The 72,089-nt window shown below is 40.6% G+C and overlaps 1 protein-coding gene across 1 annotated transcript; it reads right to left on the reverse strand.

The window, feature by feature from the left end:
- Positions 1-5,860: 5,860 nt before the first annotated feature.
- Positions 5,861-45,924, reverse strand: Apob (apolipoprotein B). Its single transcript, XM_027937775.2, has 31 exons — positions 45,852-45,924; positions 45,463-45,501; positions 44,355-44,470; positions 43,045-43,190; positions 41,013-41,166; positions 40,181-40,336; positions 38,776-38,900; positions 38,038-38,123; positions 36,705-36,924; positions 35,748-35,975; positions 35,393-35,510; positions 35,135-35,281; positions 34,204-34,415; positions 33,695-33,932; positions 32,963-33,139; positions 31,406-31,597; positions 30,344-30,511; positions 29,655-29,866; positions 26,651-26,833; positions 25,963-26,084; positions 24,446-24,656; positions 23,700-23,875; positions 23,385-23,572; positions 22,468-22,613; positions 20,444-20,817; positions 12,903-19,893; positions 12,328-12,827; positions 11,724-11,838; positions 11,434-11,620; positions 7,190-7,498; positions 5,861-7,159 (listed from the first exon to the last, which is right to left on the reverse strand). The coding sequence occupies exons 1-31, from the start codon at positions 45,922-45,924 to the stop codon at positions 5,861-5,863; spliced, it is 13,608 nt and encodes a 4,535-aa protein (XP_027793576.2).
- Between the last annotated feature and the right edge of the window lie 26,165 nt (positions 45,925-72,089).

A 72,089-nucleotide genomic window follows, 5' to 3' on the forward strand; every position in this document is an offset into this window, starting at 1 on the left:
AGACCATGCAGCACAGGGCTGGGTGGCTTTATCAGTGCTCAGAGCAGGCTGCAAGGACCAAGGGACATTTTTTTGTGGGGCCTTGAAATACTTTCCTAGGGAGACTAAAAAGAACCAGTTATTGAACAAGGAGTCAGTATAGTAGGACCCCGACTCATTCAATTTATCTGGAATGAATTATTATTTTCCGAGTTTCCATTCTGTAGTTGAAGAAATTGAGGAACAGAGAGGTGAAATGATTCTCCCTGATCCCCACAGCTAGTAAAGCACAAACTTTGGAACTCCCTCCCAAGTGTGGTCTGCTCCCCCTTCTTCCCTCTGTGCTGATCCCAGGATCCCTGTGAGTCCTCCTTATTTGGGCTCCTCTCAGACAGAGGGTCACCTCCAGCCTCCCATAACAGGGCTTTGTTGACTTCTCTTTCCTGAATGCTCAGGACAATACCTGGCTTAGAGAGGGGACTTAAAAAATGTACCAAAGATCTGAAATAATTTTTATTTGAAAGGGAGAGTTGGACCCTTTAAAAATTCCTGGTACTTTTAAGAGGAAAAGGGGCACAAAATAACTTAAGTGCTTAATATGGGTCAGGCACTTAAAGACTCCCCTCACCTTTTTTAAAATTTATAAATAATCAAAATTTGCTTTTTACAGTTTTGGAGGCTGGAAAGTTCAAGATCAAGGTGCTTATATTTGGTGTTTGCTGAGGCCTTTTTGCCTCATCTGCACATGGTGGGAGAGTAGAAGGGCAAAAATGCCCTGCCTTTTCCCTCTATCCCCTTTATAAGGTCCCTAGTTTCATTCATGATGGCTTCACCTTTATGATTTAATCATTTTATAAAGTCCCTCCCCTTTTTTCCTTTTTCTTTTCTCTCTCTTTCCCTCCTTGCCTCTGCCCACCTGTGCGTGCACACCCTCTCTCTCTCTTTCTCCCCCTCCTCTTTCTTTATTCTAATTAGGTGTATATGACAGCAGAATGCACTTTGATTCACTGTACACAATCACAGCACAACTCTTCATTTCTCTGATTGTACACAATGTAGTGTCACACCATATGTGAAGTTTCTTTCCCTTTTTTGTTTTAATTAATTAATATGATTTAATTAATAGCATAATAAACATCCTGCACTTACCCCCAAGCATGAGAGTGAGAGCATGATGACAGCAGCTTCCATCAACCCGTGACCTGTGAGTCCTCTCCAACCTTCCCCCTGCCTCACCCCAGCCCCAGGCTTAACCCATCCAGCATCTTGAGTTTATCATTTGCTTGCTCTAAAACTATAATCCTAGAACACACAGTGCATGATTTTAGTTGATGTTAACTGTATTCCAAAGGTAGCACACTGCACTTGGTTTTTGCTGTTGGCTTTTTACTTTACATTCCTCTATGAAGTTGTGTACAAGTGTCATTGTTTGGCATTCATTTTGACTTTTGTCAATATAACACAACCAATTTGTCCATGCTCAATATACATTATCTCACTTGACCTTCATAACAACTCTATAAAATACAAAGGAAACACTCTCTGCTCCTGCTCAGAGTGGCTCAATTTATCCTTTCATGATTTCCATTTTAAGGATAAAACTGAAGGTTAGAAACTTCAGGTTACTTGCTTGAGTTTACATAATTCATGAACAGAGAAGCTTGAATTTAGCCCTAGAGCCTTCTTCTGAGAAGAGGGGTATGTGTTGGCTGCCAGGGTCTTCTCTACTGCTGTTCAGCACAGCTACAGGGCAGCACCCTGCCCTCCCTCTGCTGACCTTTTCCATGGTCCCAAAATCATGTATTTATAGAAATATTTGAGTGACCTCAGCTTCCATCCAGCTAGTCTGGCCCCAGTTCAAGCCATCACTGGAGCTGTTCTGAAGCTGTCCTGAGCTCCATTACTCTTTAAGGACCTTGGTACCAGCCTGTATGGGCCCCACTTGATAGAAGAGAAGGCAGGAAGCAAAGAGACCCCTGGGTTTCTGGGGGAAGCTGGTGGAGCTGGGCTGTTTACAGCATTGCCCTTTGCTCAGGCCACTGTCTAGTTTAGCACCTAGACTCCAGAAGCTTCTGTGTGGTGTGGTTGGTGTTGCTGCACAGCTGACAGCTGAGCCAAAGCTTACAAGAGTAGGAATGCAGGTCTGAGCTCAGGCACCAGGCTACCTCCAAGGCTTGCTTCATCCCTTTCACCTCAAGACTGGCCCTCAAGAGTGTCAATTCTGGGGGAAAAATGGACACAGGGCTAGAGCTTAGTGACTAGTACCCGTATCACTGGCCTGAAACACTTCTTAGAATTGGGGAGGCAAGAACCAGTTTGGAGGAAAAAATACAAAAAGGGACATCTTCTCCTTGTGGAAACATATGTATCTACTCCACCAGCTTTTATGAGGCCCTGGAATGTTATTTGTTGGTGACCACCCAGCCATCCCACCGACAAATGGAACACTCTGAGGAAGATGTGTCTGACCTCCTAATGTGAAACATACAGAAGATGAGCTAAGAGGTGAGGTCCATTTCTGCACATTTATCTCTGGTTATTAGATACTTTTAGAGTAAACATCTGTTTGTCCACTTCAGTTCTCATATTGCAGGCCCCATTCAAGGGCTGTTTTGACCTTATCTCTGATTCAATGGGAACAAACCTTAAATTAGTGCCAAAAGGGGGACCTAGAATGGGAAGTCAGAGGGAACTTTGGTCATCTCAACAAAAAAGGGGGCCTGGGATCCTCAGCCAACTAGTCTTAAAGTGAAAAACTGAAGAAAATGGGGGGTAAATAAGTCTGAAGGCATCTTGTGAAGGCTGGGGATGTATCTCAGTGGTAGAGCACCTGCCTGGCATACAAAAGGCCCTAGGTTTGGTCTCCAAAACTGCAAAAACAAAACAACAACAAAAACAAGTATCTTGTAGTGCCTGATCTAAAAGGACTCTTTCATTATAAGGTTTATCCTGGGGCAGTGCCACATCTTGACATCAAATCAAAGCATACAGTTTGACCATGCTTCCAAAGTTCCAGGAATATGGGCTGGACTACATTATTTGATTTCTCCTTTGGTTTTCAACTTTGATAGTTGTTTTGTAGGAGGAATATCTGTGTTTATTGCAGTACTTTCCATGTCACCTCACAGTATATTCTCAGGACATGTACATATTGTCCTAAGGGACAATAGGCCAGTTAATTGTACAAGAGGAAAACTTTGTTTTCTTAGGTTTCTAAAGCTACATGACATTATACAATAATTGGTGAAAACTGTCCTTTGTTCCTATTTCTTTCTCTAACCCACATCTCCAATTTTCCTGCTAGATATTTTTTACCTGAACATATCACAGCAAATTGAAACTCACCATGTAATCTCATAGCCAGTTCCAGTGGTGACATTCTGTGAGTCCTTATACTAATCACCTTCCCTTGACACATTCTTCCTGCTTCTGTTGTGGCCCTATAACTCCTCAGGTTGCACAGGCTCAAAATGTCATAGCTCTGAGCTCCGCTTTACTCATTGCTATGGATTGAATGTGCCCCAAAGTTCAGGTCTCGAAACCTTAATCCCCAAAGCAATGGTATTAAGAAGTGAGGCCTTTAAAAGGTGATTTGATCATGATAGCATTGACCTTATGGATGGATTAAGGCTGTTATCAAGGGAGTGAACTAGTGACAAAAGGGGGAATTCTGCATGTTTTCTATTTTTTCTCTTGAGCTAGCTTGCTTTTTCGTCATGTTATGACACAGCCCAAAAGCCTCTGCCAGATATTGGCCATGCTCTTGGATTCCAAGCCTTCAGAGCTGTGAAAACGATTTTATTTTCCCTGTAATATAAATATTCTATTATATCAGCAGAAAACTAAGACACTTACTCATCTTCCTATTCTTCCTCTCTCTCACAACCGCTCCAATTCCTGGTTCCAGTGACTTACCCAGGCATCTCTAATTTCTAATGGCTTTTTAAACTCATCCTTTGTGTCTTTAAAACTCAGCTACCTTGATCCTGTTCATTCTGCTTTCATAATGCTACTTTTATCCTACCCCTCCTTGCCGTTTCTGACATGTATTACTGTAGTGAGGTGCTCACAGCTGGGTTCATCTTTTACTTGGACCAGATATAGTGGAAGCTGGTCATGAGCACCTCATGTGAAGGACAGCAGTCAGAGAGCTGGTTATAATCATTTTGAAGTTGGTATGTTTCCCTCATTTCAGTTCCAGATATAGATATCATCTCATGAGCCAAGGGGACCTTAAAATTAAGGCATAATTCCTTCCCTTTAAATTAAGCCATGACTCCAGGCCTCCTTTCAGTTTGAAGACTTGGTAGATTCTTGCTGCTCCCAGCTCATCAGGGAAACGTGCAAGACTAATCTGGAACCACTCATTTGTTGTACTGGGATGTGGACCTAATTTTCCCCTTCTCTCATCCTGAAATGACCCCCCATTTACCAACTCATTTTTTTCTTCCATCCATCCATCCATCCATCCATCCATCCATCATCCATCCATCCACCTATCCATCTAACACTTTCCTTGAGTACCAGATCCATAGACCTCCATGTGTCCATCCTCTGTGGATTTTTTTTCTGGCTATTCAGTTCCAGATAGAAGAATTCTCCATAGGCACCAATAGGCTATGTTTCCTTTTCCAGATAATGCTTGTGAATTTTAACAGAGGGCTTCATTAAGACAATACAAAGACTTCATGGAAAACTCAGAGTGGTTGAGATATTTTTTGGATAAAAATGAATCATTTCCAAAGAGACATTATGTAGGACTTGGGGGTCAGTAATCTCTAATTTTATTCCCTGAATGATGTACTCTAATTTGTTTTTCAATGTCATAGAAAGGAATGTGCCATTTGATAGCTACTATGCCAAAAATATTAGTGAAAGTTGGTTGCACCGAATCTTTGCAGCTTTCCCTTATGAGATCTCAGGCTGGGAACTCTGACTGAACATTGCCAATGCTTAAAATTGGAGCTTGGAGTGCATATGTCAGGAGAAACCCTTGGGTTTTGATTACGCTTTGATTACTATTAGATGTTGAATTTGAAAAAAATAATAAAGTTCAAGAACATAAGTGCATGCTTGGTTGCAGAGTTGTTAGGAATCCAAGTACCCATACCTTCTCTAAGCCAATACTTCCTTTGCTTTGAATGGATCCTGGAGGAAGTACAAGGAGAATTCTGGGGTTCCTATTGCCATAAAACCCTTGGGACTGGGACTCCCTCACCATCCCTTTCAGGCTGAGTGAAATAATGGACCTTTTGGTGTATCTCAAAGCCTCACAGCCTTGCTTGGCAAAGGCAGATGGGTTGGTAAGGAAGATTGTGTGGTACATGAACACAAATGATATGCTCTTCATGATCAAATTATGTAAAAATATCTATGAATACTTTTTCCTTTTCACTTGGCAAGTACAGTTTCTGAGATCAACTTCTTTTTGTTACGTGACAAAATATTTCCCTCCATTGCTTCTCCCTTTCCCTTTCCTTTTATTCTATTACTTAAATCACAGAATATATTCTTCTATAGATTTTGAAATGCCAGCACATTTGAATTGATACCTTCATTTCACTATCTTTCAATACAAGTGAGTCATATTGATATACAATAAAGAATTCATTTATTTGTTTTTCTCTTCCCCCCGAGTTTAGTAAAATAACTCAGATCCTGATTTTCTTTAACTTGCTAAAAATGTAATTCCCTAGAGATCAGAGACCTCCAGAGCTCTCACACCAGTGTCAGTGCAGGTCCAGTTCTTACATAGTTCTGCTTGTAGTCAGCTGCCTGCTGCAGGGTTGGCTCAATGTGTGGTTTTATCAGTGGCTTGGATTTCCCCCTACTATATGAAAGTTTAATTGGAACAAATAAAAAAAATGAATGCTTTAAAAAATTAAAAGATGATGGTCAGTTCTCCTGGAGCAAACTTCATGTGGGGGCTTACATCATTGACTGTGGTTGACTGCAGCTCTGTCAGGAACTTGGTGATATATCTTAGAAACATGTGGTAGCTTTGAATGGACAGGTCAATCAATCTTGTAGCCTCAGCAATGAATTTTTCATAGTAATCAGAAAGTTGGTCTGAAAAATCCTGTAGTTTAGATCTGAAATGGTGATGGTAATCAGAAATGATTTTCTTCATTGCAGTGGCCCAACTTTTAATTATTTCCTGAGCGGTGGTAGAAAGCTCTTCAATCTTTTCTTTCCCTTTTCCATCTGCATCAGTAAGGATGCTAACATATTCTTGGAAAGCTCTGTCCACAAATTGCTTAACTTGATTTGAGAGTTGAGAAGTAAATCCAGTAACACTGGACGTATATTTGGAATGGAAGTCCTTAAGGGCAATTACAAAGCTCCTGATCAAATCCATTACTTTTTCTTCAAGTTTATAATATTTCACCATCCAGCCAACTGTACTTGGATCAAAATATTCTTCACGAAGAGCCTTTATGTACTGATGAACCTGCTGTAAGTTTTGAGAGCTGTCCTGAAGTTGGTCTTGAATAAATTCATTTAACCTACTGAGGATAAAGTCTAGACTTTCTTTCAGATTTTGAAAAACATATAGAACATAATCTTTGAAATTGTCTTTCTCACGTAGGATCTCATTAACAAGATCAGTAAAATTCACCTCTTTTAAGATTTCAATGTCTTTTTCTATCTCTTCAAAAACAAATGATTGTAAAACGTTGCAAAGGACACTTAGTGTCTCTGTAGTATTGATAGATATGTAGTCAATTAATGTTACTTGAATTTCTCCTGATAAAGATTTCAACTGTTCCCTCAAGTCCGGAATTGCATCTTTTAGTTTAGAGCTTGTTGAATGAAAAGGAAGTTTAATCTGTAGGTCTTTGATTAATTCAGTTCTCTCCACTAGGTCTTGGACATACGAAAGCAGTTTATCTAACCCATTTTGGATATTTGAACATACTTGGGATAGTATCTTCCCTACCTCCTTCATGACCATACTGTTGAGTTCATCAATAGTGGACATCTCAGCTTTCCCTGGGAGATGGAATCTGGAGAACTTCAGGATATCAATGAATGAGTCAATCAGATGCTTAATTGCCCTATGGTACCCCTTGATGATTTGTATTAAGCTGTCAAATGCCTTCTCCTTGATTGTCTGGAAACTGGCCTGGCTCTCCTGAGCCAATAGTTCCTGGTACAGATTCTGGGTCTTGTCCTTCCACTCCTGGTAAGTTCTTGTGGTGCTGCTGACTGCTCTCTGGAAACCCATGTCCATCTCATCAATTTGCCTCATGGCCCCTTGATAGGCTTGCTCAGCACTGTTCTGTAGACTTCTCCTCAGCTTTGCAGAAGCATCTGTCAGGCTGAGTCCTGTGTACTCCTGGTGGTACTTGTTGACATAGTCATAAAAGGTCTCTGTGGCCTTGGGCACACTGTCTTTTAGAGAGCTTAGCAATATGGATGCTGCCTCTTCATCCCAATTAAATTTGATCTGAATTTCCTCATCAGATTTCTGCCCCCACTCAGTTATGAATATGATGAGTTTTTTCTCTGCAGAGGACTAAAACAAGAAAGGGGGGACATGTTTTCAATTACTCTGATTACATAATATATTACACTAAAACTTCATTAGCAGTTAAAAGTAAAGATCAGAGGATCCTTCATATTCTGAAGGGGATTTATCTTTCACATGTCAGTTTGTATGTTTGTTTTATGGTTAAAAAAACCCACTGTTAATTTCTCATTACCATATGCCTCAGAAAGGATAAAAACCATGCTTGGCATTTATACAGGAACACTTAACATTAAGGCCTTCCTAGGACTGAAAAATGGGGATAGGAGAGGAAGGATAGGGAAGAAGAATAGGGAGTAAGAGGAGGCAGAGGAAGAAGGGAAGAGGCAGAGAAAGGCACATTCAGGGAAAGAAGTAGCAAAAAAGGAAAATGTCCAGAGCTCAACCAGCAGAGAGCCAGAGTCCCCATCTCCGTGTTCATGCTCCTAACCTATGACAAACCTTGGTGATAGAATCAGGTTAGGTCTCCCCCTCTGGTAATGACATATTTGATTTGGCCCTAGTAGAGCTTATAAAAGACTGAGTCCTTGAGTCTCATCAAACTGTTCTGTTAAGGGAAAGAATTTTAAGCTTCAAGAAACCTCCCGAAACCATGATTTAGGTGATGAGAGGGCTTTGGCTGTGGCTCAGGGTTAGAGTGCTTGCTTAGCATGTGCAAGGCCTGGGGTTCAATCCCCAGCACTGAAAAAATATATAAAAATAAAAAAATAAATCCAATGATGAAATATTTGGAAGTAGGGCAGATGGTGGGGTTGGACTAGGAACGTGGCTCAGTGGTGAAGTGCTTGCATAGAATGTTTAAGACCCTGGGTTAGATCCTCAAGACCACCAAAAAACAAAGTGTATTTGGATGATTAGGCATGACCCTTATCTTTCTAGATTTTCCCAGAAGTAATAAAATAATAATAGTGCTAATATGATGCCATGTGCATGACTAATAATTAATTTCAATGAAGGATTCATTGTAAGACTTTCTGAAGAATAATTCCTTAGTGAGTATCTTTCATCTAATTTGAGAACTTTCTGAAAGAATTGTCTTAACTTCATTGAAAATTTCTAGAGACATGATCTACCCCAACTGAATCAGGAGGACATGCACAATTTAAACAGATCAATTTCAAGCAATGAAATAGAAGACACCATTAAAAGCCAACCAACCAAGAAAAGCCCAGGACCAGATGGATTCTCAGCCAAGTTCTATAAGATATTCAAAGAAGAATTAATACCAATACTCCTCAAAGTATTTCATGAAATAGAAAAGGAGGGAACACTTCCAAACTCATTCTATGGGGCTAGTATCACACTGAGATCAAAAGCAGACAAAGACATATCAAGGAAAGAAAATTTAAGACCAATATCCCTGATGAACTACATGCAAAAATTGTCAATAAAATTCTGGAAAATTAAAACATACAAAAAATATTAAAAAGATAGTGTGCCATAATCAAGTGGGGTTCATCCTAAGGATACAAGGTTGGTTCAACATATGGAAATCAATGAATGTAATTCATCACATTAATAGACTTAAATACAAGCATCATATGATCATCTCAATAGATGCAGGAAAAGCATTTGACAAAATACAGCACCTCTTTATGTTCAAAACACTAGAAAAACTAGGGATATTAGAAACATATCTCAATATTGTAAAAGCTACCTTTGCTAAGCCAAAGGCCAACATCATTATAAATGGAGAAAAACTAAAAACACTCCCTCTAAAAACCGGAACAAGACAGGGATGCCCTCTTTCACCACTTCTATTCAACATAGTCCTTGAAACTCTAGCTAGAGCAGTCAGACAAAATAAATTAAAAGAATATGAATTGGAAAAGAAGAACTCAAACTATTAATATTTGCTAATGACATGATTCTATATTTAGAAGATCCAAAAAATTTCATCAGAAAACTTTTAGAACTAATAAATGAATTCAGCAAAGTAGCAGGATATAAAATCAATACTCATAAATCAAATGCATTTCTATACATAAGTGATGAATCCATTGCAAGAGAAATTAGGAAAACTAACCCATTCACACACACACACACAAAAAAAAAAAAAAAACACAAAAAAACCCAAAAAACTATCCCCTCAAAAAAAAAATAAAGTACTTGGGAATCAATTTAACAAAAGAGGTGAAAGACCTATACAATGAAAACTATAGAACACTAAAGAAAGAGATTGAAGAAGACCTTAGAAGATGGAAAGATCTCTCTCCCATGTTCTTGGATAGTCAGAATTAATATTGTCAAAATGGACATACTACCATAAGTGTTATACATATTTAATGCAATTCCTATTACAATACCAATAACATTCTTCATAGAACTAGAAAAAGCAATCATGAAATTCATTTGGAAAAATAAGAGCCCCAGAATAGTCAAAGCAATCCTTAGCAAGAAGAGTGAAGCAGGAGGCATCAAAATACCAGATGGTTAACTATACTACAGAGCCACAGTAAAAAAAAAAAAAAAATGGCATGGTATTAGAACTAAAGTAGACATGTAGATCAATGGTACAAAATAGAAGACAGAGACAAACCCACAAAATATGGTCATCTCACATTATATAAAGGAGCCAAAAACATACATTGGAGAAAAGATAGCCTATTCAACAAATGGTCTCAGAAAACTGGAAATTCATACGTAACAAAATGAAGTTAAAAGTTATCTCTCACTCTGCATAAAACTCAACTCAAAGTGGATCAAAGACTTAGGCACTAGAACAGAGACCCTGAGCCTAATAGAAGAAAAAGTAGGCCCAAATCTTCATCATGTCAGCTTAGGACCTGACTTCCTTAACAAGAAGTAAAATTAAGAATCAATAAATGGGATGGATTCAAACTAAAAAGCTTCTTCTCAGCAAAGGAAACAATAACGGGAAGATAGAGCCTACAGAATGGGGGAAAATATTTACCACATGTACCTCAGATTGAGCATTAATTCCAGGATATATAACCCAAAAAACTTAACACAAGAAAATCAAATAACATCCTCAATAAATGGGATAAGGAAATGAACAAACTCTTTACAAGCATATGAAAAAATGTTCATCATCTCTAGCAATTAGAGAAATGCAAATCAAAGCAAAGATTTCATCCCCAATCATAGTGGCAATTATCAAGAATACAAGCGATAATAAGTGTTGATGAGGATGTGGGGGAAAAGGTACATTTATACATTGCTGATGGGGCTGCAAATTGATGCAACCACTATGGAAAGCAGTTTGGAGATTTCTCAGAAAACCTGGAATGGAACCATCATTTGACCCAGCTATCCCACTCCTCAGTTTGTACCCAAAGGACTTAAAATCAGCATACTACAGTGATACAGCCACATCAGCTGTTTATTGCAGCTCAATTCACAATAGATAAACTATGAAACCAAACTAGATGCCCTTCAACAGATGAATGGATAAAGAAATTGTGGTACATACACACAATGGAATATTACCCAGCCTTAAAGAAGAATGAAATTATGACATTTATGGGTAAATGGATGAAACTAGAGAATATAATGCTAAGTGAAATAAGCTAATCCCCCAAAACCAAAGGCCCAATGTCTTCTCTGATAAGGGGATGGATGCTAATCTACAGTGGAGTCGGGGTAGGGAAAATGAAGGAAATTTGGATTATACAGAGGGAATTGAGGAGAGGGGTGGGATGATGGGGATGGGCAGGACAGTAGAATGAGTCAGACGTTATTACCTTATGTACATGTATGATTACACTACTGGTGTGACTCAGCACAATGTACATCCAGAAGAATGAAAAGTTATGCCTCATTTGTGTAGAATGTGTCAAAATGTATTCTACTGACATATATAACTAATTAGAATAAATTCATAAAAAAAGAATTGTCTTAAATCATCTGTCCCAATTCTCTCCCTGCTCTTGGGCTTTGGCAACCCATTGGTTAGGACTCACCTGAGGGTAGAAGTAGTGGTTCTTTATTATGCCATGGTTTCCTTTTTCTCCCAGGTTCAGGCCCACAGTATCTATGGCTGGGTAGGCTGCCCAGAAGGTCTGGATTTGCTTATCTCTTTGATAGCGCAGGTAGAGGTCAGTGAACACCGGACTGGTGATGTCCAGGGCAGCCTGTATTTCCGAGTCCCTGAAAGCAGAAATGCAGCTGGGTCACAATATAATGGGCACAAAGAGGGCACACATCACAATGAGCTTTGAAAAGGAATGAAGTTTCAATAAAAGTTTCATACTGCAGTCCTTTGTATTTGCCCTCTTCTTTATACAGCACACTGAAGTCACGATGTACAAATGTTGTGTTGCTCTTACAGATGAAACTGTAGTCTTCAAATTTATATGTTTCCACCACTGTAGGGGAGAGAGTTTACATTTTGTGGGGCAAATAATTATGGAATACAGAGATATTTTCATTGGGAAACTTGGAGCATTCTATTTTAACCAAACACCTAACTTACATGTTTTTAATATGCAATGTCTAGTTCATAGTGTTTTGAAATAATTTTTTTTGTTTGGTGCTGGGGATCAAACCCAGGGCATCCACACATGCTAGGTATGTGCTCTATCACTGAACTATACACTCTGCTCTATAATCTAAGTAAATAGTGAGAAGACAATGTAAGTCCTAAAATCATTACAGAAAAATCTACTTCTTTGAACCTATCCTTTTTGAATGTCAGTTATTTTCTACAGTTTTTTTTAATGTATGGGGTATATATGTATCTCCTCTTTTAATTTTACTGAGAGTAATAGTAACTCTGGTCATAACTAAATATATAATTACTTACAACTTTCATTTAGAACATAGTATCTAGGAAAGGAGTCAGGTCATTTTCTTACCTTTTAGGTCATATTCCAGGAACTTTAAGGTTGAACTGCATGTGGAATCCAGGAATGTTTCAATATGATCTGCTTTGTTTTTCAAACCAGCACTCCAAGTGGCATTATATGGGGGAGAGGCCACCCGAAACCATGCAGTCAGTTCTCCAAAAATAGGAATCCAAATTCCAGCAGGTATAGAGAATTTAATGGAAGGAATCTGAATAGTCTGCTCAGGCAAGATGATGGTAGGCAATTCAAAGCCTCCAATCTTGTTGGCCACCTCATTTAGGTCCAAGACAGCACTGCCAATGGAAATGCTTTTTGGAAGGGTGAACGGGGTTACAATCAACTGAGCTTCAGGCACAGTTATCTCAAAAAGGGGAAATGAGGAGTTTTCCGATTCAGAATATTTTGTTAAAACATCAACTTCAGGGAATTTTATTTTGGGTAATGTTGGTAGGTTGAGTGCAAATGGTGACATTCTTGACTTTTTATAGATTTTCATTTCACTGAAGTCAACTTTGTAGGATGGAACCTGAAGATCTGTGAATGGGACTCGAAATGTAGGTGTGACAAAAACTGAATTTAGATCATTTAGTTTTAACCCAGATATAATGAATTTATCAGCCAATTCTTGCACGGGGACAGAGAGAAGATAGCCATTGGGATTTTTGGTGTACACAAGAGCAGTTGAAACATGAAGATACTGCCTCCTGTTGGTGCTGGTGGTTACCTCCAGCTTTAGGAGGTCCCATAAGTTCTTGTCATACAGTGGTAGGACGATATGTTCAAGGTTTGACCCTCCTAAGGATCCTGCAATGTCGAGGCGTGCCTCTTCTTGGGTATTAGAAAGCTGTATGTTGTTCTGGAGAGACCCAGAATAAATCTGGATCTCACTTTTCCAGCTGACCTTCTGGTTCTTAGTGTTTGCATTCAGAGTCACTTCCTGGTCAATGTAAGGTATGTCCAGGAGGGAACTGGGCTGACTGGCATGAACCTGAACAAGGGCAGACATTGTCCATGGGGAGAGTTCCAAGGTGGCTTTGCTTGCATGTTCTCCTTGTGTGAAAAAAAGGCCCTGCAGCTGTAAGTAATTTTTTGTATTGTGTTCCCAGATGGCATATATGCGTCGGAGATTGGCTTCTCCAGCAAAATTTTCTTTTACTTCAAGATTCCAGATACTATCGACCTTGGAAGCCCCTTGCAGCTTCACTGATGACCGAGTGCCCTTGGAATTCAGGTACATACTGGCCTCGCTGGCAATAGTTCCCAAATATTCCCGTGAGAGGACTGAACCCTTGACATCTCCTTTAGTAGATGACTCAATGGAAAAGTAGGAGGTGAGGCTTTCTAAGCTGAGCTTGTGGTCAACTGCTCCTTTAGCAGTATAGTACAGCTTTGGAGAATTAAAATCATATTTTAATTCAGTGGATGAAGAGACAGTAGGTTTTGACTTGGTATTTCCATTAAGTTCTTGCTTGAAATTCAATCTCAAAACTGGAACGTGGATTTTGGCAGTTGTTGTCACTGATGCTTCCAAGTTTTTCTCGATTAAGCTAATAGTGCTATCATGACTGCCTTCCACAAATTTGTTGCTGAGAGACAGAGCTGTGGCTAGCTTCAGCCCTCTTTTCCTTCTCAAACTTGAAGTGCCCTCTAATTTGTACTGCAGTGCATCAATAACAAATGAAGAGGAAGAAAGGAAATGAGCCACAATATCTGATTGATTATAAAGTCCAATATTGGTATTCAGCGTGATGACACTTGATTTAAAGGAAAAATCGTAAGTAATATTGCCCAGGGCTGGAATAAAAATATTGTTTATGGTACTCAGTTCCTTGAAATCTGGAAGAGCGACCTTGAGTAGATTCCTAGGGGCATGAAGGACTGGCAACTCAATGGATGGGAGGACGAATGTGTGTGATGGCACATAGAAGCCAGACCCTGGGATGGTGACATTGGGGGTGCTGATCACTTTGGGGATCACATGACTGGAGGCTGACATCTCTACTGTGAATGGAGATACTTCCATGTTGATGACTGGGAGAGTGTATCTGGGAGTTTGAAAGGTCCTGGGGAGCTTGTTGAGAGATCTTTCAACTTCATACTCATCAAACTTACTTTTTGCTTCATTGTAGGATGTAGTGAGAAAATCTAAGGCGTCATCTCTGACTTTCTCAAAATGTCTGTCAAAGGAATTGATATTCTGATTGATAAACTCAAAAAACACACCCAAAGGAATTGCAATGGAATGCCTGTCTTTGTTTTTTTTGTACCGAGCTTTTACACTTAAATCAAATGATTGCTTTGTTGTTTTCAAGAATTCCTTTAAGCCGGTTTCTTCCCATATGGAGAAATCTTTCAGTGAGGGTGTTGTGAGTGTTGTATAAGGTAGATTTATTTCAGGAATTGTCAAAGGAATGCTCAAGAAATCCAGGTTGGCATCTCCATTGATCTGTACATGGGCTTCCATGCTGTGCCCATTGTTCACGGCAGAGAAATTTTGATGGTATTTATACTGATTGAACCTAGCACTTGCTTGCCAACTTGCTTGCTGGGCATGAGGACTCAGGAACATTGCATAGTTGTTGAGGAAGTCTATCTTCCCTACCAATTTTAGTGGAAAACTAACTTTCAGATTTCCTTCATTTTTTGTGGATGCAGTAATTTCAGATGGCTGTGCTGAAAAGAAAAGGGAATTTTTCAAAGTTCCAATAACTTTTCCATTTAAATGAGCATTGTGGATGCCAGTTATCTCTGCCTTCCCTTCTTTGAGCAGTGCTATGCCATTAGCAGTTAGAATACTGTGGCCCACATGCTGGGATTCAACTTCAGACTTAATTTCAAACTTAGAAGAGTCAAGGAAGCCAGATTCATAAGCGATCTTTTGGTTTACTCTTAGGTGTTTGCTGCTGATGTTATTGGACAATCCAAAGGAAGTGATGGGTCCTTCCACAGTGAAGCTGATCTGTGATTCATGTATTCCCTCATCTGAGAAGTTGAGACAGGCCAGTTTCCATGACCCTATTCCAGAAGAAGTCCATGTTAAGTGTCCAGCTTCCAGCAGTGTCTTGATATCATTGTTCAGGTCAACCTTACTGGATAAGTCCAGTTTGGGGATGTTCAATTTGTGGAAGTATTTTGTGTGGCTTTCCAGTTTGAGCTGGTTATTTATCTTGACAATCACACCATTATTAAACTCCAGTGTATTTTTTTCTGTGTGTAAACTTGCCATTGTATCTGATTTTCCTTCAGTGGCATTTCCAGAAAATAGTATTTCACTTTCATGCTTTGTTCTCACGTACTTGCTGGAAAATATCACAGATTCCTTCAGAACCAGTGGATTAATCTTAGGGTCTGAGAGTTGTGCATTTGCTTGGAAATCGAAATTGAGAACTTCTAATTTGGACTCTCCTTTGGCAGTGATGGAAGCTGCAATCTCTGCTTTGTGCTCTGAACTAGTTACATTCTGGATGTTAGCATTTGCATCTAATGTGAAAAGGGGAGATTGGACTTTCAAAATGCTATTCAACTTGCCAAAAGTAGGTATTCTGATTGTGTGTGAGATGTGGGGAAGCTGGAAGTCTGGTATTTGAAGGTCAGGAACTTGAAAATCTTTCAGGTTGAGATTTGGGATCATGACTTCTGGAATTGTAATTTTTGGCAAATGGAAGTCTGGCAGTGTGAGTAAAGCAAGGGGGGTGTCTCCCATCTTCAAATCCCTCAGATACACTTCCGGAAGTGGCCACTGCAGCTCACTGATCAGCATTTGGTCAATGGTTCTGATGATCTTTGCTTTGATTTCTACCAAGTCGATTGTAAAGGAAGGAATGTGGAAGGTGTTGAGGATAGTGAATTCTGGAGTGGAAAACCTGGATGGGATTTTTATATCTTTCAACTCTTTGAAGTTTATCTGAACTGATGGAATCCTCAGATCTGTCAGAGGAACTATGAAGTCAGGAGTCTGGAAGGTAGCTTCCTGGAGAGCATGGAGACTGACCTCAAAGGCAGGCATAGTCCCAAAGATGGTCTGGATTTTAGGAACAGTGAACCCTCGTTCCACCAAGGATTTCACCTTTTCAGCCCAGTCTTGGATAGAGTATTGCTCTGCAAAGTCAGTAAAGTTCTTAGCAGCAAGAATCCACCAGTCAGTAATGTAGGTGACAAGTGTATTATAAACCTGGCCTACTAGAGACAGGTATCGCTCAAGTTCCCGCTGAAGGTCCATTTGATAGATCCGGTCTCGTACGTCTTCTAGAGTTTCTTGGAATCTGGCTTTCATGTGAACCAAAGATGCAGAATTTAAAGCATCCTGTAACCAATCAATGAATAAAGTTATTTTGGTGTCTTTTAGCTTTTCCCAATAGATAGCGACCATGGCTTTGATGTCCTCTACAAACAGTTTTAGTGCTTCAGCTTTCTGTGGCAGTTCTAGAGCCTGAATTTCACCATTGATTCTCTGAGTCATCTCATGTATTTTGTTATTGGTTTCATTCACAAACTGGTTGTAATCGAACGATTTTAATTTCTTTACCAACATGTCCAGCAATCTGTTTACTTCTTCAATGAATTTTTTAAAAGACAATGCTTTAAGCTGCTTGACTGCATCATCAATAAACCCAACCAATCTCTCATAATATTCTTTTATCTCAACTTGCTGTAAAACATTGCTTAGTTTTTGAACAGTCTCCTTCAACTTATACTGGTGGGCCAACTGTACTGATTTATCCATTAAAACCTGGATTTGTTGGTCTACTTCATATTTCCTAATTAACTCATGGACTATGGCTCTAAAAGCATTGATTTTCTCAGTTACTTCAAATTCTTCAATAAGATTTGTAACAAAGTATTTGACATGTTCAATAATGTCCTTTATTCTTTGAAATGAAATTGTAGTTCTCAATTGATCTAAAAGGACTCTGACATCAATATCCTTAACCCGTTGTTTTAACACTGTGGCAACGTCCTGGATGTCTGTATTCTGAATATGCATGTTGAGCTGCTGCAGTTTTTCTTGTATCTGGATTCTGACTTGATACTTAGTATCCACATTCTGGATCCAGGAGGCAACACTACTTCCAGTTTCGTCAAAATCAATATTTTCAATAAATTCGTACAGATCATTGATTGTCTTTACTAAATGTACACAGATATGATAATGTTCATTAAGAATCTTCCATTTTTCAATGATTTGATCAATAATCTTAGCAATAGCAGTTTTAAAATCATGTAGATCATAATTATCTTTAATATACTGATCAAATTGTATCACATATGTCTGAAGTTGAGAGAGTTTTTCATTAAAGTTGATTTTGGCATTATCCAATGCAATTTGTAGATCATTTTCTGTAATTCTATAATTTTCTGTGAAAGTGTTCAGTTTCTCCTTGGCAATGGAAACTTGTCTCTCCCAATTAAGTGCATTCAGATAGTCATTAACTTGCTGTGGGAGTCTGTTGAGGGTTGCTCTGTATTTCCTCATAAATTGATCAATATTGATGCGTTTCAATTCTTTCTGAATGGTTTCCAGAGCAGTTATAATTACTATTCGATTCCTCTCCAGATATTCTGGCAGAGTTTCAAAGAAGGGGAGGCTGATGGTGTGAACGTCTTGGTTCTTATCGTACTTTACAAAAGCAACAATTGTGAATTCTTGGGGCTTGTCAATAGCATCTTTCATCTCTAAAGCATCAATGACATTGACGGGCTCTCTGAGTAAAAATGGCACTTTAATCGGGGAGTCTAGCACAGTAAGGTCAGCCAGGGCTCGCCCACTAAGCTCCACACCAATTTTGTCTTTAGTGTTGTAAGCTTCAAAGTCCTGGCTGTACTCATTGTTGTTCAATTGAGTCTTGAGTTTCCAGGTGCTTGTCTGCTCGGCTGGAGTGAGCAGGACACTGACTTTGTGATCAAGAGCTGTACTGATGCTTTTGCTGGACATGAGATGACTTGTGGACCCTTTGTAATCATGAGAGAAAGTGAGGGCCAGTGGTTCTGCTTTCAACAGGAATTTGCTATAGAGTTGTCCAGTGTGCTCTCCCCAGAGAGCCAGTTTTCCATTGCCATTTGTATGTGCATCAATGGCCATGGTGAATGGGGCCATTGCAGAACGGAAAACGTTGCTGAAATGCAGAGAGTCTGAATTATAGTTTGTACTGATGTCAATGGATGACGCCAGCCCAGCAATATCAGTGTTGAGCCGATGGCTAAACTCCACACCCTGAACCCTAGCTACAGTGTCTGCTTTATAACTTGCTGATAAGTCAGCATAAGAAATGGTGTAGATATGTTTTATTTCATCATTTTGGTAGGCTCCTTTGAGGTTTCCAGCCATGTTCAGCTTCAAGGGTTCCAGCCGTAATTTCCCATTGCTGGTCAGATCCAGAGCACTGTATCTCAGGTCATTGTTTAAAGTAGTTACAAGAGAAAAGGGCTGTAATTGTAAGTTAAAATTCTGCTTGTAAAACTTGTCAGTGCTATAAATGTTGTCAAGTTTGGATGAGAGGTCCAGTGATAAGCCTGCGATATTCAAACTGTTAGAGTGGTCCAGTTTCATTTCAGCATATGAGCCCATCATGTCATTTGAAAGCTTCAGTCCTTCCTGGCTGATTTTGAAGTTGAAAATGTTTTTACTGTCGACACCCAGAATCATGGCCTGATAAGTACTTCCCAGTGATACCTCTGTGAGGGCAGCTTTTCCATCCAGGCTGAATTTTGCGTTGTGCTCCCTGAAGCGACCATTTGCTGTTAATTTCATGGATGCCCCAGAGAGGTCAAGCTCTGCATTCAGCTCATTCTCCAGCAACAAGGGACTATACTTCAAGCTGGTGGTTGCACTTGTAGATAATCCATCTCGGGCAATCCTTAGTGTTGCCTTATGAGCACCAGTATTAATTTTGTCACTGCCCAAGATGTCAGCATTTAATTCAATTCCATGGGAATTCAGTGACCCAGACAGAAGGGTGAAGAACCTCAGTGACTTGTAGTCAGCCTGATACTCAGAACGTAGCAATGCATTTTGCTTAGAGAAGGTCAAATCCACCTTGTTAAAAGTAGAAAAGTCTTCATATTTCCCATTGCTGTCAGATTTCACAGTGAGCTCATAATTCTCATATTTCAGGGAAGCAGTATTTTTAAAGATGCCATCTTGCAAATCAGAGGTGGAGGTGAGGGAGAGGGTTCCATCTTTGTACCTTCCAGTTATCTGGTTGGTGCCTTGGAGGTAGGAAGAGTTAAACCTCAGGTTGGATTCTCCACTGAGCTGGCCAGTGGTAGAATCCCTCTGACAAGACAGGTCATAAATGCCATTAGCATAGAATGAAGAAGCTCTGAATTGCCCATCAATCTTGACATCTTTGACATACAGATGTTGTTTCTTTTTTGAGTCAAAATGGATTGAAGCAGACATCTGTGGTCCCCAGGCACTAGATGCATCAAATGTTAGAAAACCTTTTGAGGCTGGGTTGTTTCCAATTTTTTCTACATGACTGAACTTGATTTTTGAATCCAGAAATTTGTGGCGTAGAGACCCATCACAAGCTAATGTGAGCATATTCCTTTGGTCATAAGCTGTTTCTCCAGATCCTAATGTTAAAAATTAAAGACATTGGTTAAATTAAGAAAAAAATGTCCAGAACAATCATTGTTGAAAATCTTTCAATTAAAAAGTCCCATTTATCTGGGTCAGTTGTGTAGTAGTCTCCTCATCTATAATGCAAACATAAAATTTGAAAGCATAATATATTTCTCTAGGAAGTTTTCCCTGACTGCTGAAGACCTTTTTGGGCTCCCTTATTGAGAGTTTCACTGTATCTTATACTAGTATATTCTGTGGCACTCAAGCTGAATTATGATTAATAAAGTAAACTTGATGTACCTTATACACCCTACCATAGCACTTCTCACACTGAGTTATAATTGCTGGTTTATGTACTCCTTTCCTTTTTCTTACCTAGGAGTATATCAAATACATATTACATGTTTAATAAATATTCCTATGAGTTGAGTGGATGAAAAGACTTCTGAGTAGCAAGGACAATAAGAAAGTCCATGTCCTTTCCTCCCTAGAGGGGGTTCTCCCACCAGAGACTGCAATGAGTTAGCCCTGTGAACCCTTCACCTGAGCATGGCTCACCTTGGATGCTATAGGAAAACATGTCAATCACAGAGTCAGCCTTCATGTGGTATCGAGCCTGGAGGCTGTAGTGGTCTCTGCTGGTGTTGCCACCAGTATAGGAGGCAGACCAGTTGTACAAGTTGCTGTAGATATTTGTGGAGAGGTCCAGAACACCCAAAAGAGGCACTCGCAGTTGATACAACTTGGGAATGGTAAAAGTCGGGACTTGGAATTCTTGAGATGGCAGCTGGAATCCCACAGACTTAAAGTTGAGGGCTGGTGTCCTAATGGTCTCTAGCATCTTCAGATCTTTGGAAGACTTGCCACCAAAAGGCAAAGGAATCTCAATTTTCACACTGTTCTTGTTCAAGGTATATTTGACCCGGCCATCACTGAAATGAATAACAATGTCCCCACAGTCAGTCATCAAGAACTCAGCTCTCTGCCATCTGATCTTCCAAGCAATACTGCATCTACTCCATTTCTAAACTATTTTTTATTGCACTGCTTCCCATGCCTGGATACCTTTGCTTTTTCCTCTACCTGCCCAAAAAACTCTTTCTATGCCCTTCTAAGAGCCATCCCTTAGCATTTCCATTCCACCCAAGTCATAACTAATTTCTCTCATTCTTAAAGTGATAGAGTCTCTTACACCTATCTCAAAGAGCATGTCCTAGTTCTGCTTAGATAATAAGTTATCTGTTCATTTTTTGATGTCTGTACAGTGTCTTCCCTGGGAGGAAGAACTCTACCTTATCTAGTGTCTATCTTCTTACTGTACCTAGTCTAGTATTTTGCATGTAGTGGACCCTTGGTACATATTTGCTAAACTAAATTGAGGTAACTTGATATGTGGAATGTACACAGGAATAAAAGGCAATAAATTTGGGTGAGATCTTCAATTTCCACTGAATGGTAATGTTATCTTAGTGAATTAGTGCCTCTGAGTCTCTGTGATGTTTTCTGCATAGTGGGGATAACAGTATTCTTTCTGTTGAACTCACAGAGATGGCCTTGGTTATCAAATGAGAAAAAAATACCTAAAAGCACTTTGCAATCTTTTCAATGTCATACCCATGCAATGTACTAACAGGATAACTTAAAAAAAAATAAAGGGGGAGAGAGGGGTTTAGCTATTATGTGCAAATAAATTGTTCATTTTATTGCTGCAAAAAGATGCCTGCTTTCAGCAGGAGGATGACCAATGACCAGTCAGGCCCTGTCCAATTCGTAGGTCCTGAAATACCAGCAGAGAAGGAGGGTTCCTGAGTCCTCTGTGCTGCCACCCTTTTCCATCTCCTACAGTCTTTTTCCGTATGGGTGCTTTGGCAGACTTCTGCCCTTTTACAATAATTTGGCCTATTAAACTGCTCCTCTGCCACTGACCATGGGAGGGTCCACATGACATAGGCCACTTATTTTTTTTTTAACGGAGTAAAGTACAGAGATCAGTCACTCTGATTTCTTATTTTCATGAAATAAGACAAGCAGAGCATTTCATATATTTTTTGTAAATACAGAAACGGACTGAGCAGTTTGGAATCTGACTTTTTGGGTAAGGGTTAAGTTGTATTGCTAAACTGAATCTCTCTCCAAATGCTGCCTTTATTCAATGCTCAATGGTTGTTCTGACCCTCCATAGTTAAACAGCAAGCCCATAGTCAATAATTCCTCCAGCCTCTCTTGAACTCTTCACAGTCAAACAAGTGTGAATATACTCTGGTCTGGAATAAGGTGTTTACTTGTGATGGAAGAAAGCTGAATACCTTTCAAATTCAGATTGTAGTAAATAAAACATCTTAGGAGGAAAGTACCAGAATTACTCAATTGTCTTTTGGGTTCATTTTGGGTTGACCGTCACATTCAGACCTCATGTTTAATAATGCAAAAGTGTCACAGTATTTATGCTATAGTTATTCATCTCCTTAAAAATGCTTATATTATTTCCCTTAAAATTAAATAAAAACAGTAACAATCATACTATGTCAAATTTTCCATGTGCTTTGCATGGTTTGAGAAACTTCTTTAGTTTCTTCTTTTACCTTTTTAAGAAGAGGTTTTCTGGGACTTGGAAGGTTGGAAATCTCATTTTCTGGAAGCTCAACTCTGTCAAGCCACTGAGGTGATCCTGCAAAGTCTGGGCAAACGGAAGACTCTCGGATGCCTTCTGAAGCCAGCTGTTTGTTGCCTACAAAATGATAGAAGATTTTTAGAGCAAGAAATGGGACTGGGTGATCCTCAAAGTGAAATTAACATTACGTGATAATTCAGATTTGACAGGTCAGTTATCAAGCAGAACAATGAAGTAAAAGTTAAAAATAAGTTATAGTGATGGGCATGGTGGTGCATGTAATCCAAGTGGCTCAGGAGACTGAGGCAGGCAGATCATGAGTTCAAAGTCAGCCTCAGCAACTTAGCAAGGCCCTAAGAAACTTAGCAAGACCCTGTCTCAAAATAAAAAAAATAAAAAAAGGCTGAGGATGTGGCTCAGTGGTTAAGCACCTCTGAGGTCAATCTCTGGTATAATAATAATAATATTTATTATTATTAATAATAAATAAACAAATAAATAAAATAATAGTAATTAATAATAATATATAATAATAATTATTATTATTAATTACAGAAAATTATGATTTTGGGCTGCCAGTCACTGATCTCTTCCCTTATTTTAAGAATATGTAACATAGACTCCTAGCCCATGTCTTGAAGTTTCTGTTCATATATGTAGACACAGCAAACTCTTTTGCTTATAGCATTCACTGGGTATTTATCATATTCAGCTTTGTGTAACTGGAGAACTAAGCATGCTTGATGTTTCTTTTCTCTCCAGAAATTCCTTAGGTGCAGGAAGCATGCCTTAAGCATCTTTGGATACCCTCATACACCTATCTTAGAGTTAAGGATGTGATTAGCACTTTTAACCATGAATCTATTTTGCTGATTGATTCATACTTACAACTCTTAATTTGGATCCCATCTGCCGGAAAGTCATGTCTGTTTGAGGAACTCTGTTATCTGGGAGACTACTGGCATGCAGCAGGAAGGCTCTATAAAAATCAGAGAGATCCACTGGGAAATTGGAGGCAACTTTTTTGGTATCCACATTGGTGCCTGTGTTCCATTCAAATTCAATCTTCTCCTCATCTAGAAAGGCACATATGAAATAGTTGTCAGTGGTACAACACAGGTCAGCCTGTGTCCATGGCACTTGGCAGTTACACTGAAGTACACAGTGCCCTTGGAAGTGCTTGTGGGAAGAAGAGGCACATACCATAGCGCCAGGCCAGTCTCTTGGAAACTGTTGAGCCATAAGCTGTAGCAGATGAGTCCATTTGGAGGAGCAGTTTGGTTGGGGACCAGCGGGTCAGGATCTCACTTCTGGCTTCTGCTTGTAAGCGGGGTATGGAAATGACACCTTTGATTTTGCTTTCTTCCTTAGTGTCATAACTATGGAAAAGAAAATCATTTGGCTTCAATGATTTTTCCATTCCAAGGAGATATGCAGAATTCAACAGTTAGGAATTACATTTTTTAGTGATAAAAGTAAGATACATTAATGGGTGAAAAACAAGGCCACAGACAGACCAAATGCATTAACTTCAAGGCTAATACTCAGCAAAAGTGCAGGACTTTGCAGGGAACAGATGAACTTTTTGAAAATTGTTTCAATCTGCTTTGCTGTTTACGAACTCTTGGCCTTGGCCAAAAGATTAAACTGCTCAGAGCTACCATTTCCTTATCTATAAAATAGGGAAATTCATACCTACCTTGCAGTTTAAGGTGAGGACTCAGAAAATTTTTTAGTGTACTGAGCACAGTATTTGATAAGTGGATAATAAGTGCAAGATAAATAATAGGAAGATCCAACTAAAAATGTGCAGAGGGTCAAGACACTTGAGGACGCTGTTTGCCAGATGATAGATGAGGGATGCATTTGTCTTAGTTTAAAGCTGGGGTAAGAAGGGAAAGAGCTACCAGGGCCTACAGCTCAGGTAGGATCTCCCATGCCTTCCTTACCTTATGTGGCCCATCAGAGCGACTTCAGTGATTTTCTTATTCTGAATGTCCAGGGTGAGTTTGTAAGACTTTTTGTCCTGAGCAGACTCATCACTAACTCTGAGGACTGTTCCAAGGTCAACATTAAGATCTGGAATTTGGATTTCACTGAATAAAGTTCTACTCTGCCGATTATATTTGAACATCATTGTAGCCTCTGTATGCTTCACACCTGAAAATGTACAAAATAATTAAGAGGGTGTGCTAAGAGAATCTACTTAGAGAAGGAAGGAAAGGATAAGGTAGAGAAACCCTGGGTACTCGATGTGCTTAAACAAGAACACAGTTGAAAATTTTACCTTACGTTTTTAACTCTGTGGTATTCATAATTCACTCAACTTGCAAGTATTTACTGATGGTGGATTATATTCTGGGCACTGCTCTTGGCATTGGGGAGTCTGCCCTTATAGAGTTTACCTTCTAGTAGGGCTGTACAGACAACAGGCCAGCCAATTACTTACATCAGATGGTACTAAATGTGAAGAAAAGTAAAACTGGATATGAAGATGAAAGAAACGGATAAAAGAGAAGCTATTTAATATGTGGTGGTCAGAGAAGTTCTCTCTGCAAGATGGGTATGTGGGCAGAGACCACAATGAGTAGATTGTGGGGATGCACCATGCCAGTTCTGCAGTGAGCCTTCCAGGCAGAAGGTTGGATATGCAAAGGCTCTGAAGTAGGGATCACTCAGCACATTCAGGGTTTGGAATATGGCCAGAATCTGACCACTTTTCATACCTCTTCTGCTACCACTCTCATTCAAAGCAACTACATCTCTTGCTTGAATTATCGTTGTAACCTACACATCAGTGTCCTTTCCTCTTTTGCAACCTTTTGCCAACATAAACATAAACCATGAAAAACCTTCAGTGGCTTCTTATTTTATTCACAGAAAAAGTCAAAGTTCTTACCATGTCTTACAAGTCTATCTCTCCTCTACCTCCCCTTATTTCTCTGATTTCATTTTCTATCACTTTCCTCCCGGATCTCTCTGCTTCAATCACGTTGGCTTTCTTTCCTTTTTTCAAACTTGGCAGCCCCATGCCAGCCTTGGAGTCCATGCAACTGCTGGCACCTTAGCATATAACACTCTTGGCACAGGGCTTACCTCCCTCACATCTCCTTTTGTGTTTACTTTACCAGTGAGACTTTCCCTTTTTGTTCCCAGAATCACTCCCTTCCCCAACTTTTCTCCTCCCCAACACTCCCAGCATTCCCTAGGCCCATCTATGTTCTGTTTTGGTCCCTACCATGGATTGACAGCTCAAATATTTAATTGTTTGGTTGTTTACTGTAACTTCCACAAAGATAGAGACTTCAATGTTCCCTGTTTGAGCCTCAGCTCTCAGAACAGGCCTGATACTTAGTTGGGCACTCAGTCAATATTTGTTAAATACGTTACATTACATATTTCTCCCTTTGAGTCCTGAACCTGAGACTGAGGGTAGAGAGGCAGCATCCTCTTTTTGTATACTCACCTTCTGCCTGAATTATGAACTTCAGTGTGTCCACCAAGGCTCTCTCTTCCCTCTGGAGTTCATAGGTTGCACTGGCAGAATATTGTTCCACCTCTCCTGTAGGCTTCAGTTCCAGCTCATATCTAAAGAAATTACAGTGAATGATGGCAATAATATCCCCCAACAATTCAGTATCAAGTGCAATAAAAGTAAGGTCCTTATTTTAACCTTATCTCTTGCCTGTAACTAATAATGATCTTTATGATCCCTTCAGTTCCTCCCAGAGCCTAAGACAAGGACAAATCCTAGGATTCCCAGGCTTTTGTACAAGTACAGGAACAGCTGGCTGGCCCTATCAGCAAAAGCTGACAACAGAATGTGTGAGGGGATGAAGACAGGGGACCCTGAGCACTGTGGAGGCTTTGGGCATGCTGGTGAGCTCTAGGAAGCTCCTACCCATGGGTCTGGAGGCTCAGAAACTCTGACGATGAGGTAGGAGCAAATTGGAATGTGCTCTGATCTTCTCATCCAGCACATGAAGGGAAAAGAAGTGCTGGCCACACGACCACTATTTTAAATACCCAAAGGATGGTATAAGCCCCTAAGATTGACATAAGGCTACATCATATGGCCTTTTTCTGTTTGCCCTGCCAGGTGGCCACAATGTGGATGGCAAGCAGATTCAGGCTGTGCACTGAGCATCTCTCACCTGGTGTCACCTGTCAGTGGGTAGTAGGAGGCAGACTCGGTGGAGCTAGCGTTGGAGTAAGCTCCTGTGGTGCAGTAGCTGAGTCCAGTGACAAAAGGCCTGCAAGTTGACCAGGACTGCCTGTTCTCAATGAGAGGAGGGATCACTTCTGTTTTGGTGGTGGAGACCAAATGCAATGTGTTGCTGGTGAAGGATGAAAAATCAAAGTTATCTTTAAGCCAGGAATTCAAATGAACAGGGAGATCAGGAGAGTAGAAGTGGGAAATCAAAGGGGAGGAGGAGGGAAGGGAAAGGGGAAGAACTGGGAAATTAAATTGACCAAATTATACTAGGTGCATGTATGACTATACCACAATGCATTCCAATTTTATATATAACTATAATTCATTAATTACAAAATGAATTTAAAAATTAAAAAAGACTAATAAAGTAGAGGAAAGGGATCAGGGGAAGGATGGGAGAGAGGTTAGTGCTGGGAATTGAAATGGAGAAAACTATGTTATATATATTTATGAATATATCAAAAGGAACCCTATCATTATATATAACTATCATGCACTAAAATTTTTTAAAAGATTAAAAAAAATGAACATCATTCTTTTAAAAAATAAACATAGTTCTTACTATACACATGCTCCCTTTCCTCCTATCCACCTCTGTCCATACCCATCTTATTTGATTTACTGAGAAACAAATGGTGACTCTTAGGCTTCAGACACTGCACTAATTTCTTTTTGTGCGTTACCTCTGATCCCCACAAAAGCAGGAATAGGATTCTCATTTTACAGAAGAAACAACGGTTCAGAGACACTAACTAACTCGTCACTGGGACTGAACTTACGGTGCTCCGTCCTTCATATATGATACAGGGCAAGAGGAACCCTGTCGGTCTTTCATGTGAAATCTCTCATGCTCTGCTGGCTTCTTTTTTACCAGCATTAAACATGCATAAGTCTCTTCTCCCATTCTCACACTACACACACACACACACACACACACACACACACACACCCCTCTTTCTTTCCCTGTCACCTTCTCTCATAACCCTATCAACAGGGTGTTGGCCTTTGTGGGGTTCTTCCAACACACTTCTTGCTGAACTGTGCTCTGAATGTTACCCTTGTCACGTTTCTGAAAATGCTTTCATCAATATCTCCAGACCCCTTCATGCTCCTAAATCCAATGAATCTAGTGAGGCTTTATCATCTCTGACCTCTCAGGAGCATTCAGTAGACTTGTTTACTTATGGCTACATCAAGATGCCAGAGTCTTTATCCTCTGAAAAGATCATGGTACCCTCCTCTTATATATGTACTTTAAATTAGTGAAAATACAAGGAAGTTAAAAAATGTCCCCGTATCTTTGAAGGATGCTTTCTTTTAAATACTCCATCCTTTCCCCAGTATTTTTTTTCTCATTGTTGGTGGTTCCCCAAGACCAACCTTTGCTGATGGGCTGGAGTCCTACATGCCAGCTGTGGCCTGCCTATGGCCTGTTCTAGCCTTTAGTGTCTTCTTGGCTTCTAGACCCTTATGGCCTTGGTTCTCCGTCTACCTCTCTGGTTGCTCTCTATACCAGCTTCTATTTCCTCGCTCTGCTATATACTGGTGATGCCCAACTCCGCGACTGAGCTCAAACCTCTTTGCTAGGCTCAGGGTCATAAGTCCATCTGCCACCTAGATAGTTCTAGTTGGTTGTTTCATAGGATATAAATACAGCACATCCAAAACTGAATTTGTCATCTTTCTCTAACCGAACAGCTCTCCCTCTGTAGTTCCTGTTTAAAATGAAGGTCACTCTGCTTCCCTTCTCTCTTCCCTTATACCCATATCCAGTCAAGAATCAAGTGCTCCTGATTCCTATCTCCATGCAATTTCTGATACCTCTCACTCCTCTCTGCAGACCATGGTCACCTCCAATGCAGGCCATTGTCACCTCTCACACATATGTATTTTAAACAAACTCTTAAATGTCTTCCAGTCTTGCTACTTTCCCACATTTTCCACCCTGGAGTCAGAGTAGTTCATCTAAAACACCAGCCTTGCCTTAGTTATACTCTCCTTTTCAACTCTTTTGCCTTCAGAAGAGTCTGGGTTCTTTATGGTGGCTGAAAAGGTGGTCCATGGTTGCCCCAGACCCCTTTCTCCCCACCACCGCCAATTATGCTCTTGGTGCACTTTGGCATACTCAATTTCTTTCAGTTCCATGAACCATTTTCTTTTTTATTAGGCTGCTATACATACTTTTCTCTGCCTAGAACACTCATTTCTTTTTACTTTGCTTGGGTCGGTCTCAGTCCTTCGCAGCAGATCAAGTGTACCTGTGTCAGAAAGCCTGCTCTGACTCCCTCAAGTTTCACAGTATTGTAATATTGCCTCTAATCTAGCTCTCACTCCATTGCAGCAGTTTTCTCCACTGTACGTCTCCCTATAAAGTTAAGCTATAGAAGCCCAGAGACCTAAATTCTATGTCTGAATGAGAAAATTAATGTGTTCAAAATATCAAAAACTAAGGTCAATCAGTGGTGGAGGATATCATTGAAAATGGAACTCTCAACAGAGGCTGAATCCTATAATCTATCATGGATTTTCATGCTTTATCCACTGAGCTAGCTACCACAAATAAATATGGCCTTTGGTATTTTTCCTAGAGAAAAATGTTCATTTTTTTTTCAAGGGAGATTTCTGTAGAGCTAGTGCTACTTCATTCTCTAAGCAATCAACAATAACAACAAAATCCTCCACAGCAGAGTTATGACCAACTAAACATAGATATTAAGTCTCAATGAAGGATGATATAGGACAATTTAGTAAAATGTAGAAAGGCAATTATTTTGTGTGTTTGCATCTAGGCTAGGTTAAAAATAGGTAATAAGAATCTTCCTTCCCTCTTCTGCTTCTCTGGAACTAGAATTTTCCCTGTTGGTTATCTAGCCTGACTAAATCCTACAGATATGTTTTCAACTCTTTGAAACTGGCCAGGCACACCTGGCTGAAAGAATTACCTGCCACTAAATAACTTGACTGGCCTCCTTGGAGAAGGAATGATGAACTTCAGTTGTCCAGTCTTCAGGGTCACACGAGCCTCCAGGCCTGACTCATGGAAGAAGTTGGTGTTCATTTGGACACCACTCCTGGCAAAGCCAGGAAGAATGATGCCCATATTTGTTGCAAACTCCACAGTCATAGAGGGCTTTACCAACAGGTCAGCCTGCATCTGCAAGTCAGAAAACAATCTATTCAGTATTGTTAAATTCCTCAGTCCCCTGGTTGTCAGATCAACCCCACCTTTCCCATCTCTGGGCAAATATCACTGGATAACTTGCATCTCAGGAAATAGTATTGTGATTTATTTAGAGGAAGAAAGCCCAGTGCCCAGTTCTCCAGAGCCAGACTTCACTATGAAGGGCTAGGAAGCAACTTAGACAGAAAGATGATCAGAACACTCATTTATGAAGCAAACAACTGAGTTTTCATCTTATTGCCATAATTCAACTGGCGATGGTAAGGTAGTGCATGCTGGTGGAACCCTAAAGATTTTCATAAAAATTAATGAGGTGATTACTAGGATGATGTACATTGTTGTGAACTAGAAACATGTTTTTAAAATGTGAAACATTTAAAATGTCCTCCCCCCCATAAGAGGAAAAGAACAACACCCACTTATTTGCAATCAATGTAAACAGGGTCTTACATTGGCTAGTTCCAGTTTTACTCCAGCCTTAGTCCCAGGGGTGATGACTCCAGATAAGGACACTTGCAACTGTGACCCCACTCCAGTGGGAAGCTCAAAGGCATTGTCCATAAAGATGTAGTGAAGAAACAAATCACTCTTTGAGCCTTCCCTTATGGCCTGTCCAATCTGCAAATTGAACAGGGGAGAGTAAATTGAGCCTTCTAAGTGAGTTTTGTCAAATGCAACCTCCCAAATATAAAGGAATAATTTCTCTTTATCCAGAAAAAAGAATTAGCATATTTAGCTGGATAATTTCATAAATAAAGGTTAATGTTACTCACATCAATGCATTTGGATATATGCAATTGCTCTGAATTAAATATCATGTTCAACTGATGGTTCAGAAAGTACCTAGGAATAGTACAGGGCCTCAGAGCCTTATAAGCTCCAAGTAAAATCTATGGCTTGGCTTAATTCTGTTTTCTTTTTAAAAATCTGAATGTAAATGAGAGTTTACTTGAAGTGTATTATATTTTGGTAAAATTAATTTTAAATAAAAAAGCTCCTGAAATGATGTACATATTAACATACATGGTTTTTTGTTTTGTAACATTTCCATAAAATAACTTCAGTGTTTTTTTAAAACCAACATGAATATTTATTTAATCATGGGGATATATTTTCTCTTTTATTAGTAAATTAATTATAATAAAAATTGTGGCAAATATTTAGATAGTGTGTTACAGTTGGCCAAACATTTCTTAAATAATCATTGTGTCCTTTTAATATTAAAAGTAGTCTTTCTTGCAGGTGGAGGAAGATATTCTTAACAGCATTTTCTAGAAGATCAAACTAATGCTCTTAAAAGTACAGCTAACATTATGAATAGCTTCATTTCTGAATGCGCCAATTCCTTGTGAGTTAAAGATCTTCTTCATTGAAATTCAGAGCAAACTTGTATCTTTGAAGGAAATATAGGCACTTTCTCTGCTCTGTGTGGCAAGGATCTTAAGGGAGTCTGGGAGATCTAGGAAGAGCACCTGCTAATCTGTGGGCCCTCCGAGGGGCCTGGTCACTTACCAGGTGTTGGATTCCCTGCAGCGTTTGAACACCACTCAGCAGCAGCCTTCCCAGGAGCTGGAGGTCTTGGAGCCTGACAAAGCCAAGCTCTTCTCCCAAGATGCGGAGGTAGGCTCTGGCTTCTGGGATTTCTTTGGATTTCAAATCATTGATCAGCTTTTCAACGATGGGCATAATTCCATTTACCATGTCCTGGGATTTTAGTAACACAATGTTTAGTGAGAGGTCAGCTTTGTCTGAGGGGGATCTGTCTCCTGCTGACATGACTGGCCTAAACACAAACTCTGGAGCTGGGGCTTTAGGGAATCAGGCTCCTTTTACTGAAAGAAATTCATCTAAACAAAGATCAAAACACCTGAGATCTTTTCAGGACTAGTAGTACTTTCAAAGCTGTCCTTAACTTGAAAAAAAACAAAAACAAACATGCAGGAATAGTAAGGGGAATCCCTGGTCTCCAGGATTCCAAGATCCACAGAGCTCCTCAGGATTAAAAGACCTCTGTCCCACTTCCCTACTCAGCCCTCTCTGCTTCAACTAAGGAAGAGTACCGGGGTTTTCTAAGAAAGTATAGTTTTCTTATAAGTAAGTCAAAAGCTTGTAGACCTGTTCTTCTTAGAGACAGGAAGAATTCTATAGACCAATGCACAGATATTATGAAGGAAAAGAAATTGCTAGACCCCAAACATATCTAAGGATATCGGCTTCAAGTGGAGGTTGGCAAATCAGAAGATGGAAATGAGACTATCAGGGAGCATCTGGGAGCAAATTATTGCCCTGTTCTCAACCTTGAATGTACACACAAGTCCCCTGGGGTCTTATTAAAATGCAGATTCTGATTCAGTAGGTCTTTGTGGGCTTGAGGTCCTGCATTTATAACAAGCTATCATGTAGTGTCAATCATCAGACCACATTTTAGATAGCAAAAAATTAAAGACTAAGAAGCTGCAGATATACAAGCTAGTTTCTACTCCTTCACTGGGGACTCATTGCCAGCCTCAGAATGGATTCTGGTCCCATTAACTAGTGCACTGATATGAGTGATAGTCAAAGGAAGCAGCTAATAATAAAGAAATATTTAAAAAATAACAATTTAAAACTTATAATAGTAGCTTCTTATTGAGTATCCGAGACTGGTGTCAGGCACTGTGCTTAGCATTTTATGTACCTTATTTAATGTAGTCTTTAAATAACTTTGTGAAGTGTGGATTACTATTAGTACCCTGAGGGTGCAGGAACAGACATATATAGTATTAACTAACTTGCCTGGAATAACACAATTTAAAGACTGAGGTTAGAATCAAACCGAGGTCCCATACTTTATACTCTTAATCATTTTGCTAGAGTGCCCCTAGTGAGTCTGGTTCCTGGACACAATGCATTTCCATAAGGCCCTTAACTGCTGAGGATCCTGGACCCTAGCCCTGTAGGACTGGTTAATACACATCCACAGTTGTTATTTCAGTTAGATAGGACCTTGATGACTTCTGTGCTTAGAAAAGAATGTTTTTGCACTGAGACCCAAATCTTTCCTTGAGAGAATACATATCCAATACATACCTGCTCATGTTTATCCTCTTTGATATAGTCAAAGTGGTCCACCAAGACTTTGGACACACGATCAGGCACTCGACCATTGACCCAATATAAAGCCTTGTTGACACTATCTGGAAAAAATCCTTTCTTCCCAAAAAGAGCTTCCAGTGTTGGCTCAAAGCCTTTTCCTTCTAAGCCAATCTGAGAAAGAAAATCAAGCAAGAATATGCCACTGGGTGTTCTGGCTATACATCAGTCTCCCATTCCCCCTTTTATGTCTACTTAATTAAAAACGTATTTGATGAACACTGCAGGGAAGGAGCTGGGCTTAGCATTTCACAGAAGTTCTCTATTTAAATTTCACTAGACTCTTGAAGGGTAGAACTCATTTGCCTTTTTCTAGAAAAGACAGGGATGAGAGGATAAATAATTAAACTGATGATTCAGAACTTGGAGAGGATTTAGGGTTTGAACCAGAAATGATTGGTTAGCTCAAGTATTTCGTTGGACTTTGAGTTGAAGGGCTTCTCTGAGACATCTACATTTCCATTAATATAAGGAATAATGTTTCAGATGACCCCTAGTGGACAGAGAGGAAGGCGAGGAAGGAAGGAAAGAAAAGCCTCAAAATGAAGGTACCAATCCCTTGATGATTCCTGCTCCTCCCCAGGCTGGTTCACAGCTCCCCTGACTTTGTATTTGTGGTGTACAGACCAGGCAAGAGAACTTGAGACTCTTCTTTAGTCTCACACATACCTCGACGAGGTCAGTTGGAGCAAATCCAAAGACAGTGAGGGTTGTTTTCAGCATGCTTTCTTTAGGAAGGTAATTATTCGGATCAAAGATAAGATTCCCCTCAATTTTGGCTGAGACTGGGTCAAGCGATGGGAGAGAAACAGACTTAGAAAGGTGATAGTTCCGAGAAAATTTTCTGAAGTCCATGACAGTTGGAAGTTGAGATTCTTTCAGGGCTTCTTTCACTAAATTTTTCAGGCTAGATGAAAAGAAGAGATATACTTTGAGCCAACATACCATGTGACTTATTCATCATCTCATGCATCCTGAGCAAATATGGATTTCCAATTGCTACTAAAATATATGGGTTTCATTTGCCCCAAGACTTTGGCTCAGGGTCTGCTGCACACTCACATGCGTTCCAGAAGAAAGCACACTCCATAAAGGACAGACAGGGCCTGGGCCCGAATGGAGACTTGGAATTCCAACCCAGGGCCCTCTGTAGCAGATTGGTGCAAGGGATGACTTACTCTTGGATATCCAATTCTTCTGAGTTCAAGATGTTGGCAATGTGGGATGCCACAAAGTTCTTCACTTGCTCATTCTGTTCCCGTGGGAGAATTCGGGCAATTTTGTTAATATCTGCCTGGGAAGGCCCCCTCATCAGCATGAGATAGGCAGCCAGTCGCTTATCCACTGGAGCAGCACCATCCACAAAAGTCTGGAGAAGGATCCCCCTGACCTGTAGCCAAAAGAGGCAACTGTTTATCAGGACACAGAGCATGCCTGGCCAATACTGGCATGGTCCGCTAGCTCTTTCTTAACACAAGTCTAATCTCTCTCTAATAACTCTTCAAATAATGCTGAATCTTCTTGCTAGTGTTCCTTAAAGCAACCAGCTCAAGGCTGGGTTCTCAGAAGACTCCTATCAAATATGTGCTCAAATCAATTGCATTAGAACACATAAATTTTGACCAAGTGATTATTTGTTTTGCGATCTGCTACTAAGTGAAGACAAAATTGTTTTGTCATAAATTATTTCAATGTAAGAATGAAGGTGGGAAGGCACAGTGAGATTTTGGAGCTAAAAAATAAGGCGATTTCAAAAGCTGTGGAGTTTCTGCCACCTAAGGTAGGAGGACCAGGTTCACTATCTCAGTTTGGTGCCACTGGAGAATCAGGTATGTTTTCTCAAAATAAAAGTGATGGTCAATCTGGTAGTAGGACATGATATAGCAAAAATCTCATGTTCTTTGTGAGAGAGGAGTAGCAGCAAGTTGACTATGTTTCTCATCCCATATACCACTAGGCAGTCAATAGGCTCATTGAAGTTTTGCAATGAGAAAACAGTAAAAGAAAGTCAGCACAAGAACAGGATTTAGAACCTCATTCCCCTTGTACTTCCCCAGACCTTGTTGATCAGCATGGACTTTCACTTTCAAACACCCATGTGCACTTTACCTCATCTCTGAGTTCCATCTTCCTCAGGGCCTGGATAGCAGCTTTCTGAATCAGCAGCGATGGCTTTGCACTTCTGATACATTTCAGGACTGAAGATTTGAGTCTCGGCATTACCTGTTCCATAGTTCTGCCCATGTTTCCAATGACCTGCATTGAGGAAACGAAATAAGAACTCATCACAGCACAGAAGGAGGAGTAAAGGTTGTTCAAGAAGGGCATTGCTGAAATGATGCATCTTATACAAAAGACTAAAAGTACCCTCAGGATCAAATAGGTGTGATCTTCATCCCCAGTACACTCATTGCGAATCTGTTCCAACAGGTAATCAGCAATGTCCTGAAGGTCCTGGGTCATTTCCTGGGTCATCTGATGATAGCTACAGAATAAGAGAAGAGTGTTAACATTCTCTTAATTTGGAAGGCATAGATGAGCTTTCTTAAAATCCAAACTTGTGTTTGTTGATTTCTTATTCCAAGTTGTTCTTCTCAAAATGTCCAGTAGAAAAGAGTGAGCACTAGGGTTAGAAGGTAGAAGGAGGGGTGTCATGTCAGTACAGAGAGGCGGGATTTTCCTCTGCTCCCAGGTGGAGAAGAAATTCAGTGCAGAGACTCACTTGTTGACCACATGGCTCAGTGCATAGAGGGTGGCCCGGCTTTGCTGCTCCCTGGCCGTGTTGAAGATCTCTCGCAGCCTCTGTGTGGAAGGCTCTGGGATCAGGGCCACCAGGTAGGTCACAACATCTATCAGGAGGGGGTGAGCTTTCTCACTTTTCAGCCACTGGAGGATGTGAGTGTAACACTGGGGTTGTCCACACTGAACCAAGGCTTGCAAAGTGATGGGGCTGAGAAGAAAAGAGAGAGTTACACAGAGCAGCATCAAGGTGGTGAACCCTCTTTGGTCTGTGGTGTGACCACTTCCAGGAGTGCCCTATGTCTCTTATTCACTGTCTAAATTCAAAATCCAACTCTGAGCCCAAGAACCATGATCCTTCCCTAAGAAGTGTCTTTCCACTGGAGAAACACTGTGAGAGAAATCTGAAGAACAACCTCTAGGCCTCAAGCTGAAAGGGGCATGTTATCACTGCCCTTTGGTCAGGACATAGAACATGCCTGGCCAGCACTGGCCTAGTCCATTCTGGCCTCAGCAACTTTTATGACATTCAGAGCACCTGGATTCCGTCCCTTGAAGTACAGAGAACACACATTATTTTGTTTGCCTGAGCTCTCTCCCTTCTAGCTTGTAAGTTCCAGAGGGCACAAACTTCTTATCTCACACTCTTCAAGGAACCCTCTAGAAGCACGGATGAGAAGATACTCATCAAATGAGAGGTGCTACCTCCCTCTGGTTTTAACACACAAATGCGTATCTTCCTCGAATGCCCTGTGTGTGTGTCTTGCCCTTGAAACTCTAAGCATCTTAGCTGATATTTCTCTGCCCAGAAGACATTAACTGTTTGACTGATTAACTAGATTGATATTAAATGGTTCCTGAGGTTCTCTGACCAAAGTCCAAAAGTTCTGACAGCTTCCATAGGTTGTCTGAGACTGAGCTGCAACCACTGAAGACCTACCTGGACACCTCGATCAGCTGTGGCAAGAGGGATTTGACTGCCTCTTCATTGAGGCCTCTCAACTCAGTAACCAGTTTTTTGAAGAGATTTGCTCTCTGGGCATTCTGCTCAGAGATGGATAGCTTTTTCAGTTCCTGGAGTGTTGTCAAGACAGCCTCGGCCTGCTTTGGTGGCAATGTGGATTTGGTGCTCTCGAAGGCCAGACCCACCTTCTCAGTACCTAGAAAGTGCCAAAGGAATTCTTGGTTATTTCTACATCTCAACCATGTCTTCAGCTAATAGAAACTAGGGAGGTACTAGCAGGTAGAAAAGAGAAGAAAACAACTGTCTTCTTAATGCCTAGTAGCTATGTGGCTCTGGGCTAGGTGTTGTTAATTGACTCACCACAGCATCCCTGGGGGTTGGTATTATTCCCCAATTTAAGAAAAAGGAGCTAAGATCCAGAGGTGAGCAATTTACTTTGAGAGTCCTTACACAAGAGCTCTCTGAACTAAGAGGCAGAGCTAGAATTTAATCCAGGTTGTCTGGCTTTGGTATCAAATTACCTCTGCCTGAAAGAATGGTGAGGAGATGGGGCAACTGATCCAGTGACAGCTGAGGCTGGACTAGTGGTTTCACCACCAGTCTTTCTAATTGAACCTTCTAGCAGTTTCTGATGAGGAGAGACCCTTCTGCAGTCTTCCCATCTTTCTGCCCTCACTTGTATACGGAGAGGAGTGAAGGTGGGCATGGAATTGTGAAATAATGGGCAGAGTCCTGGTTTTAATTAGACCTGGATGCTCATTTTACACACCTTTGAGGTTCTGGGACCTTGACTACATCACTAAGCCTCCCTGTTTGTCCATTTTCCCTCCACAGAATGGGTATAAACTCATCTGCCATTACTACCTAATATCATAGGCAAATAAATGAGGTGAGGCACAAGCAAGAATTTTGACAGATTTATGTAGAATATAATGCTGGGCTAGGGTTAGAGTAGAGGTCTCTGAAGTTCTGTTCCTTGGATTACTCTCTGGTCTGGCCCTAAAGATCTTTTCCCGCTTTTTCCATCTGGTCCAGGACAGGCACAAGTCTAGTCACAGAGTCTATGAGACTGTCAACTCCTCCAAAGGTGTCACGGTTGACTTAGGAAACCTAAGCAGCTTTGGCAACTTCTCTTTATCCCACTACCCCTTGATGTTCTGAAATGAATCTACCTACTCAGTAGCCAAATTCCAGTGTCTGCTTCACTTTTTAACACAGCAGACATTTAACAGGGCCCAACCATGAGCTAAGCTGTGATTGGCACCTGTTGGACAGACTCCCCTGCACCAATGAGGACATAAAGTCTTACCTGCATTAAAGAAGCGGCTGTTGGTTTTAGGTGTATCTTCAAGTTTCAAAGTCTGTGTAATGTGTGTCATCATCCCGTATTTATTCCTGGTAACAGAGGAAGCACCCTGCCTCATGAAGGGCCACCAACCCAGAACACACTAGTCTTTTCATGTCAAAGTTCCTATCTCTACTACTGCCCTATTTTGCCCACCTTTCAGAGCATGGTTAAATCTAGCTATCTTTCACTCCCTAATGAACAGCACCCATGTCCCCCTGGTCACATTCAAGGTCAAATGTATCTTATATCCTATATCAGCCTGGAGTTCCCAGAGGGCAAGGACTAACACTGAGCCTCAAAATTCTTCATATCTCCCACAGCACAGTGCCAAGAATACAGTAATTACCTAATAAACATTAGTTAATTCAAAACTGATTGGATACACAAGTCTCCTGTCAAAAATCCCAAATCCTCCATGAAACTATTCCTAACCAGGGCATCCTGCAATGGTTACCTAATTTTCTGGGTCCATGGCCCTTAAAGTCTGAGATGTATTTTGTTGGTTTCAAAATTGTTTCACATGCCTAAGAATTTTCTGTCAAATTGCCTGTTTGCTTAAAAAGGAGGTCAGGTATGGGCTCTGCATTGTACCTCTTCATAACTCCCACCCAGGCACAGCCTAGCTTGGACAAGGGCACAGGAGAGTTCAGCTCACATAAACCCCTTGATGATGAGTTGGGGGAGCAGCAGGAGACCTACTTGTAGGAGAAAGGCAAGAGCAGGTGTTGCTCCTTGCAGATGGCTTCCGACACATGCTTCCTCTTGGAGTCCAGGGTGTATTGGCAGGACTGGCTGCTGCTGAGCAGGGTTGACAGGGGGCGGACCTGTGCATGAGGTTGGAGAGTAAGCATTTTGAACAGTTTCTGGGGTTTGGACCTCAGTCTTCTGTCACAGTCATTTTCCTCCAAGGTAGGAGAATGGGAGTCCTGCACCACTAGACAAGCTCAGTAAAAGTCAGCATGCTCAAGGCTGTGGACTCTTCTTATTTCACCTCAGCAGAGCTCTCAACCTGCACATGTATATGCCTTATGTCCCACATACCCATCTGCCCCCATATAACGCCACACATGCTACTACCTATTAGGTTTTCTTTGCCTAGAAGCCTATCCTTGGCTCTCTCCCATTTGCTCATCCGTTGTATTTTTCAGGCTTGTGCTCCACATCCTCCATAACTTTGCCTAATGAGCTACGTGCAAATGCTGCATCCTTCCTACTCAGGCTTAGAAATGCTTGTCTACACTGCTCAGTTGACTACTTTATCAGGTGTGCTGTGCATTGTATTTTATGGGCATGCATGTGAACCTTGCTTCTGCATTAGCCTGGAAGCATCTCCAGGGTAAGGTTCATGGTTCACCCACTACTTTCCCTCCCTCAGTAGGAGTAAACATAGAGCAACCTCTCTGAAAACACCCTAAACCAGTGCTTGAGCCTCCTCTGACTATGGCCCCCATGGTCACCAGACTCTTTGTGTTTAGTCCCCAGGACAAGGACCTTGAACATGGCCCAGCAGGGCAGTGATTGCTCATCTTTCATGTTTACTGAGATAACCTGTGCCTCATGTTCTGGATGATGTGACAAGAGGTTAGGCAAACTCAGGTCATGTGGTGCTATGTGACCTAGCTAGCAGCAGAGAAGGTCAATACTGAGTGGGTGGCCCAGGCAGGAGGCCAGTGGGCCTTGATTTGGTCAGGGTCACACGTAGTGTATAAGGACAGGTGGCTGGGATGAGGGAGAAAAGTGAACACAGGCCTTAGGACCTTAATAGAGGTCAGATGTTGGGACAACCAGCTCGCCCACAGAAAGCAACAGCAAAGGACTTTGCCTTCTCAGGGATGAATCATCATCACACTCAATTGATGGCAGAGGGTTCAGTGTCACAACAGGAGGACCACTGAAGGACAGAGCTCTGGCCTGATTCTAGTCCTGGCACAATTAATAAAAAGCAGTGCGGCCTTAGCAGTCCTTCTAGTGCCTGGTCCTTGGTGTCCTGCTCAGGAACAAGCCGGGCAGGATCTTCTCAGAGGTCCCTACCAGCTGGAACATTCTTGAGGGTTTGTAAGAAGGATGCTGCTCAGGGCAGACTGCAGGCTGGTATGAGGCTCACCAGGCCCTGGATGAGGGCGAGTGGGCTGACGCCCGTGCTGATGGGCTGGAAGCTGTCACACTGCTGCAGGTCCCTCTCAGTGGATATCTGTGTTGCCACATTGCCCTTCCTTGTCATGACGGTAACGTGAGTGGAGCAGTTTCCATACACGGTGTCCTGTGGGAGCAGAAGACACATTCAGGAGCATTCAACATGGGAAAAGCCTTTAGGTATTTGGGAAGGGCTGGGAAAGAAGCCTGAGAGCAAAGGCAAAATGAATGTAGATTTGGGAAGGACTTTTTTTTTTCCTGCCTGCACTGCTGGTGCCTGGCCAGCCAGGGCTAGGGGAGAAGAAAAGGTGAAGAGCAGCTTGGAGGAAAGGCCTGTGCAGGATGCATCTCTGTGTTCTCCAAGCACCGTGGAGCTGAGAACTCAGAGCACAGGAAGGACTGAAAAATGTTCAGAGGGCTGAAGAAAGTTGGATTCTCTTTATGCTGAAATCTGACATTTTTAGAAAGAGGTTGGCAATATATTCCAATCTTTTTGGAGTCTGCAATACACACAGACTTTACCATGTTGTAACATGTGGGAACTGGAGGGGGAAGAAGTCCAACATAGATAGAGAGATCAGGAGTCCCAGTAAGTGATTTAAAATTAGACCCAACATGATTGACCTGCTTGGGATGTCCATCAATGACCCCAAGGGACAGGAAGAACCACAGGTTCTGGTATTATACACCAAATAAAGGGTCTCCTATGTAACCCAAGCCAACAATCCATTTCAGGTACCATGTGACTGGTCTCTGACATGGGAAGTGAAGTTTAGAGGGTTTTCAGCTTTCTAAATTCTCACCGTGAACAACACTTGTTTGTCTTCTTCTGTCTCTGGGGGAACCAGGAGTGCAGAAATGATGCCCCTCTTGATGTTCAGGATGTGTTTGGGTTCACCCTTCTCTGGGTAAAGGAAGACTTGCCTCCCTTCAGGAACACCCAGCCTGAGCTCATACCTGTCCCAGAGAGAGCATGTGGTCACAGAAAGGTTCCCTCTCCACTTTGAGCCTGCTGGAAGGAAGCTTCTGCTTGGCAGGCTCCTTCTCAGTTGTTAACATCAGTTCTTTACAAATATATGCACACACACATACATATTTTCAAAAAAGTACACAAACAGGTAAAGTTTTGTCATTATTACTCTTACTTTTTTTTTTTTTTTTTTTGCTGGGCTCATCTCTTCCCTGTCTGTTCTCCACCCACCAGTATGGACACCCGAGTGGGTATTTCATTCATATCTCCCTGTTCATACAATTCTACATAGATTGTGAGTACAAACACAGATACATAAAGATGTTGTAATTATTTGTTTTATGCAAATGGAATCGTATTATGCATACTTCCCTTCATGTTTTTCTCATTTAATTATATTCTAGGAAAACCCTGAGTCGCTTGGTAAGCTCTAAAAGATTCTTTTTTCAAAAGCTGTATAAACATTCCATTCTGTTGTTATATATAGTTTATTCAACACATTGCCCCATTTGGTGGCATTTACTGGACTTTTTTTCCCTTTTTTTTGCCACACAAACAATACTGAAATACATATCCTTATGTGTTTATCTTCATCTTCATGCATTACTGCTTTTATTTTCATGGGCTTGGGTCCCAGAGATTGGAATTGCTGTGTCAAAGGGTATAAGTATTTTCAACTGGAATAGCTATCACCCTGTGGCTCTCATTCCCACAAGCCATGTGTGGGAATGACTTTTCCTCCCTGGCTCACCAGCAACAGGTGCCATTGCTGTTTTAAAGTTGTCCAGTCTGATGGGCGTGAGGTAATCCCTATCTTATTGTAACAGTAATTTGCATTTCCTGACTACTAATGAATTTGAGCATACATTTGTTTTTATATGTTCTCAGGTCATGTCTGGAATTCATGTTGACTTTGGTTTTAGAACCTTCTCATTGAGGATGATTTGGGTGCCTGAGGGCCTGGCTGAACCTGTTCTAGTTAAGTTAGAAGGACAAGGAGACCAGGATTTTCTCCTGTATTTCTGCACCTTTCAGAAAATTCCAGACATGGTGATGCAGGCCTAGAAAGCCCTCATGATCGAGAGTTAAGAGTCCCTTGTGTTTAGAGAAGAGTAAGGGACTAAAAAATAACTGCTATTCCTTCCTGCCACCAAACCCCTTCCCATCATGCACATCAGAATCTCAGGTAAAGTGAGGTATTTGGATGGAAGAAAGAAGAGTCCACGTAAGCCTCTTTCATAGAGAAAGGACTGGTTTCTGATGTTAGCAAATTGAAAGATGGGCAGGGGTAGAATTTTTTATGCTACAAACTGACTGCTTATACTGTAATTAGGGACAAAGCAGAGATAATGTTAAAAATATTTAATGGCTGTTACAACACAGGTGCTGGAGTGTCAGAAGAGATGCCAGTTGTAAACAAAGTCCTGGCCTTCTGGTATGCAGTGGCTGCATGCCACCCTGGGTAGAGGACCACTAAAGCCTTGTGCCCCTTTGCCTCCCACTGAAAAGACCCTGTGCCACTATATGTTGGCACTAAAGACCCTTTGCCACCATCTTGTTTAAATAAATTGCCTCAAAGAGTTTAAAAGCATGAGATCTTTTAGAAACACATTTAAATGATAATTAAGGCAACCTGACTAAGGGAGGGTAAGTAATGCTTTTTCCTCTTTTAGATAGTTCTGAAAATTCTGCAGTTTCCTGATCCATGGTGAACACTGATTATAATACACTTATACTCACAGGCACCTAACATGAACACACATGATCATGCCTCACAGGACACACATATGATTAAGCAGGCATTCACGTAACACAGCCAGGGATGCAAAGAGCTCAGAAATATAAATGCATGAGTCCACCCTTACTTGGATATGGCGGCTGCAAACTCCTCAGAGTTCTTGGTCTTCTTCAGCAAAGGCTTGCCCTCAGTGTTGAAGCCATATACCTCTTTCAAGGTACATTGGCTGGTCTTCAGGATGAAGTTGCAGAGTTGGGGAACCTCTAGCTCGACCTGAGAATGGAGGGTAGCAGCATACTGAGTTTCTCTATCAAGCACGAAGAGATTTCCCACAACCCAGAGCTTCATGTCTAACTAGGGCACCGGGGTAATGGTTCTCTCATGGGTCTCCATGCATCAACCTAGGCTCTGTCCTATTTTTGGTCTTTTCCTCTTTCAGGATAACAAGTTTCTTAAGTTTGCACCTATGCATGGGAAGGAGGATGTCTTTTTATTGGCTTTAAATTATTCACTTCAGTTACAAAGAACTTGGTGCACTTAGTTAGAAGACAGAAGACTAAAAGTAAGAATTTAGTAAGAAAAATAGGAAGTAGGAAGTGGCTATCATTGGTTTTCACAGCAAATATTTCCTTCATGTCACCCGAAAACTGTATCCTCTAGGGCCTATTGAGGGTCTCACATACAGCTGCGGTTGAAAGAGCATTAGCCAGCATTATTCAAAGAACTTTTTGTCATGACAGGTAGCTTTATATTTGCACTGTGTGATATGGTAGTATGAGCCACAACAGCTATTGGGCACTTGAAATGTGGCTAATAAGACTAAGAAGTGAATTTTTAATTTTATTTAATTTACATAGCCACGTGTGGCTAATGCTTACCTCATCTGACAGCACAGACAAGGACTACGGAGCCCTATGGAGAACAGGGAAGCTTCTCAACCTGCCTCCTCCTCCCCATACAAACCTTGACAGTAGCCCTCTGATCTGTTCCATATGGACAGGGACAGGACTATAGCCAGTCTCAAGAATAAGCAAGGTTTCATTTTAGAATGAACTACATGTTTACATGTTAAGTTTTTTTCCATTTCTTTCTAGCAACAGTTTGACTTTGATTGTAAATACCACCTTGCCCACCTCTCTTAGCTTACTTACCGGGCCTCCCTTGTGTTGAAATCTGTAGTCCTACATTTCTGGTAAATCTAGACCATGTGTTCAAATTGTAGCATGGAAATTAAAGGAAGAATGTTTTTTTCCGGGCAAAATTTTCTGTGGTGGACAGCTTCTCAGCAATGTGGCTGACTTACAAGCTGAGGGCCAGTTCTAGCACTTTGAGGTCACAACAGTTCTGGCACGTGCTGGGACCTCCTGGAAGGTCCAGTTCTGGGCACCTGTGGAGCAAGCCTGGGCTCCAGGTTCCTCCAGTGCCCATCCTCCATACCTTGCAGTTGATCTTTGTGATGCTTCTTGAATCAGCAGTCCCAGGGACACCACTGGAGCTCTCTGCCTCATAGTTATACATGTACTTCCGGAGGTGCTTGAATCGAGTTGCCTCTTCTAAAATGAGAAATAAGTTTGCATATCAGAAATAGCTCTCCCCAGGCAGTCAGTTCTGGGCAGAGAGGGGTGGTGGTATAGATAATTAAAAAAATTGTAATTGAGCTCAAATTATTTTTAATTTTCTTTACATTATGTTAATTAAGCATTGCTGAACCTGATATTTAAATTAGCTGGGTTTCCTTGAACATATCATCTGAGATACAGGGAAGAGAGTGCCAGGCATTAAATAATGGGGCTCCAAAATGTATAGAAGAGAACTTTGAAAAAGTTAAGATTTGACAGCACTAAGCAAAGGGATAGTACTTTTCTCAGCTTGAAAATACCAAAATTATGTGACTATTTTTTAAATTATTTCAAATACCTTAGGCAAATTTCTTTAGGCATTAGGGATATCTGGTTAACTTTAAGAAGAAGAAATTTCTGGAGGATTCCACTATGAGGAAATTTTATAAATTTGAGACGGAACAGCATAAGCCCAATGTAGTGATTCAAGGTGTCCACCAGATGGCGGTGTGGCACCATCAGAGGTCAGCTCAGGCATTCTCTAGAGAACATAGAATACTGCCCAAGGCCAGCTCCTCTGACCTCCAGGGGTCAGGTAAACACCAAGGGGTGGGGGGCTGGATTTTTGCACAAAGGTTAAAGTCAGTATTTCTTCATCCCCACACACTCTGAATCAATGATTAATAACTGATAAACAGGACAGTGATGTCTCTTTAAAGTGTTCATAAGGCTGTCAGAGTGGCAGTCCCTTCCCTTCCCCATCCCCAGGCCAAATTTTTGGGACAAAAGGACTGGTAGATGAGGGTGGAGACCCTTGGGGGTGGGCAGAGGCTCAAAGCACTTGTTTCCTAGGGTCTGAGCAGCAAACACCAATCTGAACATACAACACTATGTAGAGTGAGGTGGCCTTGGTGACCAGAGGTCTAAAAGGGCAGTTGGCCTGGTGTGGGGGGTGCCGATCCATGCCCAGTGAAGAAATGCCTTACTTGAACAGCTTGGGCTGACATTTTCCAACGCCTCGTCTTCTGTAAGAAAAGAAAAAAAAGAGACTGGGTTTTTCCCTGTCCTACTGAGGTCCTGGGGTCTGACAGGGAGGACCACTGTGTAGGTCTTGTTTTCCTGCAGGAAGCAGGTCTGGAGAGCTCAGGCCCCAGGCCCGCCACCTGCCCATCCTATCCGGAGTCTGGAGGAGCTGTCAGTTGGTCCTGGTCCCTGTCCCAGTGAGCCTGTGAGCCCTGTGTCTGCCCTCCCTCTGACCCAAGCCCAAGCTGCCCCAGCCACGGCCCCGCCATGGACTTCAACCTGCTCCGGTTTAGGTCATGGTCAGATGTTGCAGCCCGCACCCGGGGCTCCCCCTGCACCCCGTCCTACTCACGGGCCCAGGCGCCAGTGTCCAGGAGCAGCAGCAGCAGCAGCAGCGGCAGCAGCGCGGGCCTCGCCGGGCCCATGGCGGATGAGTGGGTGAGAAGGCTCCTTGGCTTCCTGGCTGTGGCCTGGCCACGGCCTGGCGCCGCTGCTGGCTCCAGGGGCTCTTCAGAGGCTGCCCTGAGACCTACACTGGCTCCGCGGGCAGTAGGGGAGGGTGGGACTGCACGCCCGCGCGCAAGCACCCTATTTATAGGAGGCCCTGGATTAAGAATTGCAAAAGGTCCAAAGGGCGCATCCCTGGCCTGTTTGCTTTTCCACATGGGCTTGTCTCTGAGCCTTGAGGAGAGGCCTGGGAGGGGGCTCATCTCAGACCCAGCGACAGTCGCCCTGGAGCTTTCCTCCTGCCTGGCCTGGCCTGCTGGGGCTTGGAGGTGGGCGGTGGGGGCAGTGGGCTTATTGCCTGAGGAGCCAGCCTGCGCTGGCTGCCTTGGGGAGCTGGCCGATCACAAGGACAAAATCCACTCCCCTCCCGCTGACTCTGGAGCCTTTAGCAAACCAGTTCTTAACTCCTGATTGAGATGTTTTCCTAGTCCTTTTCCATTTGGGTGGACTTTGGGTCCGCATGGAAGGCCCACTCCAGATCAGTACGTGTGGCTGAGGGGAGGAAACTAGGAAGGTCTGATGAGTGATGGGCACTGGCCCTGAGGGGTGGATACCTTCTCAGGCCCAGCTTGAGTCCAGGTGCCCTAGTCTTTCAGAAACCCAGTGAAGATGGTTCCAGGGGAGATAGCTCCCAAGAGTGACCCCTGGGCAGGGTCTTCTTGGGAAATTGAGGAGAGGAGGCCGCTCCCCATCTGCCCACTTTCCTCCTATAGTGAGAGGCCAATGAAGAGCCCCAGTGGGAAGGTGTGAACAGAGCACATTCCCTACCAATAGCCCAGAACCTTCTCAGGAATCCTTTCTTTCTCAGAATTCTAAGTGCTGGGTCATGGGACCCAGAGAAAACTTGCCCTCTCTTCCTCTTCCTGGCTATAGGAACTTGTGTTTGTATAGACATTTCGGCAGTCTTGATTTCACTAACCCAAGATCAATCATTAAGGTTTATTGACAGGATGGATGAATGTCTGAGCCTGGTTATGTCTTAATTCAAGGCATTCTTATCTGGTTGTGAAGCGAAGATGCATTGACAGGAAACTGTGGGTACTCCATCAAGGTAGGATGTAAAGAACACTGAACTGTGGTGGTTAAAATTGCTGGAGGGGCACTAACTAAGCAGTGAGACTAGGTGGTAACCCAGGAGGAAAGGAGTGGGAGTAATAGGGACTGTATCTTGGAAGCATTAGGGAAGTCAGTATTTATTGCTTCAAAGTGTCAGCTTTGTTTGACTTGTAAGCTATATCCAGATGTGTGCAACAAACTACTTGTAAAATTGTCTAAATGTTCTGATGGCATGTCTAAATGTTCTGATGGCATGCAGATGGTTCCAGAAAGGTCAATTCATGTATAAAAGCACCTGTTTCCTCAGAAGAGACATACCATGATGTTTGTCTTGTTTGCAACACCTGGGCCTCCACATCTCTTATAGGTATTGTCTGTAGTCACAAACTCCCTGGGTGTCCCTGAATTCTCTAGTGATCAGTTGCTTTGCATCATTGTTAAAGGTGGATATTACAGTGGTCTCAACCCAAGGTTGGCCAAATGTGTACCGCTGGTTTCATGCAATATGAAAGGCCTGGAAAAGTAATTGCCTAGAAACACCATTTCTCAGTATTTTATGTGCCTTATTTTATGTGGGTTGACTTTCCACAGGACTAGCCCTGTCAGTGTTTGAGGAAATGGTCCCGTTCCCATGCATATTCACTTCAAGGAGAATGGGCAAGAATATTTAGAAGCAGAGAAACCAAAAAGAGATGGTTAACATTAATTTATAAGCACAAGTTTGGGATTTCTCTGTTGGATGATAGATGCTAAGGTCAGCATCAATAGAAAACATAATTTTTACAATTTGATATTTACAAATGAATCTGATAACTTCAATGCAGGGAAACACTGTGAGATGTTTGAAGACCCCAGCATGAGCAGTCACCATCTCTGAAGGAGAAAACGTGAGATTCCAAAATGCTCGGTTCAGCTTCCCTTTCTTTCCCTGATGGCCTTTGGAAAATGTCTCCTGGGTTGGGTACTCATCCTTCAATAGGATTCAGCATACAGGAGCACAGAGCAAACGGCCAATTGCTGAGATAACTTGCGTACATCCACAGAAATACTGTAAGGATAAATATGTAAATATGTAAATTTTTTAAGCTTATAAAATATACTCATATCCTTTGTTAAAAGCTATTTGCAAATATATTACTGTGTGTAACCACAGATGCCCCCCTTCATCCCCTTTCCTTTAAGCAGAACTTTTCTCAGTTCTTTTTCCTAAACAAGTTCTGGGTATCAAAGGATAATGATCAGTTTTAGGAGAAACTTAAGATAGGATTAGGAATCAGGAAATCTTTGCGTATAAGGTACTTGTTTAACAGAGAAAATCCTGGTGCCAAGAAGTCAGCAGTTGTAAAGGAAGTCAGTGTGGTTGTTAGACTCAGGAAGAACTGATCTGAAATCCTAGCTGGATTTTTTTGTGAGGTTTGCAACTTCGGGCAAGTGACATCCCCTGAAGGACTCTGTATGTTTATAGGACTAATGCTATCTACCACCTAGGAATTTCAGTGCAAATCAGGTAAAACAATTATGTAAACATAAAACAGCTAGCAAGATGCCCAGGAAATAAGAGGTACTTAATGCAAAGTGACTGTCACTATGCCTTCTGTGTGTTACATGGGAATGTGTTTGCTGGCACTCTGTGAGCTGGCTAACCACAACCTGTATATAAACAGAGGTTAACAGAACACAGGGAGGAAGCCAGAGCCTATGAAAGGGAGCAGGAGTGGAAAAGGGCCAGAACAAGGGTGCTGTGTAGCTGTGACTGAGCATCCAATTCTGATGATTCCTCAGATTTGAAATCACTGTCCTTTCTGAGCAAATGGAGGCCTTACCAAAGCTATCAGACTAGTGACTGTCATTCTGCTGTCATGCAGATGAATCTCAGCTAGTTGCTATGACACTGTGACTTATCAGCTCATGAATGCAAAGTCCTGTTGGGTGAACCATCAATCTGAGTAATCACAGGGCTCTGGGTGCCCATTAGAAAGCCACCTGACTAGTGGAATTTCAAGGAATTAGATCACGCTCAATGTCCCAGTTACAGTCTCTAGAAGCAAAACTATCCATTCTGCCTATCTGCAGGTGACATGAAGGGTCCTGGCTAAGTTCAGGGAACCATAGAAGCTATTAAAGATCCCCAGCAGCCCAATATTCTGAGTTTAGTGTAGTTCACATATTGAAGTAGGTACTCAGTACATAATTTGCTGAATATAATGAATGAATCTTCCATTTAGTTATTCCCCATTGCTTCAAAGATATTTATGTACAGTGACCATGATGCTAAATAAATGCTTTCAGTGACATAAAACAAGAAAATAAAAATTATTCCTAGCCATGGTCTTCAAAAAATTCATCTGGCAAATAGGGACCAGTATTGACAATGATTAATTAGCCTATCTCTTTTCTGCCTATGACAGCATTATAATTGCAAACAATACCCAGAAGCTGGAAAGTAAATTTCAAGAATTTGTAGATGAAATCATACTCAGTGTGGTCTGAACATGCCATTGAGAAGGCATGTTGGCATGTGTACACACACATACATAGACACACACACAAGAGAAATGTTAAGGAAAAAATGATGTACTTAGGTGAAAAATGCTAAGTGGGCCCGTGTCAGTCAAATGCAGACATTGCACATGCATTAACCTCCCATGAAAGCAAAAAGAAACAGTCCTATTCCCTCATTCTGCTATCTAAGAGATAAGGTCAGAATGTTGAGCAGTTCTTACTGGGGAGAGGAGTCAGAGGTCAAGAGGATTCAGTGTGGAGCAAGGTCCTACACATATGAATTGTCACTCCCTTCACTATGCAGATCTTTCATTCCACCTTCCCATGGCCAGCTCCAGCTGACTCACCTCCTGCAAGGAATCTTTCTTTGGAACCAGCCCAGTAAGATATTCTGACCCTGATCTCCTTGTCAGTCAATTTCTATATAAGACAATGGATCATGAGGGCTCTTTATACATGACTCGTTACTCTGAACTTATATTTTTCTCTTGTGACATTTAAAAACTTTCACCTACTTACATTGTCAACTTACATTGTCAACTTATCCTGATCTTCAGGATAAGCACCATGTGTAGTTGATACCTTGTGTCTTGCTTCTCTCTCCTTCCCTGACCTCTTGCACCAGGTGAGGCAGAGCACAGCTAAAGAGTGAAGGCTGAAACGTCACATGGTCCTTGTGAGATAGGTCTCCTTCCTATATACCTTTCTGTTTACTCTTGGGTGCTGCTGCCTATGTTTATACCCAGAATGCATGATTGAGGCAGGACCTGTGAGTAAGGGTCATGGGACAGCCTTTGAGATGCTGTCAGTCCCTCACCTGTGTGACAGGGAAGGACTAGATGACCTGGGAGGCCTGTGTGATTCTATAGAAATTTTGTGACTTAAGAAAGAAAGGTACAAGTTACACTGGCCAGAATCTCAGGGTGGTTGGGAGCTGTGGCTGAGGATTCAGGATCATTGAGGAGCATGGATTTGGATTTTCTGGAAGGCTGCCTACTTTACACAGACTTACACTCATGTGTCCAGGAGGTAAATTTTAAACAGATTTCCAAGTGAGGAGAAGGCATGCTCTCCTGGATGTACTGGGGAACATCGACTCATAACTCTGAGGAAGTTCTTCCTCAAGTCTTGCTTTAGGGTTCATCCTGGCCTTGACCTTGGAAAACCTCTCTCTTGGATATAACTTGGTGTTGCCAGTTGCTCTTTACTAAGTTTTTATAAGTTTTCTTTATGTCCTCACAAGACTAAGACCCAGAACATAATACCCTCAGAAGGCTGAGACCAGTGCTGAGGGTAGAATGCTGGGTGGATAAACAAGCTTCCCACTCCTACATGACTGCTGATTCTCTTCAAGTGTCATGGAGGCCCTGGACCTTGTCCTCTGAGAGCTCACAAATGAGGAGAAGGGTTTAATCACGTATCACAGTCAACCACAAGTAAAATGCTTAAATTTTGGGGTTGACACAGACTGTAGTTGTCTAGGGAAGGTCTCCTGGCTCCTGGAGGGGTAAGACTTGAACTGGATCTTGGATGGTGGGTAGGATCTGGGTCACTGGAGTGAGTGGCATTTCTGAAAGAGCAGTGGAAGAAAGCTGAGAATATATTCAATGCATCTGACAATTTGGGCCATAGCCAGCCAACTGGAGTCCATGGAGAAGTTCAATGTGAGATGGGGGATTTGGGTGGGAACACAGTTGGCTGTGCCTGGGCCAGAGACAGAGATGCCAGGCTAATTAAAATCTTTGATTTAACTGGGGGTTACTCTAACACTGCACATAATATACTTGGCACTAAATGCAGTACATATGGCATTAAAACTAGATTGTACAGAAGGCCATGAGTACTGGGCTGAATTCTCCTTGTCAAGAGCTGTGAAGGGAGATACAGGAACAGGAATTCATGGAGTCAGAGAGAGCATCTCAGACACCTACTCTATATGAATATTCTCATAAATAGAGAAACTGAGGCATACATAGCATAAAGTTTTTATTGTTTTGTATTAAAATTTGGTTAAAATATTTTTTTATCATGAAAATAGGACAGGGGTCTCCTAGTTTATAATCAAGAATATTTCTTCTACTCTCTATATATTCTACTGTCTAATATTCCTTGTACTGTCTATTTAAACTTCATAAAATTGCCTATAGATTGCTTTATAGAGATGAATCTTTGATATTAGGGTAGTTCTTACAATCTATTGCTCATTAAAAGTGAAACATTTGGTTGTTTTTTGTGGGTTTATATTTAGAATAAATATTACTATGTTTCTAACTACATAGAATTATAGAGGTTTAGGGTCTTAAAAGGGCATAGGCTATTGAATCCAACTCTTCTCCCAATATAGATGTTTCATCAATCTGAGAATACCTGGGCATCCATTAATGGGCTGCCTAACTGATGGAATTGATGAAATTAAGTAATGTTCTAGTCAGCATAGCAATTAAGAGTCCCTAAAAGGAAAACTTCCAAGCCTGCCTACAGATGGCCAGATGGGTCCAGCACGGCCATAGCAATGCTTTGTGGTCGCATCTCAGCTTCTGCTATTTCTGTCCTCCATCTGGGTCACAGGCCATCCATCATAGGCAAAGCTGGGATGTCTATAATGAGGGGCAAGTTTCTCTGACACTGTCTGTACCTGTATTCTGAAGTCAAAACCAAATCATTTCAAATGGTGACATATTATAGTCATTATTGTGCACTCCTTTTCATGTATTTGCTTTGTATATATAAAACATTCATCAAAAAGTACAGGAGACACTGGAATATTAGTTGTCTGAGGTGAGGAGAGCTAGATGCCCGAGGGCAGGTGTGGGAGGGAGACTCCTCTGTGTTTCTTTTTTTATTCTGTTTGGATTTTGAAGCATGAATATTTTAACTCTTTAATAAATAAAAAAAATCTTGCTATGTATCTCTATATCTGTAAAATCATCTTTGATTGCCTGATGTTTCCCTCTGTATATCCTTCCTTCTCTATTAGCACAGGGGCTTAGGCCACCACCAGAACCCAGCCTGCAATGCTACTTGATCTCTGCTATGGTTTAACTGTTGAATGTCTTCCAAAGGCCTGTATGTTAAAGGCTTGTCCCTGGGGAGACACTGGGAAGTGCTGTGGGAACTTTGGAGGCCCAAGAGGAAGACCTTTAGGTCGTTGAGGAACGCCCTTTGAAAGAATTGTCTGACCCCTGCCTCTTTCTCTGACTTCCTTTTTGATACTATAAGGGTCTCCACACATAGGTGCCTTCATCATGATGTGCCACCATCTGCCACCCTTGTCAGAGGCTAAACCAGATCCTCTTAAACATGATTTTGAACTTTGAATCTCCAAAACTGTGACATAAACAAAAATTTCTCTTTTAAAGCTAAGCCTCAGGTATTTTGTTATAGTTATGAGAAGATGACTATTACAGTTTCTGAAGCAAAAAATGGGTAGAAATATGCTATTTAGTATCAGGGTTTCATTGTATTTCTTTTTTTATTAATGGTGACACTTAGCTTTTAATACAGTCATTTTTAAAAATAATGACCATCTTAGCTGTTCCAAGGTCCACACTGGAAAGGGACTTAAAAAAATAACACAATTTTATTAGGTAAAATTTACATAATATAAAATATACTCATTTAAAGTGAAATTTCAGTAGTTTTTAGTGTATTCACTGGATTGTATGACCATCCCAATGGTCCTCGCTTACTCCACGAAGAAATCTGGGATCAGTTAATCAGACTTATTCCTTCAAACCTGGATCTAACTTTGGTCTCTTTTTAATTTGTCACATAAGGAATCATGCAATCTGTATTCTTTTCACTTAGCATACTACTTTCAAACATTATCTATATTGTAGCATTCCATTCTTTTTCATACCAAACAATGTTCCATGGTATGGATTTACAATGTTTTGTGTACCTAGTCATCAATTGATGAACATTTGTGTTGTTTCCACTTAATGGAATTTGTGTTCAAGATTTTATATGGACATACCTATTTGTTTCTCTTTAGGTATGTAGAAATTAAATCGATGGGTTGTATGGTGACTCTGTGTTTAATAGTTTCAGCAGCTGCCAGATTATTTTCCAAAGCATCTGAACCTTTTGCCTTCCCACCAGCAGTGTTGTAGGTTCCTATCTCTCCCTGTCTTTGCCATTCTAGTGAATGTGAAGTGGTGTCTCACTGTGGCATTGACTTGCATTTCCACAAAGGCCAATAATGTTAAGCATCTTTCAGTGTTCTTCCTGGCATTGTGTGTATCTCCTCTGGAGAAATATTCAGATCCCTTGAGTTTGAATTTTTATTTAGGTTGTTTGGACTTTTTATCATTAAGTTATAAGAGTTTTTTTTTTCCTGTGTTTTGGATTTTCAGGTATTTTCCTCTCATTCTGTGAGTTGTCTTTTTACTTTCCTTTGAAGTACACAAGTTTTAAATTAAAAAAAAATTTTATTCTAATTTGTTATGTATGACAGCAGAATGCATTAAAATTCATATTATACATGTGGAGCACAGGTTTTCATATCTCTGGTTGTACACAGAGTCACCCCATTCGTGTCTTCATACATGTACTTAGGGTAATGATGTCCATCTCATTCCACCATCTTTTCCACCCACATGTCCCCTCTTTTTCTCTCCTCACCCTTTGCTCTATCTAGAGTTTGTCTAATCCTTCCATGCCCGCCCGCCACCTGACCCCATTATGAATCAATCAGCATCCTTGAGAAAACATTCGGCATTTGGTTTTTGGGATTGACTGACTTCACTTAGCATTATATTCTCCAACTCCATCCATTTACCTGCAAATGCCATGATTTTATTCTCTTTTAATGCTGAATAGTATTCCATTGTGTATATATATATACCACATTTTCATTATCCATTCATCTACTGAAGATCATCTAGGTTGGTTCTACAGTTTAGCTGTTGTGAATTGTGCTGCTATATACCTTGATGTGGCTGTGTCCCTGTAATATGCTGTTTTTAAGTCCTTTGGATATAGATCGAGGAGTGGGATAGCTGGGTCAAATGTTGGTTCCATTCTCAGTTTTCCAAGGAATCTCCATACTGCTTTCCATAGTGGCTGCTCCAATTTGCAGTCCCACCAGCAGTGTATGAGTGCACCTTTTTCTCCACATCCTCACCAACACTTATTGTTATTTGTATTCTTGAGAGCTGCCATTTTGACTGGAGGAATGAGATGAAATCTTAGAGTAGTTTCGATTAGGATTTCTCTAATTGCTAGAGATGTTAAACATTTTTTCATATGTTTGTTGATTGATTGTATATCATCTTCTGAAAAGTGTCTGTTCAGTTCCTTGGCCCATTTATTGACTGGATTATTTGTTTTTTGGTGTTAAGATTTTTGAGTTCTTTATGTATCCTAGAGATTAGTGCTCTATCTGATGTGCGTGTGGTAAAAATTTGCTCCCAAGATATAGGCTCTCTATTTACCTCACTGCTTGTTTCTTTTGCTGATAAGGAGCTTTTTAGTTTGAACCCATCCCATTTATTGATTCTTGATTTTAATTCTTGTGCTATAGAGTCTTATTAAGGAAATCAGGGCCTAATCTGACATGATGGAGATTTGGGCCTACTTTTTCTTCTATTGGGCACAGTGTCTCTCATTAATTCCTAGGTCCTTGATCCACTTTGAGTTGAGTTTTGTACATGGTGAGAGATAGGGGTTTAATTTCATTTTGTTATATATGAATTTCCAGTTTTCTCAGAACCATTTGTTGAATAGGTCATCTTTTCTCCGATGCATGTTCTTGGCACCTTTGTCTAATATATGATAACTGTAGTTTTGTAGGTTTGTCTCTGTGTCCTCTATTCTGTTCCATTGGTCTACCAGTCTATTCTGGTCCTAATACTATGCCATTTTTGTTACTATTGCTTTGTAGAATAGTTTAAAGTCTGGTATCATGATACCACCTGCTTTACACTTCTTGTTAAGGGTTGCTTTAGCTATTATGAGTCTCTTATTTTTTTTCAGATGAATTTCATGAATTCTTTTTGCATTTCTATGAGTAATATCATTGGGATTTTAATTGGAATTGCATTAAATCTGTATAGTGCTTTTGGTAGTATGGTCATTTTGACAATATTAATTCTGCCTATCCAAGAACAAAGTAGATTTTTAAATCTTCTAAGGTCTTCTTTAATTTTTTTCTTTAATGTTCTGTAATTTTTGTTGTAGAGGTCTTTCAATTATTTCCAAAGCATTTTATTTATTTATTTATTGAGGCTATTATAAGTGGGGTAGTTTTTCTCATTTCCCTTTCAGAGGATTTGTCACTGATATACAGAAATGCCTTTGACTTATGGGTGTTGATTTCATATTCTGCTACTTTGCTGAATTCATTTACTAGTTCTAGAAGTTTTCTGGTGGAATTTTTTTGGGTCTTTTAGATATAGAATCATATCATCAGAAAATAGTGCTAATTTGAGTTCTTCTTTACCTATCTGTATCCATTTAATATCTTTTGTCTGTCTAATTGCTCTGGCCAGTGTTTCAAGAACATTTTAAATAAAAGTGGTGAAAGGGGGCATCCCTGTATTGTTCCAGTTTTTAGAGGGAATGCTTTCAATTTTTCTCCATTTAGAGTTTGGAAGTGCTCCCTCTTTTTCTATTTCATGAAATAATTTGAGGAGCATTGGTATTAGTTCTCTGTTAAAGGTCTTATAGAATTCAGCTGAGAATCCATCCAGTTTTCTTGGTTGGTAGGCTTCTATTGGTATTTCCTATTTCATTGTTTGAAATTGATCTGTTTAAATTGCGTATCTCATCCTGATTCAATTTGGGCAAATCATATGACTCTAGAAATTTTTTGATGCCTTCGATATTTTCTATTTTATTGGAGTACAAGTTTTCAAAAATAATTTCTAATTATCTTCTGTATTTCTGTAGTGTCTGTGGTGATATTTCATTTTTATCACGTATGTTAGTAATTGAGTTTTCTCTCTTCTCCTTATTATCATGGCTAAGGGTTTGTCAATTTTATTTATGCTTTCAAAGAAACAACTTTTTGTTTCGTCAAGTTTTTTTCAATTGTTTCTTTTGTTTCAATTTCATTGATTTCAGCTCTGATTTTAATTATTTCCTGTCTTCTACTAATTTTGGTGTTGGTTTGTTTTTCTTTTTCTAGGGCTTTTGGATGTAATGTTAGGTCATTTATTTGTTGACTTTTTCTTCTTTTAAGGATTGAACTCCATGCAATGAACTTTCCTTTTAGTACTGTCTTCATAGTGTCCCAGAGATTTTGATATGTTGTATCAGTGTTCTCATTTACCTCTAAGAATTTTTTAATCTCCTCTTTGATGTCTTTTGCAACCATTTGTTCATTCAGTAGCATATTGTTTAGTCTCCAGGTGTTGGAGTAGCATTTATTTTATCATCATTTTCTAGTTTCATTCCATTATGATCTGATAGAATGCAGGTTCACAAGTTTTAAATTTTGATGAAGTCTGGTTTTCTTTTCCCTCTGTTGTTGTCCTTTTGGTGTCATATCTAAGAAGACATTGCCTAAAGCAAGGTCAAGAAAATTTGGTCCTGCTTTTTTCTAGGAGCTTTATCATTTTTGGCCTTATACTAGGTCTACAATTCATTCTGAATTAATTTTTGTGTATAGAGGATTCCTTCTGACCCTTCCTTTAGAAAGTTCGAGGATCTGTGAGCCTGTAAGTGGCCCTGAGTTACCTCTTATGCCTCTTGTTAATGGGGCATGACAGAGGATGACATCAGTCCTGTGGCTTAATGAGCTAGATCAGTCCTTATCAAGGTCTCTCCTCCCTGGGGCTTTCCAAAGCAGTGGCTAGTCAGCTGGTGCTAAAAGCCATAGTCCTGAGGCCACAGGCCCTGAGCCCTGGCATTTTCAAAGGAGAGAGAGAGAGAGAGACAGAAAGGGAAGGAGGGAGGGGTAGGGAGAAAGAGGGAGGGAGAAGGGGAGGAGGGTGGGAGAGAGAGAGAGAGGGGAAGAGAGAGAAAGGGAAGGGAGGGAGGAAGGGAAGGAGGGAGGGAGGAAGGGAAGGAGGGAGGGAGGAAGGGAAGGAGGGAGGGAGGGAGGAAGGGAGGGAGAGAGAGAGAGAGAGAGAGAGAGAGAGAGAGAGAGAGAGAGAGATCAGTTCTTGGTCTCTAAAAGTTCAAGCTCCTTTTGGAGTCCCCAAAGCCTTGAAAACTATTCTTCCATTTTCCTTCAAAAAGTATGTGTGGTTAGAGAAATAAAGCACCCAAAATAGCTCAACAATTTTACAGGAAGCATATTACTACTACTACTACTACTACTACTACTACTACTAATAATAATAATAATAATGTAACAAATAAATACAATAAATAAAGTGGTATCAAACACCTTAGAATGGTCACTTTTGGTATAAAGGAGGAGGATGAGATTGGGAATGGGGGTAGGGAGTGAGTCAGGGCCCCTCACAAATAAATGGTAGCAGGGTACCAGATATAGGATATGGTAAGCAATTTGTCTCTCTGCTCCTGATCAGGAACTGAAAAATAGTCTTAGAATTATAATTTTTTTAACCTTAATATTTATCAAGTACCAAAATAATACCAATCATTGTGAAGCCAATTTTTATAAATTATCTCATTCAATGTTCTCTGCAAAATAGATGTTTTTAACCACCATTCGTACAAATGAGAGAGCCAAGGTTAAGTTCTCTGTGATAAACCAATTTGACTGCCTTTATTATACAAGTACAGGTACCTAGAAGGAACAATTAGAAATATATATGAAGAGCAGATGAGCAATGTAAGACAGTATCTCAGTGCTGGTAGCACACATAAAATTGCCCTCTATCTGGGAAATGAGCTACTTAGTGTCTTATTAACAAGAGCTGCAATTGCACAATTCTTTATTTCTTATAAAGGACGTTGGTATCCGTTATTTCTTTTAAATCTCAATAACTTTGAGTTTTATGCTACATACCATAGGTTAGGTACCCAAAGCCCTCTGGAGTTAAATGATGTTTCAAGATCATCTGGCACGTAAACAGATGAGCTAGAACTCTAATGCAGGTGTTCCAAATTTATATCCCATGCAGTTCATATTCTGCCATCCAGAATCTCAATAAGAGGATTAGGAAATTCAGGACTCATTATGGTGTTTGTTAGAGAAATAAGACAGGAGAGTTCTGAGTCTTACTGGCTCCTGGGAAGGACACTTAGAGAGGAAACATGGAAATACCATAATGATTCACTATGGCAATGGTGTTTGGGGGCATTTCTTAGGATATGCCTTTGATGATATCCAGATTTCTGAGAAAATGTGTTTAGGGGAGAAGCATAAACATGCTGAAACCCTTGAGGCTGCTGCTCTTTGGGTGTATTCTTAATGTAAATGCTGTTCCTTGCAATTTCCCCCTTCTAAATGCCTTCACATATTTTCTGCAAGCAGGTAAATAAGAAGCTGGCTTGGACAGCTCAGTCCTTCCCCATAGCTACCTGCACTTGTGAAAGTGACTTGTTACATAGCTAATCCTACTGAATCAGCAGTCTGCAGCCCACCCATAAAACATCTCAGAGAACAAGTCAGCATGAGGGGAGGTGGGCATCCTCTCAACTGCATACCCTGGGGGAACACTGGCTGACTATCAGCAGAGCTGGAGGCTGTCTGTATCCCTTAATCTGGACAAGTCCAATATAAAATGGTAAATTGAGGTAGTGAACTCAAATCAATGTATTTCTCTTGACTCTTGCACTTCTTCTTCTGGACATTTTAGCTGAAAGTGATGATAAATGCTTGAATTATCCAGATAATTACTTCATTATCACTTTATCATAACATAGCCATGTCTCCTTGTTATAAGGCTGATGAGCTACTTGCTCTCTCACTGGTCAGAGAAACTAGAAGCTTTCTGAAAGGTGGGAGAGTAAGAAAACTTAGGTAGCTTCAAGCCCATACCACTAATGAGCTGGCCCCCAGGGCAGACTAATAGCTGCTCCTCTGGGTCCTGATACCCCCTCTTCCTGATGCCTGCTACTTTATGGAGGGAGAGAGAGTGTTCCTGGGTGGGACCTCCTTCTCCTTCCACCTTCTCATCTCCTTCTCTCCTCACTGTTTCTCAGGGCATTCACTTGCCTGCCCCCATCACCAGACCTCAGCTCTAATCTCCACTCTCCTGTGAATGTGACCTGCCCTGTCCTTCCTTCTCCTTCACATGGTCTTCCTCATCTCCACCACCTGGTGCCCCAAGATCTCTGATTCACTTATTTTCTGAGTTATGGCTGTGATGCTGGCACATGTGGCATGCTCCACAGTCTCTCAACTCGACCTGTGCACTCATCAGCTCAAGCTGACAGAACAATTCCAGAGCCCTGGTGGCTCAGCTGACAGAGATCTGTTTTCTCACAATTTTGGACTCTGGAAGTCCCAGGTGAAGGTATTGGTAGGGTGGGTTTCTTTGGGGTCTTGGTTTGCAGATGGCTGTCTTCCCCCTGCTTCTTCATATCGTTTTTGCCTAATCTCTAATCTCTCCTGGTGAGGACACCAGTCATAGTGGATTAGGGGCCACTGTAATGGCCTGCTTTAACTTGATGACCTCTTTAAAAACCTTTTCTTTATAAACACTTTCTGAGGTACTGCGTGTTAAGGTTTCAGTGCGTACTTTAGTGTGCGTATGCTGCCATAAAAAATACCATAGATTGGTGGTCTATGTGACAGAGATTTATTTTCTGACAGTTTTGGAAGTTGGAAGTAGGAGATTAGGGTGAAGCTTTTCCTCATGGCTTACAAGCAGATGCTTTTCTCTGTCTTCCCATGGAGGGAGACTGAGTGGGGAGGGCTCTTGGCGGCCTTTTCATCAAAGGTCGTTCATTCCATCATGAGGGTCCAGAACTCATGACCTCAAGGAGAGGGCTTCAGTGTATGAATTTGAACGGCCACTGCTGAACCCATAACAGCCTGAATGCAGACTCTACAAACAGCAGCAGAGCTTCTTATAGCAGGCAGTGGTGTAGACCTGGAGGCTCCATGTCTCCTGAGAGGAGCTTTGAAAGACTCTCAAGGATGAGCAGCTCATTAACTAACCAGGGACTGTGGCCCAAAAGGTTTTGGAATTGCTCCCTACGTGTGGCTTCCTCAGGGTCCAAGGGCTTCCTGAGAGGGGTTTTGGCATGATGACTGTTGTGTGCAAGGACATTGTTGGAGAGTGCTTCTAGGGCACTCCCCTGGGCAGCATGCCTCCTGCACTGGGGTGGCTACATAACAATGAAGTCCCAGTACATCCATTCCAGGGTTAGGACAAGCCCGGAAGACTTAGATAGCCTGTCAATAGCAGCCAAATAACCCAGATAGAAGAACGATAACACTTGTTGACTTTTGGCCCTCAGAGGAAGGCCTAGCAGTGTGAACGTGTCTTGAGGGATTAAGAGCAAGGTGAGGGCTGTGGGACCTCTGCACCTTCAAGCCAGGAATCCCTTTGGCTCAAGAGACAACACAGCCACAGGCCTTGGTGTGATTAGGAAGGGAAGATTGCTGGTGAGATACTGTGAATGCTTCAGTTGGGAAACAAGAGGAAAAAAGGTGTCTCTTGCAAGAAAAGAAAAAATCTGGAAATTAGAAAAGGTTCATTTACCTGAGAATCCAGGCTTCTTCAAAGAAATTCTGGAAGAAGTATTTTGGGCTATTTATGAGATTTTTAAAAAGTGACCCCATGAACATCAACAAGCCTATAAAGAAAGGCACAGTAATAGCATATTAGAAAAAATGATACCCAAACACACAAATAATAATTTACTTGCCTGATTAGTGTGACCAAACCCAATAATAGTTTGATTCCATTATGGTCAGAGAAATTACTCTGTATGATTTAAATTATTTTACATTTGTTGAGGTTTTTTTTTTTTTTGTGGTCTAGAATATGGTCTATATTGGTGAAAGTTCCAAGGGCACTTAAAAATTTGTGTTTTGCTGAGTTGGGTGCAATTTTCTACAAATGTCAATTAAATTCTCTTGGTTGATGTTGTTCTCAAGTTCTTTTATATTCTTGCTGATTTTGCCTGTTGATTCTAGGAATTGCTAAGAGTCGGGTATTGAAGTCTCCAACTATAAATCAATCTGGGGCTCAAAAACAAAAATAAGAGACCTTCTGCAATCACTTAGTCACTGGATCAGACATTGCCACTGCTGTGCATGTCCAAGCCTCAGTCTGTACTGGCTCTCTGGTTTGCCTAGATGCTGCCTAGCCCTGGCTAGCCCTTCTTCTGTTGCCCTCTGCTTCAACTAGGATGGGATTTCCCTGGAAGCACAAGTGCCCGCCTAACTATTAGTTTGAACCAAATATCATATCAGAATTTCCATAGGGCAAATTTATTGAATATTGAAAATCTCTTATAGTTCAACCTAAAATAAATAGTTAAAATAAGCAATGCTCTTGACATAAAACCAGCACACCAGACAACTTTCTCAGATCACTGTGAGTCGTGGCCTTGAGGACCAGCCCTGTTAGCTCTCCATGTCCTGGTGTTGCCCATTAGCTTGTCAGTCCCTCCAATAACCTGTGGGATAAAAATAATTAACAGAAATAATGTAGGATCCTTTTTGGCTAAAGGTTATACATGAGAGTTCTCAGGGAAGCAGACATTAACCCAACATGGAATAGTTCAGCTGATAATCTACATTCATATTGGGGTATAACTATATCATAGGATATATATATCCATGTGATAGTTTTTTTTAAAATTCCATCAGCTTCATGAAGACACCCAACATTGAAAAACTAATGATAATTTGCAAGTGACAGAAATTGTTGACTTGCAGTTTACCATTAAAATATTTATGAATCTTGGGACAGCTCCTTGGGCACACAGTAGTGATAATCACAAAACGTTGATCTTTCCATACCAACAGAAACACAGGCAAAGTATCTAAATAGTCCAAAAAAAAAGGGGAATAATTCTTAAACTTACTAAAAGAGGATTATTCTATCTTATCAGAAAAATACAATTATAATTACTCTGAGTCATCCCATGATAGCCTCCCTTGGTGTTGGAGAGAGCGAATCCCCTGAAGGGAGGAAGAGGAAGGGGACAACTATCTTCTCGTATTCTCATTTCTCTGGATCCACTAGCACTTGTTTATTCAGCCATAGTTTCTAAAGGCAAAGCTTCTTTGTGAGGTCAGTTACAAAATGCAAGATCATCCTGTATTAATGTGCTTTATGTTCTCTTTCCTTATGACTGTCATTCATCTTGTCAGTCGTTCTGCCATGAGCCCTATTGAGTACTCGGCATGGTGCTGTCCACCCGGGAGACATATCTATGGCACTCTCTTTGGCCTCCTGAAACATCAGAAGGCAGAACAGCAAGCAACAGCAGAAAATGCTGCACTCCTGATTTTTCTTTGCTTCTGGTTCACAATTCAGAGGCTTGTTTCATCCTCAGTATATGAGTGAAAAACCAAGCAGGTGAATCTGACAGTACAAGAGGGTAGAGAAACCCCACTTGGTCCTAACTCATCTGTTTTCCTTAGAGTAAAGTCAAGACAAGATGCTACCTGCTAAATGCAACCCCACAGGAGACACCAAACCTAGATCTCCCCTATCTTTCAGGGGAGGGTGCTGGAGTAAATATTTTCCTAGTGCTTTGAGACCCTGCAGAGAGCCATGTCTGTGAGGAGACAGGAAGCCATTGTTTGGATTGAGAAATCTCAGTAGCTCAAAGTGCTGAATGACAGTTAAAAAAAAGAAAAAGAAAATGGTAGTTTATTTCCATCCCTGTTCCCACCACCCTCTGGTTGCCAAACTTCTTCCCTGGGCTGGTAGATACATTTGTTCCTGTTTGACTTTGCTTATGGGCTGCTTAGAGACAGCAGGGAGGCCTCTCAGGGTTTCTTTCCAATCCTGTGATTTGTACATTGCTGACTCTGGTGACATGTTTCAGACAACAGACTAATTGCTCCACCTGTGTTGTCACCCCCTCCTGCACCTGCAGGTTCTTGTTCCACTTGTCAGGCCTTCTCTCTTCTGTCTTCAGACTGTGAAACTGGCAGCATGGTTCTCTGAAACCTTGGAATCAGGCTTGGGTATTCATCCTGCTCTAGGGCTCAGTGATTGGCAGAACAATAAGCAAATTGTTTAACCTCTTAGAATCAGTTTTCTCATCTTCACTGGGTCAAACAGAACTATCTTATTACTGTACAGACTTTGAGACAAGAATTCTGGATCAATTTAGGCTTTGCTGTTTCCTAGCTCTCTGCCCTGGAGACATATTTTGCTTCTTGGCCACTCAGTTTTCTCACCTGCAAAATGGGAGTGATATCAGCACTTGCCTGGTAAGAGATATGGAAGTTAAGTGAAGTATGAATGTAAAATTCTTAGAACAATGCCTGACACATAGTAAGTACTCCACCAATGTTAAATATTTATCTCTTGCAGTTATTCTGAGGATTAACTAGGAAGCCACATATAAGAAGGACTGAACAGTGCTTATAAAGCGTGCTTTGCTGTTTGCATACAAAATCTGCTAAATCTCTACCATCTTAAAAATAAATTCGACACTGAATCACTAACTACCACCCTTTATTTCTCCTTAATTTCCCCACAAACTTCTCCAACATGTATTTCACACCTTGCCTACATTTCCTCACTCCCATTCACTGCTCAGTTCAATGCAATCTAGTGTAGGCCCTCTCTACCTCTCAACAACACAAAAATGCCTTATTAATGTTGCTAAAGTCTATTTAACAAATCCAGTGGCAGCTTATCAATCATTTCTGTTTGAACTAACCACGGCTCTCTTTTTTAAATTGACAGATGTCTAATGAGTGTATGAAAAACTATTCAACATCACCCATCATCAGGAGACTGCAAATCAAAACCATAATAAGGTAGCACCTCACCCCAGTTAGAATGGCTATAATCAAAAAGACAAAACATTATAAATGCTGGAAAGGATGTAGAGAAAAAAGAACTTTTCCACACTGTAGGTGTAAATTCATATAGTTACAATGGAAAATAGTGTACAGGTTCCTCAAAAACTAACAAGCAGTAACTGCAGATCTTCACACCAATGTACATCCCCCACCCCTCATGTTTTAAAAAATTTCCCCGACTAAGTTTGTTATTTTTCTGTCATTACATACAACTATCTATCATTACACACAACTTTGTTTTGGAGGTCACCAGATTGGTTAAGTGCTCTCTTAAGCTTTACATTTGAAAAGCTTGGAGAACACAAATACATCTAATATACAAAAAATCATTAATAATTGGCATCACAACTACACAGATGTCCTTCTACTAACTTAGTTTTAACTTTTAAAATAAAGTTGGGAATCCTTATGGTAGGATAACTATCATCACAGGTTTGCATAGGATAGCAGTATGAAAAAAATCAAAGAATAGTTTTAATTTTTTAAGTTTAGGAAGCCAGTGCTAATGATTAGAAATAGACTTATTATCTGATGTATAAATGCATTTTATTTGCATAAAACATTTGTGTGGTTAAATAAAGAGATGTAAGTCAGCTTTTTAAAAAAGTGACAATGTGGCCATTTTATATCAGTACCATGTATAAAGGACAGCGTTTATTGGTTATCTCGCCGATATCAAACCTACATAGCTTTAATTTTATAAACGTTTACACTTAAACAAAGCTTGGACAAGAAGCTGTGTAGATCTTTCTAGTCATATATGTTTAGGGCATTCATTGTATTGCCATAACCTAAAATAACAGTTGTTTATTTAACCAGGGTTATAAAGACTTTCAGATAGATATGAACCCTCATTCCTTTAAGACTTAGTTTCCCTAAGGAATCAAACCTAGTGGACAAAAGTAATTATCCTGTTAAATGAGAGCAGACCATCCATTGCCTGTGTCTTAAAGCCCTGTTCTCCTGGTGGCTTTCAGGCCATTATGTTCTGCTAGTCCTTCTCCCAGCTTGCATACAGGTTGTGTGTAGCCTACTTTTCAACGATTGCTTTCCTTGTTCTTTCCAGGTCACTCTTCTACCCAGCTCTGTCTCAGCAACTCCTTATCTCATCTCTCGTGTGATTTCAACTTCTGCTTCTATGCTTGCTTATGGCTCCACATTTATATCTTCAGCCCAATTTTCTTCTCTGGGCTCCTCATCTAACAGATATTATGGCCAACTGAACATATTTAATTGGATGTCCTGAAGGCATATCAAACAGAAGGTGAAGCTAAATAAATCTCTTCCTGTATACCTCTCGTACTATGGTCAGTGGTGCTGTCCTCCCATGCCCAGCCAGGAACCCAGCACTCATCATGTCTTCTCCTTACCTACTCATCCACCCTGTCGATCATGAAACCTATAAAGTCTGCTAAGCATCTCCTCCATCTGTTCTTCTAGCCCTTCTTTGCTGCCTCTGTTCTGAACATGTCTCTTCTGCATTACTGCAGTAGCCCCCCTGCCTTCCAGCGGAAGTCACACAAATCAGTTTGTGGTTCCCTGGATATTTCAAGCTGTCTCATGATTCTGAGTCCTTGATGAGGCCTATATTTATGCCTGGAATGCCCCCTTTCCATTGACCAACAAACTTAAATCCTTCTATGTAGACTTCCCTGATGTCCCCAGCAAATTTTATTTTATATTTCTCATGTTACTCATGTGCTTTGTTTATATTTCGGTTACAGAAATATCTGATTTTATTGTGATTGTTCATTTGGCAATCCATCTTTCCATTACTCTGAACATTTTGAGTGGAGGCTACATATTTTCATTTTTGTCATCTTAGTTCCAGGCACAATAAAACATTTGTGCCTGACACAATGCCCCACACATATTTCAAAAGTGACATGTTCAATAAGTGAATAAATGAATCTATTGAACAGATTTTTCCCATCTTTTGTATCTTGAGTGTGGGAAGGAGCTATCTTTATTACCTTTGGTGACAAATATTTAATCACATCTTGATTAATGGAGATTCATAACTTATTAGTTCTCATAGGTCATTTATAACTTGTTCTTTCCCAAGTCCCTGGTGCCTGTAAGAAGTGAAACATAAGCTTTTTGTCCTCCAAGGCAGTTTCCATTGTCCTATGGATAAACCATCCTTTGAATTAAATCATAGTAATGTTAGGAACACTTCCTGGGTGGACAGTTGTATTTGAAAAAGACATCTGTATCTTAAGAGTAGAGCATTGTTTTCATCTGGTGCACATTTTAAAAGATTAACAAAAATTAATAATTGAAGAATCACTTTCAGTTCACTTGTTCTCTTTCTATTTCATCCATAAATTTTAAAACACTTAATAAGTTATGATACAACCTAGCAATCCCAATTCTGGGTATTTATCCAAAAGAATTATAATTAGGATCTCAAAGAGATAACTGTACTCCTATTTTCATCTCAATTTTGCTTACAATAGCCAAGATAAGAAAATCTAAATGTTCACTGACAGATAGTGATTAGAGAAAAAAATATATGTATACATATATGTATACACACAAACATCTATGTATCTATATCTATTCTTAAGTGGATGATGGATAAAGAACTGTGGTATATTTACTTAGTGCAATACTGTTCAGCCATAAAACAAATTAGGTCTTGCCATTTACAACAACATGGATGGAACTGGCAGTTACTATGTTAGGTGAAACAAGCCAGACACAGAAAGACAAAACACCACGTTCTCACTCATCTGTGGGAACCCATAAGTCAGCCTTATAGAAGAACAGAATGCAATAGTGCTTGCTAGAAACTGGCAAGGGTAGAAGGGAAGACAGGAGAGACAGTAATTCAACAAGGAACGTCAAAACACGGAGTGGAAGTCTCACTTTTGGCTCTTCTTTAGCAAGTCGGGTAACGATTGTACAAAACAAGCCATAATATATTTCAAGTTGACTAGAAAAGAAGAATACAAAATTACCAACCCATAAATGATTGATGATTGAAGAAATGGAAATGCTATTACCCTGATTTGATTAACATATATTGTACACATGTACTTAATAATTATAGAATATTTCTGGGATGGGGATATAGCTCCAGTTGGTAGAGTGTTTGCCTTGCATGCACAAGGCCTTGGGCTCAAATCTCCAGCACCCAAATAATAATAATAATAATATATTCCCAAAGGATAAAAAAGGAAATATGATATATTCAAACAAGGGAATACCATTCCACCTTAAAAAAAAGAAGGAAATTATGCAATTTGCAACAACATGGATAAACTTTGAGGGGTTATGCTTAGTAAAATAAGCCAGTCACAGAAAGACAAAAAACTGCATAATTCCATTTATTAGGAGGCATCTACAATAGTCAAATTCATGGACTCAGAATGGAATGGTGGTTTCCAGAGGGGAGGAGGAAGGGAGAAGGAGAGGTATCAATAGGTATAAAACTTTGGTCAAGCAAAGTGAATTACTGCTAGATAATTGCTGTACAGCATTGTACCTATAGTCAATAATCATGTATTATATACTTAAAAATTTGTTCAGAGGGTAGATTGCTAAGTGTTCTTACCATAACATGATACAAGAGAATCTAATACACTACAATATTTAGAGACTATTGAAGGGCAAAAAATAATTTCTTAGTGCAATATATAAACTTCAGCAATTTCTACTTTCTGGTCAGTTTAACAGAGGATGTTTCTCCTTTGGGTCATGTGAAATTCCTTCTAGTGCTATGCTTTATAAAACATTGTTCTGCTCTGTGAAAAAGCATTGAGTATGCTTTTTAATTATTTTTTATTATTTAGTAATAAGATGCATTTTTGCTTTAAAAATTCATTGATATTTAAAAAGATGAAATAGTTTAGAATTGGAAATATGAACTCAACTGGTACATGGACACCCTCGCCCCCCACCAGCTCGCTTCTTTAGCAAAAGAACATATCATTTAATAACAATGAAACCTAAAGCTATGAAGGGTAAAATATATTTCTTTTTTCTTAGCTATCTGAAAAATGTCACTGGGCCAACTTTAATCATTTTTCCCATTATCATTTAAATGTACATTTGAAATACAGCATCATAAACTAAATGGGAAATTTTAAATTGCCATGTTATATTTTCACTGATCATAAAGCTGATATTATTTTCTACCACCTTAGCAGCTGATCAGTTTATTTTATATGAATCTTACACAACTTTCCCCAATCAACATTGCATAACTGAAGACATGTGGTATGGTTAACAGTTAACTTTCTCTGTCCTTTATTACTCCAAGAGTAATGACCTACTTATGTAGTGACGATTATTGACTTAGAATATTAGGAAGAGTGAATATAGAACAGCTTACATTTTCTAAAGCTCACATTTTTTTTACTTTTTCTTAGATCAACTGTTTTAGTGAAGTTTTAATTTTGCTAATATAAATTATCTGTTAGGCACTTATTAATCCAAATAATTAGATCAAAACAAGTCCCTTTCTTGATGTGGCTTTTGTTGTTTAGGCAAGATGTTATCGTACAAAGAGAAAGAAGACATTCCAACTTAAATATGAAATTTACCTTGTTTGGGGCTTGGGAAAGCTACAAGTTGTGGAATTAGGTTACAGTTAGTCTTATGATTAAAAATTTTGCATTTATATTAATTATTTTAAAATTGTTTAATAATTTAGAGGTCAATTCCTACAGGCCAACTATTTGTTTTTTGTTTTTTGTTTTTGAACTTTCATCGATATTTATTTATTTATTTATTTTATTGATTTTTTTTAAAATTTTTTATTGTTGGTTATTCAAAACTAGGCCAACTATTTGTTTCAGTTCCTTAGCAAAAGCATTATTTTGAGGTTAAGAGAAAATCCCACCTCCTCAACCACAAAAGAGAGGAGAAACAGCCCAATAATTTTCATGAATACATTTTATATTTGCTTAGATTTACATTTTCAAAAATAAGATTATATACTATCAAATATATAATTAGTCAAGTTGAGCCTCTACCTGCAAGAAGAAAACTCAAAAAGCAATATCATGACCTTCTGTTGGATATGATATAGCTGATACAATCTTCTCTCTCTCTCTCTCTCTCTCTCTCTAATTTTTTTTTTTTTTTTTTTTTTGGTACCAGGGATTGAACTCAGGGGCACTAATGCACCGAGCCATATCCCTAAGCCTATTTTGTATTTTTATTTGGAGACAGGGTCTCTGAATTGCTTAGTGCTCTGCTTTTGGTGAGGCTGGTTTTAACTTGTGATCCTCCTGCCTCAGCATCCCCAGCCACTGGGATTATAGGTGTATACCACCACACCCATCTTCTGTATATAATTTAAGAGCAGTTCTGATAGTGACAGAATCCACCAGGGGGTAATCCACACTTTTCACACTGATAGCCTGCTTTAATCACAAATTGTGGTTTTAAGTTTGCTTGTTTTTGAGTATGCTGCTACAGTAGGGTGGAGATCAGAATGCTTGGACAGATGTTATACCGTGACATCTGACTGTGTTTCTTGGAAAATCAGGATTGGCCCTTAGATTTGGCAAAGTACTTCTAATTGATCTTCCACAGGGTACATATTCCCAGTGATGTGGAGACACTGTGATCACTGGCATCTGCTAATGCCTACTTGTTTAGGTAGATTTTGGGGCAACTGGCTGGAGAGCAGACAGCTTCCATCACTCCAAGGACTTTTTCCCCTCCATTTTATCCAGGGTGATATGACTGCTCTTCTTACTATGAGAATATATGGAAATTACAGTTGAAAAAACTGATCACTGAAATTTTTTGACCACATAGCCCTTTGATAGTCTGATATGATCAGGAGTCTCCTTACTATAAAAGTCTACATATGCCCAGAGAACTTTGCACAGAACTTCAAGAGGTTGTGAAACCCCTGAAATCCATCCATGGACCCTAACAATTCCTTAATTGAGAGATTTTCTTTGATGAGTACAGGATCAGGTGCATACTTACTCATCCCTGTATCTCTAAGCTTCCTGGCACAGTAACTGACCTGCAGCAGTTTTAAAATACTTTGGCAATAAATAACTTACCAGGGGCTGTATTGGTGCTCTCATCCACAAGGGCTCTCCATTGTACCAGTGGGAAACCTCTGAAACCCTCACTACACTACCTGGAATCTGCTATCTCTGGAGCTTAATGCCTTCCTGCCACTGCCTCTTGTCTGTGTTCAGGACAGAAGACTCCCAGAACCATGGGGAAGACTAGAAACATCAACAGTGCAAGGTATGTGTGACAATGGGAAGGTCTCTCCCTCTCATCCAGTGCCAGGAACAACCCCCACCTGACAATTCTGGTCAAGTCCTGAGTGATGTCACATTTGTCAGGCTGGCCCTATTTTTGGCTCTTTTGTGCATGATATTAGAATATCAGATATTAGAACATCACTTTGCTTTAATAAACAGCGCAGCTAAATGCTCTGCTATCACCAATAAATCTCTGGAGTGAGCCTGAAAATCAGTGTGCTGAATCACGGGCCCAGAACGAATTGTCTTGACAGGGAATTTGTACTATAGAATGAATGCAGGAAACAACTTCAAATTTCTCCATGCTCCAGCCTTAGAATCAGGTCATCTTCAGAGTGAGGCGAGGATTATTACTTTGCCTGTGTGTGAGACGGGGGTAGGGTGCAGAGGAGCTGCTGGTCTGAAATCTGCAGGTTTCTCCTTGTTTAGAGGGCTCTTTCTAGGCTAGCCTTTCTACTACTCCTGCCCTGTGACTTTTGCTCTAGAGCCAGAGCCTTCAGCTTTGTCCTAGGGAGTCACCTGGCCTAACAGTGCCTTAACAGTAGAGCCACACCAAGTCATGCACGTAGGATGTGTCACCGATAACTCATCAGAACAGATATCACGTTTCTGTAGGGATGCCCTGGTGACAAAGTGCACTCCAAGCCCAATACATCAGGAACATAAATATGGCAAATCTTGAAGATAGAATTTTGGCCTTGTTCTGCTTCCTTTCTCTTGCTCTTTCCTGGTGTGTAGTTGCGTATAGAGAGACCGGCACAGTCAGGGCAGAGAGATGATCTAAGGGAGGGAGAGCCAGGCTGTGCTTGTGAGTGTTGGTTGTTGGAGTAAATCAGGGAAACGAGACCCCACGGACACCAGATTGGCAAGATGTCTACCCTGTTTATATGCCACTTCCCTTCCAAGGTCCTGTGAAATTGCTGTCTCTGTGGCTCAAGGACACTTTCAGACAGACTGTGCTTTCCCCCTCTTGGCAGAGCCTCTGTAGTCTACTCTAGATTCCTCTTGCTTTGTTTCGCCATGAGTCAGCTCCCAGAGAATTGCTCTGAATGGGCCTTCTGGAAATAGAAAACTGATATCCCAGCTCCATCTCCCATCCTGTGACTTCTTGTTACTGAAGAGTAATGATAACTGGTGAGGCATATATTCTCAATGTTCTCTAGTTTTTTTTTTCCTGGTCATTCATCTTCCAAAGCTAGATACTTGAAAGAAGATATCTAGGGGCACCATCCCATGGGGCAGAGCACCATAGAAACTAAGGGTACTAGAATAAATGAGTTAATAATCCAACTAATGAATCATAAAAGATGTATCAAGGCTGAATTTTAAACAGTTTTATGAATCTCCTCAGTAGTTGTAAAACTTTTTAGTCATAATGAAAAAATCCTTTTCCCATCACAACACAGTATCCATG

Source organism: Marmota flaviventris, chromosome 14, assembly GCF_047511675.1.
Source record: "Marmota flaviventris isolate mMarFla1 chromosome 14, mMarFla1.hap1, whole genome shotgun sequence".
Taxonomy (NCBI): domain Eukaryota; kingdom Metazoa; phylum Chordata; class Mammalia; order Rodentia; family Sciuridae; genus Marmota; species Marmota flaviventris.

What these genes read in the sequence shown, in the direction of transcription:
- Apob (XM_027937775.2), bottom strand. Translation starts at nt 45,924, where the DNA reads ATGGGCCCGGCGAGGCCCGCGCTGCTGCCGCTGCTGCTGCTGCTGCTG. An exon ending in TCGCCCTCATCCAGGGCCTG is followed by an intron (nt 38,901 to 40,180) that starts GTGAGCCTCATA and finishes CCTCATGCACAG; the next exon opens with GTCCGCCCCCTGTCAACCCT. An exon ending in CCTGGAATATGACCTAAAAG is followed by an intron (nt 11,839 to 12,327) that starts GTAAGAAAATGA and finishes TCTCCCCTACAG; the next exon opens with TGGTGGAAACATATAAATTT.